Source organism: Condylura cristata, unplaced genomic scaffold (assembly GCF_000260355.1).
Source record: "Condylura cristata isolate star-nosed mole 26May11 unplaced genomic scaffold, ConCri1.0 scaffold00005, whole genome shotgun sequence".
Lineage (NCBI taxonomy): Eukaryota > Metazoa > Chordata > Mammalia > Eulipotyphla > Talpidae > Condylura > Condylura cristata.
The window spans coordinates 45,519,817-45,591,905 of NW_004567106.1; the positions used below are offsets into that span (position 1 = coordinate 45,519,817).

Below are 72,089 nucleotides of genomic sequence, written 5' to 3' on the forward strand. Positions count from 1 at the left end.
CTATGCCCTTGCTCTTTCCTATTTCATATGCTTTTCACTACTCTTCTCTCCACATAATACCCATCCACCAGGCCTTGGCTTAAATCCTTCCCTCCATAAAATCGCTATCATAAAATAATTGCTCATTATTTTCTCTGAATGTAGGTTTAGCACTTCATTCTCTCTAAACACTTAAAACTTAAATATAGGCCTCTCTAATTATTTCTATATATGCTAGCCTGTATGGCTTTTGAAGCAGGGACCATATTTTATGAAATTCTTACTTTTTGCACTCTTAGTTAGGACCCTGTGATACAGTTGTAAGAATATGAGATGAAGGTTACTACCTGCACCTTATCTGAAATAAGATCTACAATATCCATTCTGTTTTCCTCATAACACAGTGTAAATGAAAAACTATCAAATATCTTGAATAACATTAGGTTGTATCCAAAGGCTAGCAGATGTCTCTCAGTAAGATGAAAATATGGAATCTCAGTGCTTAAGATTGCCCACTTTCATACGACCTTTCATTTTATAAACCTTAGGACAGTATCATGTTATAAATCTGAATGTGAACTTTTAAAAAAGATTTATTTTATTTATTTATGCATACATAGTAAGAGGTGTGTGTATGGGGAAAGGGTGAGAGGATTCACTAGAAACAGAGCTGGGAGCAGAACAGGCAGATCGTCGAAGTACACTGCTGAGGGGAGCAGCGGGCGGGTCAGGAGAGGTCTTGCTGCGCCATGGGGGTCAGTCAGCTCTTGCTTCCTGGCCAAGGATGGAACTCATGCTGCAGTAGCTGCGGAGAGCTTCATAGTGCTAAACCTTAACCTCTAATGCTACCAGGGAGGCTTCTGTATGTGAACTTTCAATAAAGAAACTGTGGCTGCTTACAATAAACAGGTTACCAATACAAAATACCAGAGAGCAGTAATAGAATACAAATCCATATGTAGTTTCATTTATCCAAGGAGATAATTTGTTAGACTGAACTGGTGAAGGAACAAAGCTATAATTGTGGGGGAAGTGGATATAAAGCACGTATACTAACATAATTCCCAAAAGCAAAAGATGTGAATGCTAACATTTATCTAATATTTTTTCAAGAGGCAGTCTTAAGATTGTTCCTTCAATATAGCTTCATAATTGAATGTGCCACCATAAAAAATTGTTCAAATCTGCGGGGATTACAATTGATATAGGAAAAAAAATGTACAAAATGATATAAAAATTAACTGTTATAAAAAAATGTTCAAATCTGACTTACACACATTGCAAATTACAGTTTGAAGACTCTTTTTTACTGTTTCTCAACAGATACTTATTATTTTGATCCTTGGTTTGCATCAATTTGAATGTAGCTCACAGGCTAAATATGGGGGGAGGGATAAAAAGAAAACTTGCTAGGAGAAAACTAGCTTCTTTTGTACCCAAGCGGGTGAAAATGCCTCATGACTATATTTACTAGCAATGTATTTAGAAAACCAGGGAGGTAAGGGAGGCAAGACACCAGCCTCCAAAACAAACACAGTGCCAGCAATTGAAAACATCTTGAAAACCACTTAGGAATACTGAGCTTTACATCTTAACACAAGTGGTAACTTTGACTCACTAATGTCCTTAGTTATGAATGAACCCAGGAAACTGTTTATAAGGCTGCAGATATAATGGGGAAGCTTTTAAAAAAAGATCCCAGTAAAACATTAGCCAAATAACACCGAACACTTACAGCACTGATGACTGCATTATCGAAAGCTGTTACTCCGTAACGATATAGACACACCACATTGTACACATACTTTATTTAGAACTCAGTACCCTGAAAACATTTTTTACAAGGGGTCAGTATAATCTCTTGTTGATCTAGGAACTCTGGCACTGAAAGCGTGAATAACTCAAGGTAATGATGTCGTCACCATGGGACGACAAGAATAGAACCCAAATCCCTTGACTCCCAAGCTTGTGTTTTCCACTAATTGTGTTCCTTTCGACTCATCCGAGAGCATCAAGAGTAAAGGTTGGAGAAGGGAGTGGACACAAATGAGCCAAGTCCGCGAGGTGAAGACTGCACTGAAGGTCCCCAGCAATCACCAGCCTCTGGCACTTTCTTTTTTGTCTGGCTGAGGAAGATGAAGGCAGCAGCAACCACAAACCCCTGGGACCAAGAACTGGAACTAGATACTGCCTGTTGTGGTAACTCTCTCTTCATCATTCTGGGCCTTTCCTTTTTAACCTCTCCCCTCCGGCCAGCCTAACGCTCTCTCCACCTGAGTCCGAGTCCACCCCTCTCTTTCAGCTCCACTCTGCCCAGTATCGCCGAGTGCCCCCTCCCCCCAAAAACAGGCAGCTGCGCCGCGACTGCCCTGTCCTTAGCAGAGGTGATGTAGGGGGTCCTAGCGCCACCAGCGTTTCCTTGCGAAAATGAGTGGAATCCAGCATTATAAATGTCTCTCGAACTGTTAGAAACTTAAGAGGAGGGGACGGGGGACGGGAGACGAGGCAAGCAGGGGGGACATCTACCAAGTCTGCTCTGCGTGGGTCTATGTAGTTCGTCACGACAAAGCAAAATTTAGACAAAGCAACAGAGCCTTTCTCCCCTGCTGGGAGCTCCACACAGCTCACCCATCCCCTGGGTAACCTCCCACAGGAGGACGCCTTCCGGAGCGCGCGTGTTTACACTTTCCCTAGACCGGGTGGAGACAGACACTTGCGGGCTCAGGGGGGATTCCAAACCGTTACTCCGCCCGTCGGGGTGGGGCCATCCAACGGCCGAGCTTGCGCAGTGGGCCTGGCCGCCTTAGAGTCCTGGCGCACTACGAGTCCCAGAAGGCAACGCTCCGAGGGGGCGGGAGGGCGCCTTCCCCGCTGCAAGCTTATTCTCCGGCTCCCACCGCTCCCCTACCCCGTTCCCGTCGGGCTCCTTTCCACAGTTAAAAACTTTCTCTTGAAGCACACGAGCAGCTTAGCAAGCTCGACGTCGAAGCATTTCGCGTACTCGCTCTATCTTTCCTGCCCGAACTATGCCTGACTTCTTCATCGGAGTTGGGCAGTGGCCGGGAGAGAAGAGAGTCCTCGGAGGCCACAGTCCGGGCAACCCGGTCGTACTTCCGCCTCCTGGGCTCCGGAAGGGAGCGCGCACGCGCTTCGAGCGACTCCGGAGCGGTTGACTTCCGCTCCCACTGTGCCCTGCGAGCAGAATCATGGATCACACTGGTAAGGAGGCGGAGGCAGTGGGGGTCCCTGTTCCATGCCCCCTTGGCCGGCCAGGGACTGGTCGCCCGGCGGGCATAGAGGGGTTACGCTCGCCCTACAGCAGTGGGGTATGGCGGAAAGAAAGGAATCTCACTGATCTCTCCCGGTGCGGCGAGGGCCTACTGCTCCCCGGCCTAGCCTCCGGTGTGGTACCTACAGTCTCGGTGCCGGCAACAGCCGCTTCTTTTCTGGTTCTGCTGAGCTCGGCACTGGGACTGCCGGCGGCGCCCGTCGTGTGGGGAGGAGAGAGCGCCGACTCTGTTCCCTCTCACCCCCAGCTCAGCCCTGCGTTAGGAGGACCGGGCGGGTAGAGATCCCAGCCTCGGAATCGGGGAAGCCTCATTACGCCGGCAGTGGTTGGGCGAGAGTGGGTTGGAGACTTCCTGCTGCCTCAGTCAGCTTTGGGCGGGTGCTGCGGTGGTCATCTCTTGTCGTTCGTTCTTTTCTGGTCCTATAGGGACTAGAAGTGAGAGAATGGAGTGGAATGTGGTTTTTGGAATTATGCGCGGGGCAGCCTAAGCCCTACATATTGCGCGTTTCGGCCGTGGTCCTTATTCATCATTTGGGGACATTTACAACGGAGAGCTTAAAACCAAGACATCCTCATTCTTCACATAAAAGTGTCTCCACTCTTTGTTGTGTGTTTCATCTTTGCTTCCTTGTGGTTTTCGAATATTGAATGACTGCGCTTTAAGTTAGTGCTCCGCAGTTATATCAACCATATCACAAGTGGAGGAAGAAGGCTCTTTCTTAAGTACTGAGATGTCCTCAGTCATCAAATTTCTACGTAGTAATATAATTATATATTGCATAGTTCAGATACCTGTAGTTCTGTTAGAGGGAAGCCAAAAATGGTTTGCAAAAGATGGAATGGAAAAACAAGACGTATTGAGTTCCCATGCATGTGGAAGTTTTGTCCTATTGGGGAAGAAACAATAAACGAAATTTTTAATCCCTAAAGGTTTACAGATTATGATAAGTGGTTTGGTAAAGACGCATAGGAGCCATTAGACCGATCAGGAAATGTTTTTTGGGAAAGGTAGCTTACAAGCTCAGATCTGATGGAGGATGAGAATCTAGCCATGGAATAAATGGGGAAAGCATTTCCAGCAAATACAAAAACGAGGTAAGAAAATAGATAAGGTTAGTTGGCTGCAGCTTGGTTAGCTACTAAGAGCCCAAAGAGGAGATTGGAAAGGAAGGCAGGAAACAGGTCCTGCAAGACTCAAGGCCGTGGTAAAGATTTGAATTTTAAGTCCAATATTCAACAGCCGAGAAGGATAATCTCTTCTAAAATATATAGGAACTTCTATGAAGAATGGTGTAAGAGGGGGAGTCTAGAGTAATAGAAAACAGACAATTTAGGGGATGGTTGTAGAACCAGAAGGGAGGTGTGGCTTAGTGAAAAAGAGAGTGGGAAGATAAGAATTTTGGGGCTCGATCTCATACAGGTACTAATGGATTGGTTTGGAGGTATGCAAGAGAAAGGAAAGAGACCTGGGTTTCTAATATGTACAGTAGTGCTAGTATGAGCAGGGGAAAATGGGGAGAAAAAGGACTTTTTTTAAAGGGATAGCAGTGAGACAGGAATTTAGGTACAAGATTTTGTACTCTGCAGTATGAAATGTATGTTGAGAGATGTACCAGGGGAGATAAAAATCAGGTGCAGATCAAAGGAAAGTTCTGCTCTGAAAGTGTATCAGGGACTTAGTACCCTTAACTTTAAAGCATGAGGGTGAGTGAAATCACTTACAGAATGTGAATATAAAGGAGAACCTAGAACCAGGCTGTTGTTTGGAAGTTTTATAGAATTGACTCTGGGATCTTCATGTTAGAATAGCAGACCTTTAATGTTTGCAAAATATTAATCATAGAAACCTATTTGGAGTTGGGAGTCAAGCCTTTTCCATAGTTTAGAGGATATTATGTTATCTAAAGTAAGTGGGTGTGTATTTTAAGTATTCATTTCTCTTAGTTAAAGTTATCTTAAAAAATAAGAGTCATCTTCACATGAAAATATCCATGAATGAGCTGACCACTTAAAAAGTTTCTAGTCAGATATCCTTTCTCTTGATTGCTAGCCTCTTTTCTGTTTAAACTTCATTGTAAGTCAGTATCCTTGATGTTCCTATCATGAAAAGATACCAAATGCTTTATGTTGATTATGATGACAGACCTGGCAAAAGATACAGATTTTCCTGAAATTCACAAATGTGAATTTGGTAACTATTTCAGTCACAAATAAAATCACTGGCAAGTTAGGAAAGGCCAGGCAATCAGTAAATGGAAGGACAGGTCTTAAGACAGAATAGGCATTTCAGAAGAATGAAATATATTCAGAAGAATATCAAGGGATTAAGAGCAGCCCGTGGGGAAATCAATGGAACTCTTGGTTATTAAGTAGAAATGTAAGATTGAAAAAGTCAAACAAAATGAAGACTGCCATGTGGTGCTCTAATAGAATTTTGCTTGAAAAAAATCACCCCAGAAAATTCCCAGATTTTTTTTTGTCATTCTAATTGTTAATCGTAACTTAAAATTTCTTAAAAATAATACGTTTATTTTTACATCGTTTTGTGCCTTTTCCAAACATCACAGTTGTAATCCCCGTGGGTTTCCCATCACACAATCACCCATATGCCATCACCATAGGGCAATTTAAATTTTGTAAAATATATCTTGGTTACCTCAAGATACGATTGTAAATAAGTCTTTTAAACTATGTAATGTGAAAGTGTTCTTCCTTTTTTAAAGTGGATTCACCTTAAATTATCTGTTATCCTTAGTTCTCATTTTCTTTGTAAAATCCAAGGACTTACGTTGTTTGGACTTTGTTTTTGTTTGGCATAGTCAAAAGGAAATTGTACTGTATGTACTGATTTTGCATATTTAGGAGGAAAACAAACCAAAAAACCCTAAAGACAAACCCAGAACGATGTCACTACTTAATGCTATACTTTATGTGATTCGAGTCTCTAAGGCAGACCGCTGATTCTTGAAAGTGATGGTAGTAGGCTGTGTAGGGAATAGTAGTGACTTGAAGGGTTCAAGGTATTATGAAAAAAACTTGTAGCAGAGAAGTGCTAGTATGATCATTCACCAAGGTAAAACTGTCACACTTCCCTTTAATACCTGAAAAGACAACATTGACTGCCCTGCCTTTTTTGGTTCATTGGAAAATCAGAAATACCTTTTGAGAAAAAAAGTTACCCTGTCATCTGTGTCTTGATTGTTAGGTATGTTTGCATAGGTAAGTAACTAAACTGAAAGCAGATGAACTACATTATTTATCCTGTTACTACGTCAGCCAAGTGTTGAAAATTGGTCATGTTGGGTTTAACTCATTATTTTAGCTTTTGTAATTCCTTTTCCATGAAACTTTTTTTGAGGACTAGTTTTTATGAAAGTAAAAATAGAAAGTAAATCGAAATGAATTTAGTTGTTAAGGACTTATCTTGACTTTTGTTCTCTGTATTATTACTCAAAAAGAGTGCAGATCAGTGTGACTTGAACTTGTGTGTGAGCCTAGAAACCTTGGGAGTCATTAGGTCTAGTTACTACAAAATTTGACTTCACTGAATTTAATTAGACAGTTTTGCTATTTCCACTGAACTGTGGTCTGAGGAGGCAGTTTTTCAGCCTTGTTCTTTAATTTATCATGTTTAAAACGTTACTGTTTTAAGATATCTGCATTTCCTTTGTTAGGACATTTCCTTTTCTTTGTCTTTAGTAGAAAAAGTGAATAATTTCAATATTGTAATCTTTGCATATTATAATCCTTGCTTTGAAAGCAAGGTGACTTTAAAGCTTTAAATGGAATCATTTCTGTTAAATAGTCCTCCCATTAGTCACTGGACTTGAATTAATTTATTTCTTAGCTAATAACAAGCAGGATTTAGAAAGTTTAGGTTGTTTAGAGCTATTTGAGTTAGGGAAACCTTGCATCCCTCTTAAGTTTTCTGTTACAGTGCAAGGAAGAATCTCCTTTAAAACTGACTTCATTTTCAAATGCATTATTTAATTTTGTCATTGTCAATGTTAGTTTTGTTTCTAGTTGTATTTTTTTAATTAAACTGTTGCAGATTCAGTTTACAAAGTTTATCTAGTGCTTGTTTTGCATGTTGATGGATAGAGTTCTTTTTTCCCCTCCCCCCATACTCTACTTTTTCAAAATATGTAATTAATTCAAGCTAGGGTCTTATCTTAGATTTATGAAAGCTTATACAGTTCTTTAAACGCCTTTGGAATTGAATTGTATGGAAAATTTTATTACCCACTTTTTTTTACAGAGGTTCTATAACTTTTGTCAACTTTTGCAAATGTTCATATCTCAGGAGCATTGATCAATTTAAAGGTTTATCCAAAATCAAGGAAATTAGTGCGTAAACTTATATAAAAATAATATTTAAGAAGAAAACCCATTTATGTTGCTCTAATACCTGTGGCAAACCTTCAAATAAAAACTAAAATTAATTTTTTTATTGTAAAACAGACAATGAGTTACAAGGCACTAATAGTTCAGGATCATTGGGTGGTCTTGATGTTCGAAGACGAATTCCTATAAAGCTCATCTCCAAACAAGGGAACAAAGCCAAAGCTGCACCTCGAACTCCAAGGACTATAAACAGGATGCCTGCAAAGGCTCCACCTGGTGATGAAGGTAATTTGTTTAAACAAATGGGTCCAAAAGTCTTTCTGTGGTATCTGACTCCACCAAATAGTCCATGTGATCTTACTTACTTGTAGCTACTTAAAAAAAAAAGTCTTTCGTACTCTCCCCTTTTGGCAAGCTGTACTTTTCTTTCCAGTTAGAGAATTTTGGCTTAGTATTTCTTCCTCCTGTAGATAATCTCTTACTACATCATAATTAAAGTTACTTTTAAAATGTATAGTTGCCCTTTTTTATGTAATTTGAGGTCAAGATTTTTGCCTTATTAGTATGTAAGATCTACCCCATTAAAAAAAATAGACTTGGGTATTTCATTTATGGATATACTATAACAGTTTTGTGGATTAAAAACAGTGTTGCAGTACATATCCTTGTACATACTGCTTAAGTGTGTGTACTCTGGAGATTTTAAATTTTGCATGAATTTGACAGGTATTGTCAAATGGCTATTTTTAAAAAGTACATCAGTTTATACTTCCACATATCCATATTGATACTTTTCAAAATTATTGTTTTGATGTAAATTTCTTCAGTTGTGAGTGGATTGTATACCTTTTAATAATATTGGCTGTTTCTTTGTCCTAGGATCACCCTTTTTATGTCATTTCCCCACTTTTCTATTTAGTTGTCTTTTTCATGATTTCTAAAAGCTCTTTGTAAATTAATAAAATTTGTCATTTGTTATATATCTTGCATGTTTCTGTTTTATCTTTTGAATTCTATATATACTTTTTTTTTTTTTTTGGAGAAACTTGATTTTGTGCGGTCACATATGTAGTCTGTTCTGTTATGACTTCTGGATTTTATGGCATTCTTAGAAAGATTTTTACCCTATTATCTGAATATAAAACAGTACTTCCATCTTAACCTTTAATACAGGATCCCCAAATGATGAACGATAGGCCAATTCCAGCTTTAATTTTGTCAATAAAGTTTCATTGGAACACAGTTATGTCCATACCTTTAAATACTATTTAGGACTGCTTCCATGCTATAAATGTGACAGTTGGGTAACCGAGAGAGCATATGGCCTACATAGCCTAAAATACTCACCTGTTTGGCCTTTTCAGAAAAAGTATGTTTTTGCCCACTTTGGAACATTTGTGGATAGGTACTTGGTTATTTTTATTAAAGAAACGGAGTCAGACTTTTATTTCCAAAACAGCTAGCTGTTTTTCCCAGTCTTTGAATAATCTGTCCTGCCATTACCATATATTAAAGTTTGCAAGTATTTTTGTCTATTTCTATTCTATTCCTGCTTTGTCTCTGTTTCTTATAGAATCAGATTGTTTTAAGTATACCTTGTTTTATGGCTTTTATTTTTTTTTAAATTTTATTTATTTGTTCATACAGAACCTGGGATACAAGCCAGAGGTATAGGGGCAGTGAAAGGCTTCACCAGAGACAGAGTGGGGAGCAGAACAGGCAGGCTGATGAAGTCCACTGCTGAGGGGAGCAGCGGGCGGATCAGGAGAGGTCTGCAGGCCATGTGGGTCACTTCGGGGCGAGGGATTGAACTCTCATTGAAGCTGCTACAGCTAACTAACAGTGCTGTGTCCTAACGCGTTGCCCCACCAGAAAGTGCCCGGCTCTTTTTTTAATGTAGTTTCTCTACCCATTTTAAACTACATTTGAAGTCAATGTTACTAATCGTAGCATATCAGTTTAGAGCTGCTGCTGCAGTATCTATAATCTCCAGTCCCTCCTTTTGACTTTTTTTTTAATATATAAATTCTTGTAATAATGCAAACAATGTAAAAAAGATAAAATCTCCCTTCTCAGTTCCCTCTCAGGTACCCAGTCCCCAACTCTGATCCCTAGTTCACATCTTTTTTTAGAGGGTGCTCTGATCTCCTAATAGAGCAAACTGAGGCTGAAGGTACTTTTGTTATACCTAATTTTGGGTAAAATGGTGACTGGTTGGTTTTTTCCCCTAGACGTTAATTGAAAATTTTGGGTGCAATACAAATGTGTGTGTATATATGTGTGTATACATATACATATGTATATACATACATATATATGTATGTATGTATTTCACATATATATGTATATATACACATTTGTGTATAGGTTGAACTACTATGAAAGATGATCATGTGCTCTTAATCCTTGGCTATTGTTTTGCTAAATGATTTTCTGCATTTTAGATAAAGAAGAAAAAGTTATTTTCCTTATTTTGAGATTTAAATGACACTAGCTTTTTATAAGGTTTAAATGGTCCATTTAAGAGCCTAGCATCACTTAGATGTCACTTATAAAACAGTTATTGAACTCTGCATTTGTATAGGAAATAATTAGACAGTAGTACATTGAAGTATTTGTATCAGCTTCAAAAAATTTTTGTATCAGTATGTGTGTCTGTTGTGTGTGTGTGTTCCCATCTGTCCTTATACAGGTGATGTACTTTAGCCATATGGGTAAAGTTAAAACTTGTGTGCTTTGGCTACTCTGTTTACCAGTTCTAGGGCCAAAAAGAGTCGTGAGAAGCCTGGCACCTTGGAAGGATAGATTTGTCTTCTCAGCTTTACTCTAGGTAATTGGATTCTACTAGAATCCCACCAAAACTTGCGCTGGTTTTCTGTTATTTTGTATGAGATGAGAGGATTCCCATCAACTTTTTAACTAGGTTAGAAAAATTGATCTTCATATTGTTTTACATTTGTTGATATATGCAGTAGGGGAGGATACTTGTAATAAATATGATGTAGTTACTACTGTTTGATTAACCAAGGAAATGTTTTAACTGAAAGGAGGCAATATGAATATATTACTGTTTTTAAAAATTAGTACTAGCTTAAGGTTGGAAAAAGAAAGTCATGAGAAGAAAATATTGGAGAATTCTTTGATTTTATTTTATTCTTTTGGTTATAAAAAATTAGCTTCTTGAATCACTCCACTTTTGTAGTTAGCCTAGAATAAGTAATGATAAGTATCTTAAAAATTTGAGCAATAAGCATGCTTATTGAGTTTTGCAATAGAGTGAGTCTGATAGCATAGGAGAATAGGAGTTAAGAAATCAAGTCTGTTTCTGCCCTGCTATTATGTCCTCTATGTTGAATTACGATGGATCTCCATGTTGCACTGATCTCAGTTATGAGGTATAAAATGTCAAGATCACTTATAGTTGATGTTTTAAAATAGTCCTGTTTGGAAGAACTTTGAAAGGCATCAGATGGACATTCAATGAATAGGTCTGTTTTGCTGTGTATTTGTAATTCCAAAATGAAATTTGAGCTTTGAAAAGTTAATAGTTAACACTTTCTTTTCTCAGAAGGATTTGATTATAATGAAGAAGAACGATATGACTGTAAAGGGGGTGAATTGTTTGGAAATCAGCGAAGATTTCCTGGACATCTTTTTTGGGACTTTCAGGTATAACTAAAAAAAAAAAAAAATTATCAGAACAATGTAGGACATAGAAAGAGTGGTATGAACTTTTATTATAGCTATCTTCCAGTTCAAACGTATTAATTAATGCCCTATTTCAAAAAATAAGTTGAAATAATTTTCAGTAAAGTTAAATAAAATAGTAAACATTGACACTATTTGTGAAAGAAGCAAACTACTAATGATGGCATAGCTATTGGTATGAAATATGAGGTGATTATGCTGACACCTTTATTTCTAATTGTTTTAATACAGTAGCTTTTATAAAATACCAATTCATTGTATAATTTGTAGATACAATTTTTATAAATACTTACAAGAAAAATATTAATTATATTTCAACAGATAAACATCTTAGGTGAAAAAGATGATACGCCAGTTCATTTCTGTGACAAATGTGGATTACCTATTAAAATCTATGGACGAATGGTAAGAACAACTAAGTTAAATTCTATGTTTCTAAATTTAAATAGAATGAAGTAGGACTTAGATACGTTTATTAACTAAATTGGTGACAATTTAAATGAGTTTAAGAAATTTTGCGATAATACGAATTTAATGGAATGTTCTTCACAAATTCTATTAGTACATTATTGACATATATAGTAAGAACCCTAACTTCTGAAAATGATTCTTTTGGACTGTTTGACATGTTAGTTTACATTTATTCTAATTTATCAAGGACTTTTTTTTTTAATTTAACATAATAAGATCAGTTATTCATTTCTCAGTTACAATTTTTAGTAAAAAACTGAATAATATTTATAGTTTCTGAGAATTGAGTTGTGATCATTTTTTAAAAGTTGCAACCTAACTGATTTTATAATATTTTGGGCATATTTTTCCTTTAAAAAATGATAGCTTCACATTTGTGTTTGAAAAAGCAATTGAATTCAGTAATATGTCTATGGTGCTGCAGAGCAGAGATTGTGCACTATTGTGTTGCTAGATAATATAGCAAAATTACTAATGGGCTGTGAGGTTTAAAACGATTTAACATTTTACTGTGCCCTTCTAATTTATTTTTAGATTTTTAGAAGTTCATTAAGACTACCAGGGAAAAATGCTACTTAAATGCTGGAAATATTTATTATTTTATTGCTTTGGAATAGTTTCATGATGGATAGGATAAGATAAAACATAGTGTAATCTTCACTCTTTTATTCAGCCAGAGGCATGAATGAAGTGAAATTAATAGGGTTTACACCTAAGCAGTTGTACATATACGCATTTATTGGATAAAGGGCCAGCCAGCTTTCATCACATTCTCAGAGGACTTTGCGCGAAAAAAGGTTGATTACTTCTATAAAAGTAATACTTAAAAAGTGTTGGTTTTAACAACCATTCTCAGGTGTCTTCTGTGTCTAGGTCACTTCACCTACTGATATTTTTTATGGAAATATTTTTAAATTTTTCTGGTATGCTTAACTGTAATATGTTTCTCTTCAGATTCCATGCAAGCATGTATTTTGCTATGATTGTGCTATTTTACATGAAAAAAAAGGAGATAAGATGTGTCCAGGGTAAGAATATCATATTTTTAAGTAATAAAGTTTATGATTTAATAATTTATATTAAAGGTTAAGATGTGATATAAAATAACTGCATGATAATCATTCATGTAGAACTAGCTAATCTTTTCTTTGTGAACCCAGAGTTTATCATGGCTGTATCCTCAGGTTATGGCTAGGTAATTAGTTAATTTAGTTGAACAACATATATGTGCTATCATAGAATTAGTGTTAAGAATCAAAAATGGTTATTAATGGGACAGTGGAGAGGGATAGTATAGTGTAGTGACTGAGATCAAAAACTCTGGATTTTATTTCTTGGGTCCAAACCGTGGTCTTCCATTTGTTAGCTGTGTGACGTAGGCTGTTTGTTCCTCTATAAAATGCAGCTAACAATATTGCCTATCTCCCTGGGTTATTGTTAGAATTAAATGAATATATATATATATGTATTTTTCACTGAATATGTTATTAAGAAAATCAATATGATTTTTGAGAATTAAGTTCTAATCATTTTTAAAGTGCAACCCTAACTATTTTGGTGTAGTATATTATGTATTTTTTATGCATATATTTCTATTACTGTGTGTTAGCTAGTGATTTTTTAAAATGCAGTACAATGCAATTTTATAGTACTTTTGGCAATACTCTCTTTAGTAAATGATAGTTCTGCATTTATATTTGAAGAAAAATGGAATTCAGTAATATAACTGAAGGTAGAGAGCAGGAAATGTCTGTGTGTGTAACATAGTATATCCTAAGTACTATGTAAGTTTATGTATTTGTATTAAGATTTTATTACTTTGAAGTCTCATTATTTTCTTGAGTGTATCTTAGAATACCATCATGTCATAAATTCAAACAAGTTATGAACTGGAAGTCTTGGTTGATACTGAGTAATAGGATACCTGAGGGAAGGCTTGAGAAAAACTTGGCGAGAAAGTCCGTAGGAATAACTGTAGGCTTCCTAGATTACTTATAACCTGATTTAAGGAAGTTCTAAGATTTGTAGTATTGGTTGGTGACATAGCTGTGGACAGTTGTAAGGGATGATTCCCTTTTGTGGTGTAAGAATTGGCAACACTGATAAAGGGATCCTTTAATGACACACAGTAACAACTAATTATCATGGCATATTTTTAATTAGGCCTTTAAAGTAATAGATTTCATAATCTGTTCTGTGAGTTTAAAAAAATCTTTCCTTCCTAGAATTATAATTCAGAAAATTAGGAAATTAAAAGTACATATTCACTTTGCCTACTTTTCCACTGCAGTATACACTTTAGGTATCTGATTGATTCCTTGAGAAATGAATCAATCACTATGTAGAGAACCTAAAAGATTTTCTCTTTTATGTAAGTGTTCTAATATTAATATTTAAAAGAGAACTTAATTTTTTAGCATGTACCTCATTGTTCGCCCCTAGCTATTTTAGAACCTAAGTTGGGGATTAACAGACCACATCAGGCAGTGAAGGATGGCCACTCAACTTAATGTAAATATTATGTACTACTTACTTCTTTTAAGTGTTTCATACCTTTTTATTGTGGAGATACTTCTAAGCTAACAGTTACTTAGAAGAAAAAAGTGAGAAGTGTCGAAAAGTCACTAAGAAAGCCTTAATAGTGTCAACAAAGATTTCCAGCCTTAGAGCAAAGGTGGAAAATAGCCACAATTCAAAATCAAGAATACAGAACCATTTACTATGTGTCGAATTCCTGACACAAACTCAGTGATAACAACTCATTGTTGACTGAATCACAGTGCTTAATTAGTGATTAAATGGTATCACTTTTAAGTAGGGAAATGTAAACACAGATATACACCTGAAGAATCACACAAGAGACTAAATTGCATCTCTTAAAAGTTCTGAAGCAATACCAAAACCCACTTCTGATGTCTATTCATTCCTTTTTCTACTATTTTCAGAAGACTCTTGGGGCAAAGTGGATTAAATATAATGAATAAGAAATAGTTATAATTTTGACCCTGAGTTATTAAGAAAATGTTAAGGTAGGAGTGCATAATCATCTTAGTAGTAAATTTGCCAAACAATTCAGAAAAGATTTCCCTTTTTAAGACTCTTAATAGTTCAGCTATTTGTTATTTTATGTTATTATGAAATCTGATAATTATGATGACCTTACTCATTTTTGTAGTCCTCACAGCATCTTCCACTTACTCTCTTCTACTTAATATTATTGCTCAGCAGATACTTACTGCTCAGTAAATACTGTGCAAATTTGAATTGCATGACCGTGACAGATCTTTGGCTTGCTCTTTCTGGAACTTTTTGCAAATGGATGCAAAGCTTAGAATTGTTTGCGAAAGTCAGATCGTGGAAAAATTGACATCTTTTCTGAAAAAATTTTATTTGATAAACTTTTTTTTCTTGTATTGAGTTTTGAGGTTTATAGAAATGCTGGTACTTAATAGTGAATAGTTAACAAAGGGAAAAAGATAAAGTTCATGTACAGTGACTATAACTTTTAATTGTGAATACTCAGTGATTTCCGTAGCAATCAATGGCTAAAAGTTACCATATCTTTGAAATTAAGTGCATTCTTTTTATAGGCTGTTTTTAGTAAATCAAATTTTTTCCCTTTCAATTTAGCTGTAGTGATCCTGTGCAGCGAATTGAGCAGTGTACACGAGGTTCTCTCTTCATGTGTAGCATTGTTCAAGGGTGCAAGAGAACATATTTGTCTCAGAGAGACTTACAGGCTCATATCAACCACCGCCATATGAGAGCTGGAAAACCTGTTACCCGTGCTTCACTTGAAAACGTTCATCCTCCTATTGCCCCTCCACCAACTGAAATCCCTGATCGATTTATAATGCCGCCAGACAAGCACCATATGAGCCATATTCCGCCAAAGCAGCACATCATGATGCCACCACCTCCTTTGCAACATGTGCCACATGAGCACTATAATCAGCCTCATGAGGATATCCGTGCTCCTCCAGCAGAATTGTCCATGGCTCCACCTCCACCTCGTTCAGTCAGTCAGGAAACCTTTCGTATTTCAACAAGAAAACACAGCAATTTGATAACTGTCCCTATTCAGGATGACTCAAATTCAGGTGCTAGAGAACCACCACCTCCTGCCCCAGCACCTGCTCACCATCATCCTGAATATCAGGGTCAACCAGTGGTATCGCACCCTCATCATATTATGCCTCCACAGCAACATTATGCACCACCCCCACCTCCTCCACCACCAATAAGCCATCCAATGCCACATCCTCCCCAGGCCGCAGGTACTCCTCATTTGGTTTATAGCCAAGCTCCACCTCCACCAATGACCTCTGCTCCACCACCAATAACCCCTCCCCCTGGACATATTATTGCCCAGATGCCACCTTATATGAATCATCCTCCTCCAGGACCTCCCCCACCTCAACATGGTGGTCCACCTGTAACTGCACCCCCTCCTCACCATTATAATCCTAGCTCTTTACCCCAGTTCACTGAAGATCAAGGAACTCTGAGCCCTCCATTTACACAACCAGGGGGAATGAGTCCTGGTATTTGGCCTGCACCAAGAGGGCCGCCTCCTCCTCCACGAATGCAGGGTCCGCCTTCTCAGACCCCACTTCCTGGACCACATCATCCAGATCAGACAAGATATAGACCGTATTACCAATGATAATAGTATTTTGAACTGAAGATATGATGAGGAAAAAAAAACTTATGTATAGTCAATCTTTTAATTAAGCTTTGACTGCTTTGGGAAGGAAAAGCACCTATTACTGAGGTGACTATAAAACACTTAGGGTCTTGTCTCTTAAAATGGTTTTAAATCTTGACCTTAGAATTGATTTCAAGTACTATACCGTAGTGCAGATAAGTGGCTCAGAAGAGCACAGCTATATTTTAACAACTTTATTCCCCTAGTGTGGTAAATTGACCCAGAGGTGACCATTTGTAAAAAAAAAAAAAAAAAAATTTGCATAATTTTTCATTGTTCCACTTTCCAAAGTACTGCTTTTGTTAAACCCAATGTTTAGTTTTTCTTGTGATACATTTTGTTAACCTGTGTAAAAGGATTAAATTTCAATATGGTTGTAAAATTGCTATTTTTATGTGAATTTAAGTGCAGCCACATACTGTTTTTTAAAACCATATGTTTTACCACTAATTTCCCAAAGTTACAATAAAATCCCTAAAAGTAAAAATCTACTAGATTTTACTGTAAGGCAGACTGTTAAATGGTAAAGAATTATTTCACATTTTAGGCACTGAAATTTTGAGGTATATTAGAATATAATGCACTTCACTTGGATGCCTTTTCATTTTTAGGCAACCTCAGGAGCACCAAAATACATTGGAATTCCAGTACTTGGACATATTTATGTTTGTAATCTTAAAAGGCATTACTAATTATTTAGAAAGATAGGGCCAAAGTGATCAACTCTATGCCCCACGCTGTTGCGGGATGCTATTGCTCATTAATGCTTTTTTACCGAATGGTTAGAATCACATGATGCACCACACTCAATAATCTTGAGTAACATTATATTATAGAGCTGTTTAAATGCTGTTATTTAGATGATGTGTGTTCTACTCTGCTCATTGTCTTAAACATTTAGGGCTGAATAGGCTTTATATAATTCCTCATTTCATGGTAGAGTTTGATCCTGTATTTAAGTGGGTTCTTGTTTATTGGGTTTAAACTATTAATTTAAATGCCATGGAGGATTTAAATACTGTATTAATGAAGGACATTCTTGTAATCAAAAACTTGCATTGCTCAGGTTTCATTACTGTGTGATAAGGGATTTTTCTCTTAATTTGAAATATAAAAAAGTTATATCCTATTTCCTTTTATTGGTCAGTCTAAAACTTGGAATATTTTAGCATGGAGTCTACAGTGAAGACTACCAGATGATTTTGTATTGGAGAAAAGTTAATGACTAAATTGAATTTCAATGCTATATAAGGTGCCTTTAGAGTCAGTTTTTGCATTATAGGGGCTTGTTACAGCCCAGCTAAGATGACCACTTACAGTTTATACAGAATTCATATGTATAAATCATTCTTGGGATATTATTATATATCCTTTGAATAAACCCCTGTGAAGTATTTCCTCCCCTCTAAAATGGTGCATAATATAAACATGAAATGTGTAGTATGCAGATATCATTTATTAAATAGTTTGTAGTGTAAATTTAGGACATTTCTTTTTGACAAAGGGTGAACTGATTGCTAATTTACCATTTAATTCTGTCAGGTACAGGCAAAAATAATATCTCCTCTTGGATATCAAGATACAAAGTCATCTGTGACATTAGAGCTGAAGTTAAACGTTATATAAATGGCCATTTCAGTCTTGACTAGCCGAATATAACTAACACACTATTTTTAAGTTAAGTGATTTTTTTCACACATAGCAATCTGAGAGTCCAGTGTTAATGCAATATTTCTAATGAGAAATTCTTGTTATTAGAAGCATGGGAGTGAAATAGTGTGAAATGTTGGTGGTGAGTGCTTCTGTCATCTTACTGTAGGTACTTGGACTGGTACAAACTTGATTCCCTTTCATGCTCCTTTCTTGGAGGTGTTAAAATATTACTGTTGAAAACTCAATACCATTCTTTGTTTGGTGTAGTAAGAAAATAGCCAAATTCTAGAGCTTCTTGGCTAAAGAGCTCTTCAGTTTTTATGAAAATTCACTAGAATTGAATGTGGTATGAAACCACTTAGCCTATGTATTGGACAAAAAAATTAGTATCATGATAAAATTCCAACAAGCTAAAAGAATTTTTAGTCTTATGGAAATGATTATTTTCATTTAGGTTTAAGAAATACACATTACGCAGGGAGGCAGATCAGATGAATGTGTTGTAGCAGACAAAATTTTTAAATGGTGTTAGACTTGAATTCATCCAGTTATTGTTTGAATGAGGGTGGGTGGGTAGAAGAGTAACACATTACTGTTAGTGTTCCTTTCCTTAAGAAAAAAAGATGTGAATCCCCAGCCTTATTTCAGGGAAGCCTTTGAAGCTATGATGGACATAAGTCTAAATGTATGTATGTTTCATTATATTGCTCTTAAGACTACTGAGGTGGCAGTTTAATTCTTAAAAACAATAAAATGGAAGCATAAATACTATTTTGCCTAAATGAATTTTTACCTAATCATGATACACGAGAGTGCAAAATTTCCATGTTTATGTTGCTATACCTTTTACAGTAAAATTAGACTTTTTTTGAGGTTTAAGCCAGCAGTTGAATGTTAATACTTATTTAGTGGCTTGCTTGTTCAGAGTATAACACTGTATTTGGAGAAATATCAGTTGTGAAGACTATAAGAAACTGTATACATTTTGCCCTGTAGAAAACCTCTTGGCTCAAAATCATTTGTAAATAATTAGATACCACTGAGATAGAAACGATTTCAACGTATTTTTAAATTCACAGTAAGTACTGTATGAATTGCACAGAGCTGCTTTAGGTTTTGTTCTAACATGTTGGAAGAGGACCGTTCATCATTTTAGAAATGAGCCCAAATCTACCTTACTTTTTTTTTTTTTTTTGAAAAAGCAATTATAAGTATTTGGGGAAACTTAAAGGAAAAATATACTTTTGTAATGGTTAGGTATTAAGTTGATATGTTGATATGAATTGAAGTTTCATGTACACATACTCAAAAATAGTATTTTCTGATTGAAATGAATTTTTCTTCACTGACTTGTGACCTGTTAAATTGTGACCTAGAAACCAAGCAGAATTTACTTCTTACTTATACACAAACTAACAATGCAGTATTGATTTAACAGCCGTAGAGGGGAGAATAAAGCAGTTAAATTACTTGGGAGTGGTAGTAGATAAAAACCATTTGGGTTTTCAAACATTTTTTGTTTTGGTTCATGCCTCTTCAATTTTCCATGAGAAGGGAAAAGTAAATGTTAAAACATGTTTATTGTTTTTTTTTGTTTATTGTTTTTTGTTTTTATTGTTATTTTTCTCCTCTCCCTATTTTTAAGGATCATGAATCTGTAAGTATTGCAAAATCACAGGACTGACATGAACAATGGTAGGTTGTGGTTTTACCTCACACTTAGGCAGTATCATTTGTGTTTGAAAAATCTATCATTTTGAAATGTTAATGTATGCTGTGACCTAAGAATATCCTATTTGTACTCTGAAGAGTTGTAAGCACCAAGTTTCATATAGCTTGCTTTTCTATTAAGCAGTCTTTAAATTGTTCTCCCTTTGCCTTCCTTCAAATTGACGCTTCTGTTTTTACTTCCTGTTACTTTCAAAACCTAATTTTTGTTTCAACATTTGTACTCATTTCAATTATACAACTAATCTTGTTGGGAAAAAATGTTAAATCTTAGAAATAAAAGTAGAGACCCCCTTGATCACTATTGCAGTGAGCAGTTTCCTCCCAGAGATAAGGACTAATAACAGCTTTGGTGTGCATATCTATCCACTCATTTTAGTTACAGAGCTAACAGATAGGCTTATGCTCTAGTTAAGCACTCTAATCCACTGTACTTCATGACCTATGCCTAATAAATATATACTGAACACCGACCATGTGGGATATAAAGATTCATTTATTCATATATTTGTATGCTAAGCATCACTAAGCACTGGAGGTGTGCAAGACAAGAGACAGACAATGCATTTCACCCAATTATAGAGCATGTTAGATGTGTGACAAAATGCTGTGTAGGAAAGATGTAGGTAAATAGGTTTGGGGTTTAATAGAGTGGTCAAGGTGGAATTCTGAAAGGGTGACATTTGAGCAAAGATTTGAGTAGGTGGGTTACAGTCCTATAGATAACAGGGCAGAACTTGCTAGCAAGATACAGTTTACATAGATGTGAAAGTGGCATGGCATCTGGCATATTTGAGGAACAGCCACAAGACAGGTGGAACGAATGAGATACGAGTAGTAAGAGGTCCGAAGTAATAGAGTGGGGGGATCACTGGTCCTAGCACATCACAAAGGCTGACATCTCCGTTGTGAGAGGCCACCATAGGCCTGAGCAGAGAAGTGGAATAATGTTCTTTTAAAAAAAGGGTTTTGTTGAGAAAAGACCAAGGAGCAAAGAACAGGTGATACTAACACAAGAAATTATGATTGTAGGGATCCAATAGTGGGTGATATGTGGAAGTATATATATTTGACAAATATATGAATTATATAAAATGTATATATATAATAAGTAATGGAGCCCCAGCCTTTTAGCAGCTTTAATCCTAACTTACTTGGGAACCCTTAACATCTTTCAGTTTTCCTCCAAAAAATTACCTATATTTTTCAAAGGGTTGTGCCAGGAAAAAAAATTACATTTAAAAATGTATTACAAAAACATGCACAAGTACATAACCACAATGAAATAGTTTAATTCTATACATTAATTATGTTCTAATAGCTCTTCTGAGTATATTTAGTTGTACAAGGCTAAATTTCTTACTAATTCAGGACTAATCTGTACATTGTACCTATATGATTAGTCCTGCCATGTAATAGATCAGTGTTTATGACAGGTTTTAGTTCACTGGTGAGGTAATTTTCCTAATGACTAAGCCTGGGCTCTGGAATTGGATTGCCACAGCTGATTCTAGCACCACTATCTTCAATGTAAACTGATTATCCTCTGTGAACCTTCATTTATTTACCTTTTCTAAAAAATGGGGGCGAGTAGTACCTACTTTGTGGGAGCTATTTTGAATAAAAATCAATTGACATTTATTTTAATAATAGGGATAATAATAGAATTCCAGCCTGACTCACTGGAAGGATGGAATTGTCATTAACTGAGTGGGAAAGATACTAATAGAGCATATTGAGGAGATCAGTAGATAATTTTCAACATGTAGATGTCCAGATCAAGATGGCAGAAACGTGAATTAAATACTACTTTACTCTTGTTAATACAGCATGAAGTCAAACTTAGATTTAAACCACTGCATTTGCATTTTCTTTTTTTTTAAAGATTTATTCATTTATGCATACAGAACTGGGGTACAGGCCAGAGGTGCAGGAGTGGTGAACGGATTCACCAGAGACAGAGTGGGGAGCAGAACAGGCAGATTGACAAAGTACACTGCTGAGGGGAGCAGCGGGCAAGACAGGAGAGGTCTGCTACGCTATTTGCATTTTCTAAGTGGTAAGTTACTGTGTTAAGACTAGGTATCAAATACTTAATGATTATTAGAAAATTATTTTAAAGATAACAGCTCAACATGTGTTAGCTTCAACCTTCCTTGATTTAGTAGTGTGTCTGTCTTTTCACAAGTCATTCTATCCTCCAGGTGCAACATGGGGTATCCTCTCCCCTTCAATTCTTAACTCTGGTTTATAAAATTTTATTTTTATCTTCCAACGCAGTCTCTTCCTAAATTAAGAATTAATTTTTTTTATTGAATTTTCAATATTTGTTCTGAGGCATACAAATAAATATCCAGTCTTTTACCCAAAACATATCTAAACTAGAGTCCTAAAAGAAAAGAGCATTTAAGGGCAAGGATGAATGGACTGTGATGAGGGCACAGTAATTGGAGTGCTTAATTCTGCTCTTTTATTTTGGTTGGCGAGAAGAGTCTAGTGGGTACCTTTATTTGAGAAGATGCAGACATCATAGATAAAACTTCACATGGCTTTTACCCAACTCCCAATTTAAGCAATTTAAGAATTAAATTTTCAGTTCTACATGACCCTTTATAAAAGAAGTATTCTTAACCAGAGATTGACATCATAAATAAATGTATGTGTTAAGTGTATTTTCCTCCTCAATTCCATAAGGTGTGTGTATTCCATAATGCTCTAACTAGTGCCCATGTCCCCAAATGTTTTATGAAACATTGCTGTAAGTGCTGACGGGCAACTTTTTAATTGAAAGTAGCTATGTAAATAAAGACCTTTGTTTTACCTTTCTGCAATTGCTTTTTAAGTTCAATAGACAAGTCCCCTCAGTAAAGACACTATAGTAACTATAGTAGTAAAGATTGGAAAGGAACTTTGACAATGTTTAGGAGTGAGATTTAAAGCAATTGTGACAACTTTCCCCATGACAAAATGGTTTGGTGTATAATAGAAGGCACTGCATTTTTTTCTGTTAAATTTTAGCTCTCTCACAAAATAAGTAGCAACTTGCCACCAAGAACATGGCCAATGAAAAAAAGGTTTGTTGAATCGTGTTCTCCTGCTAAATGGAGCTCTGCAGCTGTTAGCCTGCCCTGTGAGTGACAGACTGTGAGCAGCAGTGAAGACAGGGTCAGGCTTTCTCCAGCAGTCTTCTTTTCTTTGTGTATGAGCAGCAAAAAGCTTCCCAGCATCAATCTTTGTAATTCCAAGTTACTGTTTGTTTTTTTTTTACATCTATTAGCTTATACAGTTTGCTTATGTAATTTTGATAGTGAGATGGAAAAACAAAAGGATTTGCCTCAAAGTCTAGTTATAGTTGCAAGTTACTAGGAGACCTGTGTCTGAAACTGGATAGCAGGCTTGGTGCTTTTAAAAAGTCGAGTGATGATGTAGGTCACTAGGAAATAGGGGCAAGGGAGTCTCCCTGCAGTAAAGTTGTTAGGAAGGTCTCACAGAGCCTGTTTCGAGCCAGACCTACAGAAGGCATGTATGTCAGAAAGCAAACAAGAAATTTAAGAAAACAAGACACAGTCACTGTACAATTGAACTTTTAAAAACAGGGATATATTAATATGAACTGTATAAATTACAGGATTCAAGGTAGCAGTGTAAATAAGCTGAAACACATGCACAAAGTTAGTGACTTGGATGGAAGTCTTGTCAGTGCTATAAAAATATATACAAACACATTTTTCCTTTTTGATAAACCTACAAGGTATAAAATTAAAAATATTTACATAATTTTATACTAGATATGTGAAAAATATACCATGTTAGAACAATCTCGTTCCAAAGTTTGAAACATAATTCCATCAAAAAGTCTTCATACAATGTATGAACTTATCTATAACTTTCTGGGTATAAAGTTGTTCTTTAAATGATAGATGAGGATCCTGCTGGATTATTTTGATTAGAATTGTGTTTCAACTGGTACCTGAAAGAAGACAAATTTTTGTTCTAAAAAATTTGGTTAATTTCCATCCCCTTTAGTAATCATATATTTATAAAGTGTAAACTTGGGCAATCTGAAATTAGAAATGGGTATTTGCCAGAGTTGTCAACAAATTCTTTGTCTTAAATTTTTAATTATTATTAAATACCTCCCATGGGTACTTGGTGAACAAAGAGCCATGTGATAGCATATTATTAATTGTATTTTTCAAAGGACTAACTTAAAAGTAACAATATCTGTGTTATAGCAATATGTGTCTTCACACATGTTGGGGTGCACTAACTCAGGTAGTCTGTGTTTTCGCCAGACACACCAGCACTTACCTGCATCACTGCTGGTCATCTGCCTGCCACTGCTGACCTGTGGTCCTCTAAGCAATGCAAGGAGCTGATTGGTGCTCACTACCTTAGTTAGTTCACTACCTTGCGTTAGTTGGTTCTGATTATACATCAGGTTTAAATTTTGTTTTCCTTCTAGGGAGTTCAGGCCAGGCGCCAGGCTTGGTTTCTCTAGAAATCATCCCTGGGAAACATGCAGTGCCCTGCCGCTTTCCTATGCCCTCCTTTCATCTCAGATTTGTCTAACTTTTTGACGTTTAATAGAGAGCAGTGAAGTTTTCACAGTCTTTTCCTCTCGGACATACTTCTTAATAATGGTCCGGGTTATCTTATATCAATATTTCTCCCTCATTTCTAATCGAAATTCTGTTGTGCTATCCTCAGATATTTCTTCAACTAAGAGAAATGCCACCAGTCACCTCTCATACTTGCAGGTAATTCTTAGATTTGTTCTGAGGACCCTCTGTTCCATTAGTCTTTCCCCAAAGGATAGAGCCAGTAAGGTAGAGGGAGTAGGATATTGGTCTAGGAGACAGAACAGACCTTCAAATCCTGTTACTATAACTGTGGTCTGTTACTATAAGCAGATTAACTAAGCTCTCTGAGCTTTATTTCTTTACTTGGTTAAATCAGGTTTCTCATTTGTGTATTGTTGTAAGTATTGAGATACTGAATGTAATGTACCAACCATGTACCTGGCCTACAGCAGATACTGTATCTGATTTGTGATTTCACCTTTTTGAATGCACTGAATATTCTAGAAATTATGCTTTCAAGTGGAACCAGCCAATTAAATGATATGACTTAACAACTCTTTTTAGAAAGGGCAGAAAGAAAGTTCACTTTCATTGCTAGGGTGGTTGGACACTATGCTACAAGCTTTCCATGACCTATGAGTTAAGAAGTCTGTACTAACTCCTCAGCGCCATCTCTAATTCATCTGTAAATGGAAACAGCAAACATTCCTGCCTTGATGATTATTATAAGACCAGAATACAATCTTGTTTGTACTTTGAAAACAAAATGTTCTCTCTATATATGTTCAATGTCACATTAATAGAGATCTAGTGTCACTATTTCCCATCCTCCTTCAAGCTAGTCTCAGTTTATTCTCTCTGCAAATTTCAATGACATTGCTTCATTTTTCAAGGACTTTTCTGCAGCAAACTTGGAGAGTGCTCATTACTCTTAAGATTTTTGTTGTGACGTCTGGATAAAGACAAACCTGTTGAAGAATCTTACCTGACATTCCCGATTACGTAATCCTCCATTTGTATTTATGGTAAAATCAGTATTTTTTTCTTTTTCCTAAGAAAAACAAGGTAAAATTATGGATTAGGGAGAACATTTTCTATATTGAAAAATAATGGGAAATTTGAGAAGAGCAGATGGTGACACAATATAAAAGATGACTCAAGAACTGGTACCTGACTGGAATTAAACTTTGAAGTACTGTAATCCTTCTTTATCAGAATATGCAATACAGCATCATGGATTGTTAAGAAAAATATTGAGTCCTTCACTTCCTCATCAAAAAATTCACACCGTTTAAGTTTCTCAATGAAATCATCTGAAGAGAGAAAAAAGAATAATACTTAGGAAGACATCTTTGGCTGTGGCTTCTCCTTCAAGGTGGTGACTTGAACTTCCCTTTGCAAATGCACATGGATTTCATTAAATCTCTGCAGATGGCAATGATACAAAAGCAGTGTACTATCAGTATGGCATTTTCACAAATTACAGAATATCTAATAAAAATCTGTAATGTTCTCAAGTAAAAAAGAAAAAGATTGAAGTGAGAATATTTCCAAAAGGATATCAGTCCAGACCCTTAGGCAGGAAGCTAGTGAATTCATCTTCCTACTTAATGATTGAAGCATTAATTATGGCTTATTAAAAATTGGGATTCTGCCAAAATAGAACATTTGCCCTTGGACCACTGATATCCTGGTCCAATTTCCAGGCCTTTATTTTACCAGTTCCTTTCTGTAGTCTTATTTCCCCAAAGATGCTGGGTTCCATTCGAAAATGTCTTCCTCAGCACCCTTTATTACCTTTCTAATCATCTTCGTGGACCCCTAGTCTTGAAGGCACTATCCAGCACTTGTTTGCACAGATCATTCAACCAGATATTACCCCATACTTACAGAGCATGTAAAGCCCAGTTTAGGTAGTATGAAGGAGCAAAGAAAGGATTGATAAAGCATGACCTTGACCTCAAGGAAAATATAATATGTGCAAGTATAGCAATGAAAGGGAAAGTTGCAGAATGATAAAGGCAGGGTGCAATCTGACCTTTTTCTTTAGTGTTTTCTTAGTTTTAAAAACAATGCTCAGCACATAGTAGGTTCTCACATTTTTGTTGCATGAATAAGAGAGGGGCGGGTCATGTGCTATGAAAATTCAGGGAATGCAGGATAAAGATAGTCTCCTTGGTAAGTACCTGGGGAAGTTTGACCAAACAGGTACTAGTTAAAAGAATGTCTGTGACTTGTAGAAAGATGGAGGGAGAGAAGTCAGGAAAGTGTGGAGGTGGGAAAGTCTGTTTACAAGCAAGCTTTAAAATTATCAGCACCTAGCAGTGGCTGAAGCCACTGTGGTCTCCAGAACATGGGATAGAAGTAGGTGACATGTAGTGGGAAGGAAGGTGATTAAGTCCTTAATTAAGAGAGATACAAAAGACACCTTCCACAAGATCTGGGGTGATGGGGAAAGAGTAAAGATGGTTTAGTAGATTAAAAGTTTAGTGAGATCAAGAAAATTTTTTAAAATTTAATGCCTTGAAACTAAAAGCTATAGATTTTAGGGTTAGGAGCCAGTAGAGAGAGAAAATTAAATAAGCTAAATTCATGCCTTCCTTTAGGTGTGTACTTGTGAAACTTGTTTCTAACTATTACCCCCAAGATACTGTCAAGGTTGACTTCCACACTCATTTCAGTCTCTGTTCAAATGTTACCCCACTGGACATCCTTGATTAACTGTTCACTTGCTCCATGTCTCTTATCACCACCCTTCATAGCCATTCTTATGACAAAAAAATATGTCTTTATATGTTCATAATGTCATTTCCCATTGGGCCATAAATTTCATGGGTGCAGAAGTTTGTCTTATTCCACTTCAGTATCCGTAGCACCCAGAACACAATAAGTGCTCTGTGAGCCTTTATCGAATGTCTTTCATGTCCTGGGAATTTGGTAAGAGATAGGGAACAAGAAGGCAAACAAGATCAGTACCTTCCCTGGAGAGAATTTAGTGGGGACACAAACACACCATTGAAGAATATTAAGAATATGCAGAGACAAGCAGTGTGAGGACCACCATACTCTGCCTGGAAAAGCAAGAAGTGCTCACAATTATTGAAGAATAAATTCTTGAAGGAGTTTTCTCATCAGAATATGTCTGGACAAGGGTACTAGATGGAAAGTTCTTTCCAAAGGTCAAGATGACAAATGTAAGGGTCTGAATTGGGCTGTAGAAATGGGGAGGAACAGACTGATTCACAAGTAAATATTTTTAAATCTTAATGCCTCACATAAAGAGGCAAAGGGGAAAGGAGAAATTTAAAGACGATGCTGAAGGTGGATGGTGGTACAGTGATTGAGATAAGAAAGGAGGAGAAGTTTGGGAAGAGAAGATACTTAGCTTTGAACATGTGTCTGAAGAAAGTGGGGTACATGAGATAGTTGAGTACATGGGTCTGCACCTTAGAAGAAAGGTCTAGAGGTGTAGTTTGGGGATCCATTAGCATAAAGATGTATTTGAAATCATAAGTGTGTAAAAGATTGATTAGAAAAAGCCCATGGAATTAGAGCTAAATCTTGGGGAAGACCAGTTGTCATATGTGGAATATAAAGAAAGAAAGGGACAGACAAAACCAAACAAATCCTAGAAATCTGTAGCGTTGAGACCCCAGAGGGGAAGCTGGGAGGCAAGGAAGAAAGGGAGAGAGGGCTCAATGGACTATAGTGAAGGATTATGGGTACTTCAATGGTGGACACTGTGTAATAACATACATATCTGAAGAGATGTGAACATACACCCCTAAAATATACAGTGTTGTGAACCAGAGTTACCTCAATAAACAAACAACAAAGTCTTGTGGGGTGGGGAAGGGCAGAGGCAAAGACAAACACTAAAGTGAAAATGAAGCTGGGGTGAAAGCAATTTGATGTTGCCAGTCTGGACTTCACCAATGACCTTGACAAGGGCCGCTTCAGCAGCAAGGTGAAGCAGAAACTGGGCTATCATGGGCTAAGGAATCAACCAGAAAAGAGAAAAAACAAGTCTCCTTTTTCTGGAAGATTAGGTTAAAAGTGATTACATATTCACTCATTGTTGCCTAGTTAAATGTGGGTTCAAATTTAAAATTAATTGAATTACATATTAATACAACTAAAATATGAAAATGATATATCCAGGGGGATTTCTGTTGACTCAGATGCAAACTGGATTTCCTTTTTGGGGTTCATAAAAAGTATCCAGTCTTCAGAGAGATTCACTCAGTTGAGAATTAGCAGTGACCCCAAAGTAATTGTCACAACATAAAAGTACAGATAAAACAACTTACCATCAGTTCCAACAATATACACATCTACCTTGATCCTGACAAATTCTTGCAACATCTATTAAAAAGAAAATACATCTTCCCTTAGGAGACAGTTTCACTTCTCCTATGAAAGCTATGCAAAGAATGGTACACAAAGAAAGCTATCATAATTATATGTGCTTATATATACATATGCTTATGGGGAGCATATTGGGCCCTTTACATTTTGAAAAGAAATACTAGTATAAAAATACACATAACAAAACATTCTAAATTTAAAAACAAAACTGACAGAATAAATGCAAAGAAAAAAGTGCTCTCCTCTTCAGTAAGAAGGTAAAAAGTATCACTTTTGAGGGAAGTGTAATGGTAAAAAGTTCTGTCTCAACTCAAGATTTAATATTAAAAGTGTCTTCTGTGGGGTGACCCTGACTAGAGCTTTCTATCTCTATATATGTAAAAGAAACAAAAAGACCCCATGCTTTATATAATGCTTTTCATTTACTCATCCACAGTAATTAGGTATTTCTAGCAGTAATGATGTTATCCATTTTCCTAGTCTGTCTCAAAACAAGTACTAGTAGTGAGATGAGTGAGAACACAGTTAAGAAAAGCATCTAGCACCATTGACAAAAGGTGATCATTAATATCAATAAATATTTTCAACCACTCACTGAACTAACAATTAGTGTTTTAAAAAGCATAAGGAAGAATCCATGTTCTTTGCAGTATATTCCTAGGATCAGAGAAGTATATTTTGTGTGTGCATTTATTTTTGCCCAAAGCCAAAAACAAAAAGACTATGCAGAACTGAGTTATGTGATGCTAAATTTTTTTAAATAAATTTGAAGGAAATAAAGTCAATCTTATTTTTTTTAATCTGTACACAGTTCTCCTATACTTAATAAATATTTTCTTAGCTCTTACGCAGGCAGATTTCTGTGAAAAACCAAGTCAAAGTTGGGGGAGTATGGAAAGGCTTGAATTTACATCTGTTCCTGCATTTCTCTTAGAAACTAAGCTACTATTACTATGGAAACAGTTACCATCACTAGGGAAAGGAGACAGATTAAAACAAGATCATTTCAGTCCTGTTTTAAAATCCCATGTGGCATTTATTTTCTCTTGTATATGTGCCTTTATTGGGAAACATATAGCCAAGTGAAATTTCGTCAACTTATAATGAATGAGGATTAAAAAGGGGCTACTAGCTCACTTTTCTAAGATCCTTTCAAACGTCTGATTTCAAGACAGTTTGGAGATCAACTCCTGCAATCATGTAGGGACCCTGCCAAGTAGGAACTTGAGAGACATGGAGCATAGCTGTCTACTAGCAGGCTCTGCAGACCTTAGACAGGTAGATTTGGTTCCCTCCAAAATTATGGGAAATGCACAAATCTACCCTCTCCAGGGAAGAGACTAACATTATAACTTACTTCTACTTAAGTGTATGTTATCTAAAGGCACATCCTTAAAACAAATGCATTTTTCTTTTTGCCTCTAATCACTGATTGTCATTTTCTTTAAGAAAAGTGTAATTACCGTTTTGAGACCTCTCATTGAAGAAACGTCAAGAAATGCCACTGCTGAAAAATCAAGAATAAGGCTATGCACGTTGACTTTAGGGACCTCGATGTTGAGAGGAAGCTCAGCATTCCAGTCTATCTGGAAAGGCAGATCTGTAGTGTTGACTGGCTGATCCAGTTCTTCTATCTGATTGTTGTCCAGCTCATCATCGGAATCTTGAAAGCTGTCAACAGTGCATATAAAGCCTTTCTACAAGAGAGGTTAATAAACATAATTTAAATCTGACCAAATAAATGTTCTTGAAGTTCAGAATTGCCAATGAATTTCTGAACCCCAGATTTCAAGTTGGGATTGAAAACCCTTTTTTTCTAGAGAATAAAGTTTTTCCCAGAAGAATGAAAATTTTAAAGAAACCCTCAAAAATGCTATTTAAAAATGTGACATTAATTGACACTCTAGATATGTTGTTTATCTGGCATTTTATTTAAAGGAATGAAACCAACACCTTAAATTACATTAAGCTTTTAGTTGTAATACATGAAATGTGGTCCAAAGGCCTACTTACAGGTGTCACTTGTAGCAGGCCTTTCTTCAGCAGTTTTCGGATTTTCTTCAAAGCTTTGTTACGCTTACGGAGTACGCGAAGTGGACTAAAGCCAACCTGCAAAACCATTGCTGTATCACAAGAATGCTGAATATTCTGCCACTTACAGGAGATAAGTCTAATAACTCTTAAGTGGGTTGGTTTGAGGGATTAGGGCACATCAAGAAGATATTTGTAATAAAATGGTAAAGTGATTTAAACAACATTGTGTCAGACCTATGACGTGGCTAGCCTGTGAGCAGTTTTTGACATTCAGAAATTTGTACCATCAAGGCTTAGTCACACATTATCCCTGAGTAGGTCTAAATGCTATTTGAATCTTTTTAATACAGGTAACAAACATAATGAGTTTGTATTTTATGTATTTTTTTTCCTATTAACATAAGATTACATTTAATAGTACTTTATATAATTTTGTTTTACAACTTCAATACTAAATCTGAAGGTGACCTCATTTCCCCCTTTCAAGACAAATATATATACTTATTGTGACAATACTTTGCTCCAGAGTAATACAGAGGATCAACTTATGTAATAAAATAATCTTTGCCCCCAAAATGTAGTTGGGTGAAAAAATCCTAGATTAGGTGAAAAGATTATTTTTTGTGTGTGAAAAAAAAATAGTTGGCTAGAAGAACATTTGGTGAATACCAACCTAATGAAAGTAGGGCTTAGAGCAGAAGCTGTATGTAAGAGTAGAACAAAACTCATGTTCAAGAGTAAGTGCTGAATTTTGTTTCTTAACCTTAAAGACTGCCTCTTTGCCATCTCCTGTCCTGTCCATCAGGGACACTAAGTTGTCATTATTTAGCAGTAAATATTCATTTGTATTGTATTTATCTGTTATGATATTGTAAATACTCATCTGATATCTGGAATCTCTTCTAATGAAATGAAATATTACATATTCCCATGTCTGAGTTTGATGCCCATAGAAATCATGGAATAATATCTACTAAAAACCAACAGCATAAAATCTGTGGTAAGTCATTTTACTCTACGATAGAAATAAATAAAATACAACTTTGTATTGGACCTCATCTAAAGATTCTTAATTCCCAACATATCAAAGGATTCTTCTAAGATAGTTTCACCTGTTCTGGGACATTGACACCAAAACACCAACAGAATCCAACTTCAATGTATGTGAAATCAACAACCCTTCTATTAGAGAACAAACACTTCACTCCCAGATATTCAGTGAACGTACAAACAAAAACGGAATAGCCCCAAACCTTACAGCATCAATAAGTTTCTGCTTGAAGAAATTAATGTTTGCAAAATAGATAGGAGATGGGCATCTGAAAATTTTCACTCCTTCCGGCTCATAAATCTGTAAGGCAGAGAAGTTACATTAGTTGGTGCCCATCAACTTCATGTTAGCAAGTTAAAGTGAAAAATGAGTGTTTCTTACCTCAGAGTAATCCTTTTTGTTCTTATAGATGTTTCTCCTTCCAATCATAGCCAGTGAGCTGCATTTTGGACTGCAGGGAAAAGACAGCCTTGAGTCATTCATGCATATGTGTTAGTTTTTTACAGTTAACATTTATTTCCCAACATACCAAACCAGACTCCTCAAAATTGGGAATCATCATGCAATTGGAGACCCCGAAGGGCAGCGACCTTATTTTACTTATCCTCCCATATTTCCTAGACAAGAGCCTCCCATCTACCATATTCCAGTTTACAAAATATTTTCACATGTTTTTCTGAGTATTGTAATTCAGTGAAGTAAGGCAGATATGACTTCCCAGTTGTATAGCCAAGGACATGGAGAAATGACTTGCCTATCACCTCTTAGTTTGTCTCTGTTTGATGGATCCCCAAGAAGTGGAAAGAAATAGAAATGCAGGAAAGATTGATGTTCCATCAAATGATATTAGTCAATTCAACTATGATGGCACTTATTCTAGAACCTCAGGTAACCATATTTCTTTGTAATGCCATACGATCCAACATAGATATACTATATAGCAAAGATGTAAGAATCAAAAAGATGCTTGGACTAGATGATTGCTAAGAAAGAATTCTAAATGTTAGAGAATTTTAGGATCACTCCATGTTTTTAAATGGGAGTACAATCTAACAACCTACCACTAGACACAAAAAGATTCACAGTCTTATAACATAATGCCATGTTGTACAAGTCTAAGACAAAGACACTGAACCTGCTCACAATATAATTGCTTCCGAAGTGCCACTGGGTAAGAAGACTTAGAGCTCTGTATGACTTCTTTAAATTGGTGTCAAAGCCAGGAGCAGTCTAACAGCTGGTGAGAACTGGGCTGAGGCTCCAAGGTTGGGCCATTCTACGCTCCAGGAGGCTTTGACATGAACAACCTGACTGAAGGAGACCATGCTGGCCAATCTTGACAGACAGGCAGTGCCTACTGACTAGCCTGCTTCTTGCTAAATGAGTGACAAATATTTTTCTCCCCCAACTTGAGCAGGTGGAAGTCTGCAAGGAAGCAGAGCAAGGGCACTCACAATTGGGTCCTGAACACAATGGTCAGGAGCTGGAATGCCACGCTAGCTGCCAGGCCTAACCCGAGTCCCAGGACAACAGCAAAGATGAAGGTCATGATCCAAATTAGCTGTAAAGAGAAGGTAATACAAGCATGACAGTTTCCTCTGAGTAAATACTATGTTTTAGAGGTATGAAAAAGCATAAACTTCTAAAGCCAGATGCACAAGTTGGACGTGTGCAACCAGATGGAGAGGTCACTTCTGCACTCAGATTCTGAGACACAGAAACACAAACAAATATTTTTATAAAAAGACATCCTTTCCCCGCAAAGTGTACCTATTTCCAACTTCTTCCTTGAACACTGATGGAAATGATTGAGTCTGTCATGGCAAAAATTCCAGAACTGGCTACTTCATTACAAGTCAGCAAATTAATTGGTAGTGTTTTTACTTATCTTTTACGAGAATGTTTGCACACCAAAAGGAAGGGTATTTAAATCTTAAACAATTATCAATCAGGAGCAAAAGTCATCCCATAGCCTATTACTCCTAACTTACTGTAAGTGCCAGAGGAAATGTGAACAGTCATTCTTATGCCACAGACTTTGGCCCTGATACAGTTATGGACTCTGCTTCTCCCAGCAAGGCATGCTGGGAGGAACTTACAGAGGATTTTCAAAGGGAATGTTTTGCATGTAAGTTCTTAGTTTCTCTGAAAAGTAACATCTGATGTAATGAGAAACAGAAGCAAGGCAGACCCTGAAATTTAGAGTTTCTCTGGCATTTGGGATGACCACAAAGCATGAAAAAGGTTTAAGGAATTTCTCTCCTAATATTTTGTGGGACACTTTCTATTTGCAAGTAGCCCATCCTTTTCAATTAAAATTCCAAAGAATGATCATTAAAATGACCATTTAAAGATAGTAACAAAACAAACGACCACATATACACAAAAACAAATTTCACCTAATTTACAATAAAAATATGCACTTTATTTACATCAGCATTAAAGTGACTTCTCTCTTGCAAATACCGTTGCCTCCACTTACACAATCGTACTTGTCCTTTCGCCACAATCTTCCTATTTCAGTGAACTGCATCAGCATTCCTTTTAAGTTTCCAAGCGCCAAGGCGGCTAGGACGGACTGTAAAAAACATAGACAGCAGAAGTTACTTTAGATAATCACATAAACAGTATAGAAGCAAAGGTGAAGTTGTAGATAAGTTGGTCTTTCAAAGGGCCTGAGTGCGTATCCCAGGGCATGCCTTTTCCGGTGCACAGCCCCGAGATAGCCAGATGTGAGGTGGACCTGGCCGCGCAGGTGACTTTGTCTCCACCATTTGTCCAGGGCTGAACTGCTTATGCCAAAGATGACCTGATGGCACTTCTTAGCTTTCCCTTGTGCCAGGACAAGGCAGATTGTAAGACCTATGACTGAAATGAATTATTCCAAATCAGAGATAATCTAAGGTGTGTCTGTTTATTGGATCTGAGAGATGGATTACTCTTTGTTTAAAAAAATAAAAAGCAAACAATTTGGGAACTTAGGGTCCTGCAATTAGATTCAGACTTTTGAGATGATTTACCATCTGGTAAGAGGAAGCCGATGGTCACAGAAAGGTTAGTAACAATTTGAGGCAGACTCTTTGGGACAGATGAGCTATAGCATTCTTGTTTCCTGTAAATCCCCAGAACCTCCCATGAAAATAGCATGCAGATGGTGCTTAATAATTATTCTATGAGTGAGAGATGAGTTATAGCTCTGACCAAGACTAATACCCCAAAACAGAGTCTCTTCCAAGAAACCCTGGTGTCTATACCACTGTAGGGAGGGTTCACTTAGCGTGCTCTAGGGGACACTCAGCTCTGCCCAGCAACACTTTGGGATTCTTCACATGGCAAAATGAGAACACTTGGCCTATAGGAATTATGTCATTATAGTGAAAAATGCTGAATAGGCAAGTATGTTCTCCCTTATTTGATTTTAACACAATGTTAGGAATATGTTCCCAATCTCCACTCTCAATTCAGGCTGTTCCATTCTGAATGGACTATGGAATTTGTATACTGATTACTTTCATACCATAAAAACACAGTGCAAAAAGAAAAAAAAAACAGAGTTTTACTTTCCTTTCTCAAAGATAGTTTTACTGATAGGGCATTTTTTTATTTTCCTGTATCACTTCAAGAATTTAATCTATTAACCAGTTCATTTTACTGTCTGTGAGGCTAGAGATTATTCTCTAGAGGACTAATGATGGTCTTACATGACTCCAGAAAGGAAGTATTTCCCCTGAAAAACAATGAAAAACTATAAACCAGAGACATTTTTTGGGGGTGGAGAAGGGAATAGGATCAAAACTGGACGGGGAAGAGCACACAGGACTATGGTGATGGCACATGAGTGAATTGTAGTAGGAAGTCCACAGCGATTACAACTAAGATGAAAAAAAAATTGCACAAAATAATAATGTAAAATAAAAAATAAATAATTTTTAAAGGAAAGCATATAAAATTATCTGAAGAAAGAAAAATTAACAGTTGAAAAATGATGACCACTGAATGAAGTCTGTGGTCTGGTTAATAGCCCAGCACCAACACCAACAGGTATTTACATTGTGTTGTAGCTACGTAAGACGTCAACTCTGTGGCAGTTGGGAGAGGGGCCATGTATAATAAGCCACCTCCTTGGGAGACTTTAGTATGTCAGGTACCAACTGCAGAAGAGACATAAAGACAACTGAACATCAAGGAAGCCATATGCAGGAAAAGGGGGATCACTTTACCAGGAACTTGGTAACCACACTGCCGTTGTTACAAAGAATTGAATTCATGTAAGGAATTTAGAACTCTGTTGATGCTTAATAAGCACTCAAGAGACATTCATAACTATTATTATGAGTTATTCTGTTCTTCTATGATAAATGAAGCAAACCAGCTATTTAAGATGAAACAAAGACACAATAGTCTAAGAAGAACTTGTCACATGTATCTTTTTGAAGAGGGATTTGATTAACATGGTGGCTAATGTCTTTGGGTATGGTTTATTCGTGAGAGATGAGAATTTAAATGGCAATAGTTTCTCTGGGTTCTGGTAGAGGCCAAGTGTACCCCTGGGAGGAAGCCAGTAGGGCCGAATTCTCTATGTGTAGTGAAGAGGATGTGTGCATTTTGTTTTTATTAAGATACATATTCTTCTACTCCTTTGATGGTGACTTCTTGCCTTTTTGTATTATTCCTTTGGAAATTTGTAGATGAGAGTATGGAGAACACTTATCTTTGACAAGTGGTAAAAAAAAATCTTCTTGAAGACATTTTTGACCAGGGAAAGTTTTGGGGATGACCACACTGAAGTCCAGAAAACCTGGCACCAAATTCACATTCCAGTTACCCACAAATGAGGAAAAAGACCTAGCTATCAACTGGGTGAGCCATGTCTATATATTCAGAAGTATAACAGAATGTTTGGAGAATAACAACAGCAACAATAATATTAACAATGATGACTATCATTTAAGTGTTTACTATAAGCCACACGCAGGGCTAAGAAATTTACCTGTATTATTTTTTTTAAGCTAATGTTTCTTTCTTTTTTTATTCTATACATGGAGCACCTGCACCCCTATGTTTACTGCAGCACTGTTTACAATAGGTAAGCTATGAAAACAACTCAAATGACCAAAAATGACTGGATCAAAAAGATGAGTATATACACACAATGGAATATTACTCAGCAGTCAAAAAAGATGAACTCACCTGCTTTATTTTGTTTAATTGTTGCAGCAACCCTGTGAGGTAGGCACTATTTTCCTTCTAATTTTACAAATGGAGACTTTGAAGTTCAAAGAGATTAAGGAATTGGCTCAAAAGCACAAATAAGAGTGGCAAAACCAGAATTAGAAGCAGGTCCTCAGGACACAAGAACCAGTGCTCCATGCACCACCTCAATTTCACTTTGATGCCACAAAAAACAATGTATTTATTACCTTTGGATATCCCCGAGCTGCTATTTTCCAGGCTTTGATGCTTATTCCCCTTTAAATCTGGGTACTGTGGCTATTTACAGAACATTAAATTAAACCCTCAAAAATTGCATCTCAGGAGAGAGAGATCCATTTCAGGAGATGCAGGAGGGTGAAGGTGTGAGGTCTGTGTTTGATGGTTCACTCCCCTCCTACAATCTGAAAATTTTGGCCTTGGATTCCCATCCAGCTATGGGAGATGCAGGGCGTATACCTAAAAACAAGTTGTGTGGCTGGTAGCACCACTCTCTGAATTGGAGGGCCTGGTTCCCTTATCCTTTAAGAAAATCTTTACTTCACTCCATCTCGTGGCAGTTGCCATGTCAGAGAGTCCTCCTGTCTAAACATTAATTATATTTGGGCTACGAACAGGCAGAGAAGCAAGCAGATAAGGTGGCTTGGGTATCTGCATTCTTAACATTCATAAAATGCTGCCAGGAGAAAAATAAATACTTTTTGGCCCATAGAATACTGGCTAAGAGAATGACTAAGGATTCTGCAGTGACCTCATTTTCCCTAGTTTAGTTTTTGCTTCAAGAGTTTATGAACCCTGATCTAGATGCAGCATTCAAAGGACAGAGGAGTCTTACTTTCTGTAGTGGCTCCAGCAGAAATCCAATGGCTAGAATGGCAATCAGCACTATGATAGCAGAGAGCAGCCCAGCAATCTGTGAAGGTAAAATCATTTTCACTACAAAGTCACCTTCTTCCCTCTCCCCCAGCCCCATCCACTCAGGGCTTCCAGCTATGACGGACCTTGTAGCACCGATACTAAGATACCTGACTTTTGCCCCCTGTGCTCTCCTGAACTCCTGATCTGGAGAGGGCAGTACTTCCAGCAAAGCCTTTGAATGAGCCGGTGAGTATGTTAGCCAGCCCCAAGGCTATTAATTCCTGAAGGGGGAACAAGGAGGAACAGTCCTTAGAAGAGATACCATTGCCATTATAGCTACAAAATACTATTCAGAGTTGCCCAGTGAGGCCCAGCGCTGTTGTATATTTACCTGATTGCCATCGATGGGATAATCGTATTTGAGAGAATAGACACTGGCCACGGAATAGGCCACCGCAAAGCCCACGATTGCAATGCCAAAGCAGTCTCCAATGGTGTCTTGGAAAGTCTGCACGTCCGGAGTGATGGGGAGCTGAAACCTGACATTGAAATCACACAGGTCTGAATGTCACTAGTTTGTAAACCTTCAGTGGTATCCATGTGATCTCCAAAATCCAAGATTCACCAGCAAGGCCCTGATCTACCCCTTCCACCCTCTCCTGCATAACTATCACCAGTTACCAGAATTTATGCACTGACCATGCCAAGCTTTTCTGGTTTATTTCTTGAAGGTGTCCCTCTGCTCTCACCTTGGCAACATCTAGTTTTCTGTTCCCTTTACCTAAAGCATTCCCCTCATCCACATCCTGCTTCCAGAAAATCTCTGACCACCAAGGTCAGGGTTAGGTAAGATTCTCTGCACTTCTCTTGCTTTCTCCCCCTTACCCCCTTCCTGCATCTTTTGCCCCTCCCCCCTCCCCCATTGTCCACTCAGGCACGGAACAGGGACCCTACTGGTCCATTAAACCATGACCAGGTATGATCACACTTCAGTCTGTATCAGTGATCAATCATTGTTGGGGGATGGATGGACTGCAGTGAATGAGTGCAACCTCGGCTGACTTATGTCTCGCTGTAGAGTGTGACTAGCAAGAAGTTAGCACCACCGAAAACTTTGGAATCTATTGTCTTATTGTTGGAAAGCTGTGTTGTCTAAATTTGATACAAGATTGTAAATCCAGTTCAATGATAATGGAACATCTGATATGATTTTCCAGCTTAATCATATTCTAATGCGTACATATCTCTATAAGCTTCATGAAAAATATTTTAGATGCCCCTGGCATTGTTCCACTGGGTTCAAAGCATCGCTCACAACACCTCCAACAGTTATCCCTGGATGAAGACTCTTTGAGCAAACACAATTCTGACACAAAGAGAGTGAGGGAATCTCCTCTCCGTTGATAACAATAACCTTCCAGGGAAAACCCTTCGCAAACAGGTGGGCCATGGACTCTGCCCTGCTAGCCACAGAACTGCTAGTGTCAACTGTGGCCCCGTGGGAGAGTGGGTTTCCATTTAAAGTGATAAAGTGTCAGAGAAGCTTCAGCTCACAGAGGATAATTCTGTCCATGTGCTTTATGAATTTACAACAGCTACATAATGTCATTAATTGTATTATCCCAAACTCAAGCCCAAGTACCTCACATCAAACATCATTACTAAAATGCTTAGTTCCTTTAGGCATTCATTTCTGACCTAAAATTAGAAGTGGGTTAATGAGCCTATACAATTCTTCTTAATTACTGTTCATGTTAATAATTTCCCAACATTAATTTTGAAGGGTTATTATCTTCTATGTAGGCACCATAAATCAGGCTTCCCATCTTTTGTGCAGGGCTAAGAATTGATCTGGTCTTGTTTTGAATTTGACCATGAGGAAGGACAGTGTGTGACTGCCTTTTGAACTGTCAAGAACTTGGCTCCAGTTTCCTCAAACAAAACACTACCTATTGTTTATAGTAACTTGTGGACAAGGAAATGTGGTTTCATTTGTTTTTTCTTTTATGAGGAGAAGCAAGTTTAATTTGCCAATTTTTTCTGCCTTACAGTTTCACTTTTATTTGCAAACGTGACTCCCTGCTCATCTGGTTTGTAAGTTGTTCCACAAGGGGAAACTTTGGGTCCTTGCATCCTTTGTGGGTCCTTCCTAGGGGGAGAGCAGGGAGCCTTCCTCAGAAGAACCAGAGGCAGAGAGGTTTCTGATGGGTGTTCATGCAGTTCAACTTGTAGCTTTTCATAACTATTGCTTTCTCTAATTAGCACTTGGCAGTACCATCCTAAAAGACACACTTACCCACTTGGCATCTCTCCAACCACGGTCACGTTAAACCTCTCTTTGAAGTTAAAACCATAGGAGACGCCTGTTGCAATCACAGTCTGCAAAGTCACAAAGTGTTGAAGTAAGGAATGTGAGATACAATTAAGAGTCCTGCTTTGAAAAACAAAAACAAAACCCACCATTGCCAAAACCACCCCATGGCCTCTGACAGGAATCACAAGCCCACTTTGCAACATTTTTTATAAGTCTGGATACAGTTCTAACATGCCATTAATGTGAGAACCACAGCTCTAATTAAATGGCCCCATCACACTAAGCTCAGGGGTCTTGCTCTCTGTACTTTTATTGCCTTATATTGAAAGAATAAATGCAAAATCATAAAAGGGAGTTATTAAATTCTGAATGAAAAGGAAACCTTACTAATCGTTATCCCCAGAAACTTTAGAGATGACATCTACCTGTTCCCCTAAAGTCTCCTGATTTACACATGTGTTTTAAATATAAATTCACTATCCCAATAAATTAAGAAAGAAAGCCCCAGGATGATCAGTTACCATGATGAGTTCAATTGGGATTGGCACTGGAAGTTTTGCTTTGTAGCGCTGATTTATTTCTTTAACCACAAATACAACCAATAGAATAATTAAGGATGTCACAAGATCCGCAATATTAGTATCTTGTATTTGTGAGAATACAGAAATTAGTACCTAAAATTACAAAAACAAAAGACACCTAAGTCCTATATGAATTCATCATTTGAATACAACAATTATTTTTCAAATAGGTAAAAATAAACATTGGGGCCCTCCCTGGTGGCGCAGCGGGTTAAAGCACAGCACTGAGAATCTAAAGCCGCTTCCGCATGAGTTCGATTCCCGCCTGCCCCGGAAGGGACCACATGGCGTGGCAGACCTCTCCTGACCCGCCTGCTGCTCCCCTCAGCAGTGTACTTCGTTGATCTGCCTGTTCTACTCCCCACTCTGTCTCTAGTGAAGCCTCTTGCTGCTCCTGAACCTCTGGCCTGTACCCCAGTTCTGTATGCACAAATAAATAAATCTTTAAAAAATAAAAAAAATTAAAAAATAAACATTGACACAAAAATACTGTGGCGAACTGACAATTCTGCTCTTCTGCAGTGCCCGTGAGTATACAGTAGCAGAGACCCGCATTCAGACCTGTGAGGGCAAGTGAGGACTCTGAGTCCCCACCCAGTTAAGGGGTTCTTTCGGTATTTTGCTGACTATTTTCTTAGATACTTTTCACACCTTCGTTTGGCTATCCTTTTAAGTTTCACAGTTATCTCTATTGCTTTGTCCAGGGAATTACCTTAGTCCCTTGATAGTTTTGCTTAGCCTGTATCTCCTGGCCTTCTCTAGGTTAAAGCCTGTCACATTTCTTAGTTGTCTAAATGACCATTTAACTTTTGGAAAAGTTTCCTGAACTGTGTGCAATCTTAGTTCTTAAAGCCAGTTGAGTTCCAAATATGTGGGAGCAAAATAGCTCAAGCAGGTCCAAACTAGATCTCAAATTTTTCTAGCACACTCTGCTTCTGAAGTAGCTCTAGAAGGGAGTGGGAAATTGTCAGTTCCAATTTGGAGCATTGTTTTTTTCCCAGACCATCCTGTAGGGGCCAAAAGAACCATAGTCCTATTTACCTATTAGCCACTTTACTTTTGCTTTATGAACTGGGCTGCACAAAGGACTCAGAAGAACCTCAGTTCAAAATGAACAGAACCTAACTTTCAGAAAATAGGAAAACATTTACGACTCAATTAGCAAATTTCTTTCAAAGAAGATTTTGAGAAAAAGTTTAACACTTTGGATATGAAATATGAAAGCTTATACTAAGACACTTAAATATCTTTTTATTTAAAAAATACTTGATTTGCAAATTATTATATTAAAAAATACTTAATTCGCATCTAAGAGAAGTAGTACTTAATTTCTGTTGTTCACATTAACTGTGTGTTAGATGTGGTCATTGTTTTCTTTGCCACTAAATTTTTCTTAAAGTTAATCAACTTCACAACCATTGATTTCTTGAAAATTTCAGGTAGACCCCTGACGAAGGCATTACATGAAACATGATCATGAATTTTATATATTTCGGTAATTTTTAGTCTAAAAGATCACTTACTTTAAAAAGTGAAAATGGATCCGAGTGTGGAGGGACAGGCAGTTGGAGCATGAATTTGAGCTGGGATACCAGAACATGAACGGCAGCAGCTGTGGTAAAGCCACTGATTAAGGAATCAGATAGATATATCACCACAAATCCAAACTGTAGCGCACCCATGATCAACTGGAAAGAGAGGGACAAAGAAAGGTCTTTGATATTGCAGATTAGAACACCTAAGCAAATGTAGGGCCAACAATGGAAATGATTAAATATGTAAAGTTCAGCCTGTAAGTAATTATCTTGGAGAAGCAAGTGTCTGTGCCCTGGAACACCTCTCCTCTCCCACCCAATAGTGGGGAGTTGCAAGGAGTTTAAAAAATCTGTGAGTCTACTACACACACCACCTTTAAGGTGCAGTATCTTTGGAAGACTCACTCATAGACCTTCACAGCAGAATCTTATCTAGCATCAGCCCTCAAAAAATTTCAAGTTACACTTTCTAGCTACTGCTGTGTGAGTTGGCAGTGCATCCATTTCTATTTCCTCAAACAAGTGCTTGACTTTCATTTCAAAAAAAGAGAATTCAGATGAGCAGTGCACATCTGAAGTGTTTGGTTTTAGCTGGGGTGTCAATTTGCCCCAAGTGTCAGTATATTACAATACAGTGTATAGGTGGATTCTCCTGCCTGTCTTTCCACAAACATTGCCCTAATGGTACCATAGATACTGACATTGCAAATCACTAAGGTCAGATATAAGAAGGAACTGAACACGCTGTTTGTCAATAGGACACAACTCCTAAATTCATATGTACACTGATCTTTTTCTCCTTAAAGAGTAGTCTTAACCAATAATATCACTAACCATACACTTAGACAACATCTTGAGGAGTCCTTGACATTTCCACTACTCGACAACAGGATCAAGTATGTCACTCAAGAATAAGGCTGTAGGCCCCTCCAGAATCTTCTTTTTCTCTTAACACTGTTCCAAGTGCTAAGACTAAACTTCCAACTAAATCACAGTCCCTTGGAACTAGAAAGAAAAAAGTTCCAAAGCCTCCACTGTCTCTATTATTTGTATATAGTTACATTTAGTGCCAAAGTCGGTTCTAGTTATTTTATCAAATGAAGAATTTCACTCCTCATCATACATGACGCCCTGTTCCAATTTTTCTTTCTTTGTAAGGCCTACATTCACCTGTCTTTGCAAGGTAGTTCTGCCCTTCCACTTCTGGTTATGGTGAATGATCTTTCTTAAATTGTTTCCCATGAGCCATTAAGGAGGGATATGAACTATAGGGAGAAATGGGGGCAAGTGTCAGGAAGAAGAAAAATCAGAAAAATGTGTACCCATCAGGACAAGTAGATTGGAGAAGAGAGAATGCATGAGAAAGTACTCACCTGAATGATTCCAGAAAGGACTGTGACAGCGGCAGCCACCAACACCTTCTGCTCATCTAGTAACAAAGTACTATTACCCATGGAGCTATTAGCATTCAGAGTAGTTGTACTTTCCTCTGGGACTAATCTCGAAACTACTGCTCCCACCATCATACTCAGAACTGGAAATGGACCTAGTTAACAGAGAGTGAATTAGGGTCAGTGTTTGCCTTCCTAAAGCATAACTGTCTTTCAACCATAACATAGCATATAAAAAATCTTATCTGTAGCTTTGTGCTCTTTCTTCAAGTCCCAGTTCTAATTCTTGCAAGAAGCCACTTCCTCTCCAATTCTGCACTATTTGCAACTGATACAATGTGTGGCTAATAAAGCAAAAGCAACATTCGGGTTAATTTGTCCTGTAATTCACTTACCCACAGATATGTGTCTCGAAGTGCCCAAGAAAAAGTAGACGATGACTGGGAAAAAGGCTGCGTACAAGCCATAGCTTGGCGGGACATTGACCAGCAGGGCAAATGCTAAGCCTGTAAATATATAAGCATCTGGGTTCTTATTTTGTGCTAAAAGAATCAGACAGGTTCACATTAACTTCTTCAAATATTTAAGACTGAACTTCGAAAATAAGTAACTTTATTAACTCAGAGATATCAAAGATGTAAAGATAAGAGCCACAATTCTTAGAGGAGAGCATAGGGGTAAATCTTCATAATCTTGGGTTAGGCAGTGGTTTCTCAGAAATGATACCTACTTCATAAGCAATGAAATTAAAAACAGATAAACTGAGTTTCATAAACTTTTTAAAAATGTATGCTTTAAAAGATATCAGCAAGAAAATGAAGTAATACCCTACAGAATGGGGGAAATTATTTGCACAGCTTACATTGGTGACGGGTCCAGTATCCAGAATATGTGACTAACTCTTGCAACTCAGCTCAAAAAAGGAAGCCAATTTTTAAACGTGCAAAGGCTTAAACTAGACATTTTTTCAAAAACATAAATGACAATAAAAATTCCATGAAAAGATACCTAATCTCACTAGTGATTTGGGAAATATGAGTCAAAACCACAAACTTCAAAATGGAACTTAAAATTCAAAAGGCAGACAGTAACAAGTGCTCCAAATATGTAAACAGATCTGAACCCCCTTATGCTGGGCTCATAGCTCAGAGAGTATAGTCCAGGTATACACCCAAAGAATGGAAATGCATGATTTCTCAAAAACTGCGTTCACAATAGCATTACTCACAGAAGCCACAAAGTGGAAACAACCCCAAGCCTGTCATGTGAAGGATGGAGAAACAGCATGTGGCATATCCCCACAATAAAACAACATTTGTCTACAAAAAGCAATAAAGTATGTATGCAAGCTATATTGTGGATGAATCTTGAAAACATGGTGAGTGAAAAGCAGACACCAAAGACCACAAATTCTATGATTCTACTGATCATATCCAGATTAGACAAATCCACTGAAACAGAAAAGTTGTGGGGATTGAAGGGAGTAGATAGAAGTGAGTGGCTATGGGCAAGAGATTGGGGCGGGGTGGGGGCCAGAAAATATTGTGGAATTAGATAGTGGTGACAGTGACAACCTTGTGAATAGACATTATACACACACTGAATTTTATATTTTCAAAGGGTAACTTTCATGATATGTGCATTACAGCTTACAACAAATTTACCTTGCAGTACAGCTACCAGCCCAGTACTGATTCCAGAAACGATGTCACTGAGCAGCCATTCCTTTAGCCGGTAAGCGGGTAACCAGGATGCTATGGGGAACAAGGAAAGGGCAATTCTCTTGGCCTTTTGTGTGGAACAGCTGAAAACATTGAAAGCAACAAGTTACTTAATAATACCCAATTTTAAGTTTACTGTTAATTGCAGGTGGAAAACTGGTAAGGAGGATCGTATATTAAAGAATGAACTTGTACTTTTACCAAACTTCCCATTAACATGCAAGCTCTTACCCCTGACTGCTACCAAGGATTTTTTTTTTTTTTAAGAAAAATGTTGTTTTTTTTCTTTAGCTGCAACAGAATTTTGTCATCCTCAGCTTAAATGTACAATATTTCACTCCAGAATTTCCCTCTATTCTTACCTATTCTTCCCCGGGTATGGAAGTTACTTTTTAAAGAACTGAGGTGATGCTCACTTTTGAGACTACTTCTCCAACTTTGGCAGGAGCAGGAAGTTTGGAAACCAAAGAAGGAAGACTCTGAAGGCTACGGGCTAGAGCCAAAAAGGAGAGACTGAAAGCTTGAAAATATAGGCGAAAGTGCTTCACTTATTCTAAATGACAGCACTGTAAAAAAAATATCTTACCTACAGTACACTCTGAGGTGATCCAGAATTGTCTTATGACGTCGCTGTTTCTTCTTATATTCTTCCCCGAAAGAATTTGCAGAATACACTGGCCTGGACTCAATGTACTGATTCCCAATGGGTTCGATCATTTTGCCTTCTGCCACTGCTGTGGTAAGTGGAAAACCTCTGGAACTACGTAGCAAACCCTTCTTCTTGCCTTTAGCAGGTTAAAATGCCTGAAACCAAACAGAGCTTGCTTTTTAAATAACTCGGAGATAACGTGATGCAATTTACAGATGAGTGAACTCCGAACTGAATGTTACCACCTTTGGAGATCAAAAGAGGCAGGATTAAGGGACCTGCATTGTGTTTTGTGACAGTAACATCACTTTTACTCCAATGAACTGGACACAGCTCCTTTGGGTAAGTAAACAGTGTTTATATTTATTTTGAAAGGTCACCAAAAAACAATAAAAATTGACTCAGTTTACTGAGCAGTGAGTCATCTGTTGCTTTTTTTTTTTTTTGAACTTGTAAAGTAAGATCTCATCCAGAAAAGGAATTTACTTAATTTTCTCTCTCTAGAAATGTTTCCAAAGTTATGGCCCTGGAGTGCTGGGACAGATTAGGTTTAAAGTCTTTTATTGTCCCTCACTCTAGTTAAGAGTGTTCCATTTTAATCATCAGGATGTATGCACTGTCTTACGTTTTAAATTTGTGATAATCAGTGATGATACCCATTGAGGTAATTTTCCTTTTGTTTTTGGAGTTGAGAGATTAAAAATTTATAGTTGCAAATTTGCCACAAAAAGCTAATTGGTTACTTAGTTTACTAGTGATAAGATCTTAAGATTTGGGGCAAGTCACTTAACCTCTCTGAGTCTCATTTATGTAAATGCAATAATATTAAATGAGCATCATCTGCACAAGATGTTTGAAGTTTTTCAGTCTTAGCTCAATCCTGTTTGTATTATACTTCAAAGATCACTTTTGCAAAAATCTTTTAAAGCATATCACCTATTTAGCACTCACAACGCTTTGAGGCACTTTCTATTCTTATTACTGTCCTCTTCTTGCAAATGAAAAAATGATAGCGCACCCCTTTTTACCCCCCTCCAAAAAGTATTTCTTCTCCAGCTGTACAGCTAGTTTAGTGCCAAAAACAAAACTTCTGTTTTCAGATTTCTGTTTCTTCTACAGTACTCACATTTCTATTGCCTAATGTGAATATAATTGAAGAATAATGCAACTGCTAGCATCTTGATTCTGTATTAACACTCATATTGTCCAGAATTTTCTCTGAGCTTAATAGTGGTTATCAATTGAATTAATTTGCACTAAATTGCACATTGTTACATGGTGCTCACATAGATCAAAAGATTTTCAGTATGTCTGTGGAGCTCCAATTATAGCTGGTCATTAGAAACTGGCCTCAACTTCTGGACTCACATGGCCACCCATTCCTCTCTTTTACCCACTTCTCTAGCTTCTTTTAATATTCTCCCTATGAGCTTTTTTGACCACAGGATAATGGTTCTGTGCTACCCACTGCTTGGCCTCTAGAACTTGAGTCCCTTTGAGCTTTGTTAGCACTGTTCACCCATTTTGTGCCTCCTCCCATCCTCACTATGTGCCTCCCTCCTCTCTACCTGGCCCCGTTCCACCCCCAGTTTCAGGGTTCTACCCCCCTAATGCTATAGTATCTCCCATTAAAAATAACTTTCAGGGCCCTCCCTGGTGGCGCAGCAGGTTAAAGCACAGCACTGAGAAGCTTAGGCCACTTCCGCATGAGTTCGATCCCCGCCTGCCCCGGAGGAGATCCACATGGCGTGGCAGACCTCTCCTTGCCCGCCCGCTGCTCCCCTCAGCAGTGTACTTTGTCAGTCAGCCTGTTCTGCTCCCCACTCTGTCTCTGGTGAATCCGCTCATCCTCCACATCTCTGGCCTGTATCCCACTTCTGTATCAATAAATAAATCTTTAAAAAAAAATAACTTTCACACACAGAGAAGCTGGCTTACTCACTGCTGTGCATAACATGGATTTTTAAAAAAGATTTATTTTATTTATTTATGTGTACAAGTGCTGGGATACAGGCCAGAGATGTAGGGACGAGGTGGTGAGAGTATTCACCAGAGACAGAGTGGGAAGAACAGACAGTTCTACAAAATACCCTACTGAGGGGAGCAGCAGCCAATACAGGAGGGGTCTGCTGCACCATGTGGGTCAGCTCCCTGGTGGGGATTGAACTCTTGCTGCAGTGGCTACAGATAGCTTGATAGTGCTGAGCTTAACCCCTTGAGTCACCAGGAAGGCTCATTGAGCATGGATTTTTGTCTTTATTTGCGCTTTACTAACAATGGGTTGGGTCATCACACCTGTAATCTAATCCATGTCAATGACTCTTGACACCTTAAAGCTTTTGCAAAGGTTGTCTGGATTGTCTTTCAAGAACAGCTTTAATCCTGTGAAGTATCCAATCTAGCCAATCTTAGGATAATAGAAGGTCCCAGAACTGTGCATTTTGTTTCTGTCAGACTTCGGTGGGCAGGGAAAAAAAAAAAAGAATCACTCATATTTCCTCTGTTGTCTATTGTCTATTAGATTAGTTCTCTTCATTAAGTAGAGATCCCGGATATTCTGTTGTTCTTCTGCTGCTGTATGCTTTCTTTCTGCTAAGTCATATCTTTATTTATTTATTTATTTATTTTGCCTGTGACAGTGATGGCAGAAACAACTCCATTGTCATTAAGGTTCTTGCCCTGAAGATGACCATGACTGACTCTTTGGTGAGCTCTATCACCTACAGCTGGATCAAGGGCTAGAATTCTGGCCATCCTGTCACACAGTGGGAATGTCCCCTCCTTGTAACCCCCTCTCCAAAATATACATATATATATTTAAAATACCCAAATGGGAGTGCTCAAGGACAGGAATCAGGAAGTTTAAGAAATCTTTCCATAATTTAGGGAGAGACCTCGAGCTCTTGCTTTCTGTGCTTGCTGCCATCCCTGCTCTCACAAACTGCTGCTTCATGTTCCAGGTTAACACACGACATGAACCACTCAATCGCTCAGCCTGGGGCCTCTGCTGAGAAGCTCTGATAGTTATGAAGTAGCATCATTCTCCATTTCATTTCTGGGTCTCTCTCTCTCTCTCTTTTTTTTAAATTTTTTTTAAAGATTTATTTATTTATGCATACAAAACTGGGGTACAAGCCAGAGGTGCAGGGTCGGTGAGAGGCTTCACCAGAGACAGAGTGGGGAGCAGAACAGGCAGATCATCGAGGTACACTGGTGAAGGGAGCAGTGGGCAGGGATCAGGAGAGATCTGCCACGCCATGTGGTCACCTCCCAGGGTATTGATCGAACTCATGCTGAAGTGGCTTTAGCTTCTGAGTGCTGTGCTTTAACCAGCTGCGCCACCACGGAGGGCCCAGTTCTGGGACTCTTGAGAATGACCTACTTTAGTTAGGAATCCTAAAATAGTTTTCTTAAGTTTTTATTTTCATTTCCTCCAGTTAATTCTTGGTAAAATTTTCTTGGCTCCTACAATCAAAACTCCAGTTTCAGAGATTATACCCATATTGATAGATGCCTTTTCAACATCTCTCTTTACTCATGACTCAAATTTCTCTGAATTCCTTAGTGTATCAGTTACATTTGGGAACTGAAAAACATTCTCAGGGTCTTTCATTCTTATAATTTTAGAATTAAAAGCTTGTGTACATTTCTACTTCATTTCCTTTTCTATAATGTATTATTAAAAATGTTTGGCTGGCCCTCCCTAGTGGCGCAGCCGGTTAAGTGCAGCACTAAGAAGCTTAAGCCACTTCCGCATGAGTTCGATCCCTGCCCCAGAGGAGATCCACATGGCGTGGCAGACCTCTCCTGACCCGCCCGCTGCTCCCCTCAGCAGTGTACTTCGTCTATCTGCCTGTTCTACTCCTCACTCTGTCCCTGGTGAATCCTCTCACCCTCTGCATCTCTGGCCTGTACCCCAGTTCTGTATGAATGAATAAATAAATCTTAAAAAAAAAATGTTTGGCTGGGCCCTCCCTGGTGGCGCAGCGGGTTAAAGCCCTGCCCTGAGAAGCTTAAGTCACTTCCTCTGAGTTCGATTCCCGCCTGCCCCGGAGGAGATCCACATGGCGCGGCAGACCTCTCCTAATCTGCCCGCTGCTCCCCTCAGCAGTGTACTTTGTCGTTCTGCCTGTTCTGCTCCCCACTCTGTCCCTGGTGAATCTTCTCACTCTCTGCATCTCTGGCCTGTACCCCAGTTCTGTATGAATAAAATAAATAAATTAAAAAAAAATTTGTCTGGTTGGTATGATATCTATACATTCAGTATATATGATCTATCTATCTATAGAGACATACATATACTATATATAGATATATGTGTTATATATCTATATATATCAATATATGTATACATTCATTATATATGATAAGATTTAAAAGACTGTATATTATATACAGACTTATTAAAAGACTGAATACTATATCTTTTTCATCTATACATATTTACATGCATACATGCATTTATATCTACATTTGCTTTTCTATGTTTTTTGTTGTTGTTTTTCTGAGCATAAATTAAACCCTGAGTAATTTCTGATGTTTAGTTTTTTCCAGCGTAACTATTCTGGTTTATTATTACTTCTAGGCGTTGGGTGGAGTTATGCTTACACCCTTTTCTCTTTCCCACTCCTAGTTTCACCTGTCTTCACACTCAACCCAAGCATTCAGTGTCACCTTCTGGCCCCCAGTTTCCTAGGTGGCCCCACACTTCCTACCCCACTCCACTGAGAGGTATCCTACAGCCATTGACTTTTGCCCTCTTCCCCGTTGATCTGTTGGGTATGCTAGTCTTTCCAGGACCTTCCCTTTTTGCTGGGAAACCACTAATTTGAGCCCAGGTGCTCAGCTCAGAGGCAAGGGCAAGTGCTCTTTCTTAATTAGTGGTAATTGGAAACCAGGCGTGAGAGGGTGTGGCCGGATTCGAGGTCCTCCCAATCTTGGAAGTTATTTCTGCTGCTCTTGGTGGAGGTGGTCTCTGAGAGACACCAACTCTCAGTAGGATCTCAGAAGACCTCTGTGCCAGCGCGTGTAAAGCCAGAGGTAAGCGATTTGTTTCCTGAAACCATCCCGGACAATGCGAAAAACCGCAGGGCTTTGATAACTCTACTGGGGGAGATTGGGGGGTGTGGGAGCAAGTGGACTAATTACTCTAGTGAGTGCCTTGGAAACAGCAGCTCAAGAGAAACCAGAACTCAACGGCACATGAGAACTCCACATTCTGGGTGGCTTCAAGCTGCCTGGAAGCAGAGATGGTTGCTGCAGAAGCCGAGAAGGCCAGGGTGGTAATTAGCAGTTAGTTGGGTGGGAGTGGGTGATGGTGGTGAATATAGGAGGGTATCAGTGCTCTTGTTAACGAGGAGAGGGCAGAGGGGTCGGAGGCTGGGGCAGGCAATAATTTCCATTTAAAGGTTGTCATTCCTTTGTGGTCAGGAAGGTTTTGAGATACAGCAGGGTCATTAATAAAACTGTGTTATAGAGGTGAACCTGAATTGAGCAGACACTTCTCTGGTGGAAATGAATAGCTTTATTATCATTTCGAGCATGGAAACGAATCGGTTTTTCCATAGCTTTGTAGTGATGATCCTTTGCAAGTTACAAATGTCTCACAAACCCTTCTAGATTGTTTTTGAAGCCAGAATCTTTCTCTGGAGAGAGGGGATCAGATGACATTGAAGGCCTGTTACGGACAGTCCCAAGAGGGCCAGCACGCACCTGGCACATTCAAAAAACAGGTGTATGTAACTTTTTCTTTACAATGATTTTTACAGCATCTTCTAGGAACTTATCTCAGTTTTAGCTCAGACACTACACTTAATTACTGACAATTCATTTTATTGGCATTTATTATTGGCCATGCTGTGGAAAAATTAAGGGGTGAGGATTTGACAGGTAAGTAGACCTGACTCCAAATCCTTGCTTTGCCTTTGTTTAATTGCGTTGCTATGAGCAAGCAATTCAAGCCTTGGTGTTTCTGGTGTAAAGGGGATGCCATTACCTTCATTGTAGGACTGTTGTCAAGACTGAGAGTAATGTACTGAATGAGAGACTTCTCTGTTTTAATTGCAGAAGTAATATCTCAGGACTGAGTTTAATATTGATCGTATAGACTCTATTTACGATTGTGCTTTCCTGACAGAAGTCAGTGGTAAACTACATGCTAGTGCTGTCAATTTTTCCTTGACTTCCTGTATAATCTGAGACTATATCCAGAATCAGCATTCTTTCATTTGAACATAATTTTCAAGCATCTCTGTTTCAGTGTCCTACCATGGCCTGCAAGGTCCTTTATATTTTGGCTCTGGCCTACTTCATACACTTCTTCATTCCTCCTCCTCCTTCACCACAACTATAGCAGTTTCCTCACTCTTGGTATTTAATTTTATATCTCCAGCTCTTTGCATACATTTTCTCCTTTATCTGTTGGAACAGCTGCTGAATTCCAATTCATCCATAAAAATACCTACCTGTCCCTGATCCCTAAGTCATCCGTTGATTTCTGAGCACACATTTGTTGGCCTGTTGTCTGTCATGAATCTTGTTCCTAACATAGTTGTATAAGACATAAAGATGCTGTAAAGTTTTCTTAGAATTTCCCAGAAAGAATTAATCATTTGTCTTGTATATACTTTGAATATAGTTCTAACCCTATATCATACTATATTATGATTATTTGTTGACAAGTTCTTCCCCCCAATAGGATTTAGTTCTCCAAAAACTTTTGCCAAATTCCTCCAAAGAGTGGGGCAAAGTCTTAACCACTCCCCCATTTTGTATAGTACCTGTAGCATCATAAATTGCTCTGGAAGGTTTGTTGAAGTAACCCAAATTATGAACAAAAGAAATACAAGTGATGTGGTCCTAAACTCCAAACTTTATACATATACAGGAGGAGTGTCCCAAATGATGGGTCCAGATCATAAATTGTAAAATGAAGGGCTGTGAACATGAGTTAGAGTTGATGGAGTTGTGAAGGAACTGCAGGTCTTAAGTTAGACCTTCCAGAATGGGTACACTTGGGAAGAGGTGCTAGGAAACAGTATGGAAGGAGAAGCCATGTCCAAAGGATGGGGATGGAGGGTCCCAAAACTGGAACAGAAAACTTTGTGAGCCAAAAGGTGAACCTCTAAGAGAAATGTTAAGATGAGCTATGTCAAGGATTTTCAGATCATTAGGCACAACAAATGACCAGAACCCTTTGACTTCCTATGAGACTTTGCAGTTCTCTAAGCACTTTCACTTTTCTCCCTGGAGCTTTATCCTGTGAAGTAGACAGAAGCTAGACATTACTACTGCCAACTTACAGATGAAGAAATTGAGCTCATAGAAGTTAAATGGCTTTGCCAGAGCTCCCAGGTAGCAAGTGAGAGAGCCAGCACCAGAAGTCAGGTCTTCTGAATGATTCCTTGCAGTATGCTCTCCTCTTTTGTGTTGATGTGAAGACCCATTACCTCTGATTCCCAAAGGAGACCAGGCAAGAACAGCACTCCAGATAAGGCCCCACTAATAGTGCTATTTCCTTTGAACCTAAGAGCCCCTCCCCTCTCCCCATGCTCTATTCTCACCATCACACCCACAAAATATGAGCCTGGGTAGCTGGAATTCAGTCTCCTTGAAGTTAACTGTTTTTGTTCCCCTAACAAAATGAAATAGAAGCCAGAGGAGGCTCTTTTCTCTTGTTTAGAGAACCAAAGATCTTATAGAGAGGTATTATTTATTCCAGTAATTTTTAAAAAATCTATTCTCATTTTGTGAGCTGTTTAGTCTCTTTTCAAACATGAGCTATTCAGTAGGTACTTGTGCATTTGTTCATTTTTTCTTTCTTTTTTTTTCATTTGTTCATTTTTAAATAAACTTGCTTATATAATAATATCCAAGAGTAAAGGCAAGGTATGCAAGGTATGGTTAACCCAGTTTCTGACATCAAATAGTTGCTCAGTAGGAATGGTCTTTGTATGTCCAACTTTCACTAAATTGTTTCTTTCAATGATGAACTTATACTGGACAAAACAACTATTTAGTGGTTTAGTAAATTGTTTCTCAGCTTACACATTTAAAGAATGTTTCCCTGACATTTTAAAGAATGAAATAAATTTTACTATGTTAAAATGTGTACTCCACATGATATGTACATGTGCCCAGTATAATATTACTTCTATTGGCAGAGGTACTTTGCTACCTTCCAATGGCATTTTTCCTTCTCTTCCTTTTTCACTGTCTAGCTCACTTCTATTCCATTTTCTCATCTCCCCATCCCTTCTTAGACATTCTGGGGTATCTGTCAGATAAATCCCTTAACTTCTGGACCTTATCTTCTAACTATTGATTCTGTCTCTTAGAAATTCCTCTTTTCTTAAAGCTTTATGTGCCAACCTTCAGAACAGATGATTTTCCTATCAAGACAGAATTGGGTGCAGATTTAAAGCAATTATCTGAATCAGGTGAGACCGCTGCTCTCTTTGGAGAGGTTATTTAAGCCTTAATGCATACAACCACTTACATGATTAAATCAAAAGCAACTCAGCTTTATTCGCATTGCTAACGTTCTATACATAGGTTTAAAATCCACTGTTAGTGGAATCATTCAAAATATATCTGTTCATGGAATGAACTCAAGATAGGTTTGCAGAAAATATACCACATTTAAGAAAGAAAGTCAGCTGGAAAAATTTATAAAATGGTTATAAATTTGATTCCTACCTGATATACACTCAGTGAGGCACTTCAGCAACAGTGTAAGTTGGGATAAAGTAACCCAGTTCTAAGAGCCAGTGTCCTCCACTTAGATCTATGGGTTCCGAACTCGTCCATATGTATAGAGATGCCTATATGTAGGTTATATAAGGCAGTGGGGAAATCACCTTTCTGTCAACTTTAATAATTAACTTTCATTAACTTTTACAACAAATGAAAGACTCCAATGTGGTCTTGACCTTTGAGACTACAATCAGCAGAAGGGATGATAACAGCAGCTCTCTCAAGTTCCTTGTGAGATTACACCCTCATTACACTTGTGTGTGTGTTTCATTGCTTTGCAGAGATTTGCACAGCAGCTGTGCACATTGGAAGTGAAAAAAAAAAAAAACAAAAAAAAAACAAAAAAACTCAGCCAGGTCCTTGACATTTTACTTACCAGTTAAATGGAGTTCACAACTGTTGCTTCCCAGCCAAATAACTCTATGGAACTCCCAGGAGCTGCAAAAGAGTGGTGCTGAGTTAACTCAGGGTGTGTGATTCAAGTCCTTGTAAGGAAGCTTTCCCAACTCCAGCAAGAAGCCTGTTTGGACTCTAATATCTGCCTCTCTCCTCCTCCTAACAGCAGTAAACCTTATGTTGTTAAATCCAAAAACTAGTTTGTATCTGTCCTCATGTTACTTGACCTTTTAGCATTTGATCCTACTAAATACTCTTCTGGAAATGCCTCTTTTTAAAATGTCTTAATTTTGTTTTGCTTTGTATTGATCACACTTCTCAATTTTTAACCCGAGTTTCTTTATCAACACATATACTTTCAAATCTTTCTTTGGCATTGCCACAGGTTCTGTCTGGGACTCCCTTGTTTTCTGTCTCTCTCCCTCCCCTTCTTATTCTAAATAAGAGTCCCACAGCTCCCAGTGACTTTTAGATTCCTAACATTAACCCTCTAAATCTATATATTTAACTGCTTACCCAATATTTGTTGGGCATCTCAAACTTGACACATCCAAATCTGAACTCTGGATCTCTGCTCCCCAATCTGCTTCATCCCTAGTCTTCCCCCCACTCCAGCAAACGATACTCCCTCTACACATGGCAGAGACCTGGGGATTGTTCTTGATGCTTCCTCTTACAAATGCTTGTCCCATCCCCTGAAAACTCATCATCACCAAGTCATGTTGCTTCTATCTCCAAAATGTATTGCCAAGCCATTGTTTTGCTTCCTCTCCACTCTTGCTTTCCTTGTCTAAGTCTCCATCTCTCACAACCACCTCTTGCTGCACTTCTTACTTTCTCTTGGCCCTCCCATTCTCTTCATCACCCAATAGACAGGTGACCTTTTCAACCTGGTTCCTTTCATGAGCTAATGATTATATTTAGAATAAAAGATCTCCAAGGACTTGCATGCTAGTTTCCTGCCCAGCTCTCTGTCTTCTGGCCCTGCCCTCCCCCTGGTTTTCTGCCACTCCAGCCACAGTTCCCTGAACTTGGTATCTTCTTTCCAACATGATTTCCTACTGAAATGCTCCTCCCCCTCAGTCTCTCTAGATGAGCAGTACTGTGTATATATACTATACCTGCCTATCTACTCAACTATCTCTGGGCACTAAGGTTATTTCCATAGCTTGGCTACTATAAATAGTGATGCAATGAATATAGGAGTGTATATGTCCCTTTCCTTAGTGGTTTTTTTTTTTTTATTCTTCAGATAAATACCTAAAAGTAGAATTGCTGGACCCCATATTAGCTGAAAATGGAACTATTTTTAATACATTTGGATCAAATGCTATATCTATTTATAATATTTTGAAAAGTGTTCATGCTGTTTTCCGTAAGACTGAATAGTCAGTATTCCCAACGGAGTATGAGGGTTCATTTTACTCATCACCAACACTTGTTATGTCTGGTCTTTTTGAGTTGGGTCATCCTCACAGGTGTGTAGTGGCTTCTTGTCATGTTTTTGATTTGCATTTTTGTAATGCTATGCGATGATGAGCATTTTTGCAGGTGCTTGTGGCCATGTTTATGACTTCTTTGGAGAAATGCTTGTGTAGCTCTTCTGCCCATTCTGGATTGGGTCATTTGACTTTTGCTGAGTGGTATGTGTCTTTATAGATTTTGGATATCAACCCTTGTCCAATGTATCATGTGGGTGTCTTTTTGTCTCAGTGATAATTTCTTTTGCTGTGCAGAAGACTTTTATTTGATGTAATCCAGTTGCTTATATTCTTTTCTTTCTCTTGCTGTTGGAGGCAAATCTACAAAGACAACACTGCACTGTGTTGTGGGGTGTTTGGCCTATGTTGTCTTCTATTTTTTTTATGGTTTCAGGTCTTATAGCCAAGTTTTCTAACCTGTATTTTTAAATATGGCTCACATGTGTGCTAACTCTGTAAAGGAATTAGTTGTGCTATCACTTCAAACATATAATACTGCTTTTTACTTTTCTAAGAAATGTACACCATTTATTTAGCACTGTCATTCATCAAACTGTTTTTAGGCTTGGTTTCTGACCAATTAGAAAACAGTGCATGTAAAGATAGAATTGAAGAATCATCGATTAGATTAAAGTGGTTTATTTTAGAACAAATATATTTTACAAAGTTGATTGATATAAGTGAAACAAAAAAATCTAAAGCATTCTAGTAGCCTAACAACAACTAAATAGAACTGTAATATAAAGGAAGATATCATTGGTAATAGTCTCGAAAATTAGTAGGAACAAGTCTTATCTAGAGACAGGCAGGAACATTACAGAGAAAATTGCAAGACATCATTAAGGTACAGGAAACCCCCTGAGAAAATATAAAACCATTTATCTATGGGTGTGAGGCTAAATATCATAAAGATATATGCTCAAAATTAATCTGTTACATTAAGTATTCTTGCAGTAAAGATTTTAGAACTAGAAAAAAACGTGTCCTCGAACTTGTTTGGAAGGACCAAGATTGTAAACACAACTTTGAAGAAGAAAAAGTGGTGAAGTGTACAAAGCCAGATAGAAGAGTTTATTATAGAGAAGGGATGGACCATTCAATAAATAGTGCTGAAGGATTAAGTCTCAGCACTATAAAACTATCTGTAGCCACCACAGCATAAGTTTGATCCCAGGCCAGGGAGATGACCTACTCCTGTCTTGCCCACTGCTCCTCTCGGCAGTGTATTTTGGCAGATCTGCCTGTTCTGTTCCCACTCTGTCTCTGGTGAATTCTCTCACTCCCTGCACCTCTGGCCTGTTCTCTAGTTTTTGTATACATAAATAAGTCTTTTTTTTTTTTTAACTTAAAATAAAGGACTTTGAAGGAACCCAAGCAAATGAAGGGTCCTGATATTTAAGCTCATTTGTTTCCTGGGAAATTTGCTTTTGCCTATCAAATGATAAAAATAAAATGGCTAAAAATGCCAAGTGTCAACAGGATATGACTCTCTTATATGCTATTGTGTGTGTAAATTGGAATGATCACTTCAAAAAGGAACTTGGTAATATCTTGTCAAGTTGAAAACCGCATCTTATAAGTAATTCCTCTTTAAATGATATATCTTTAAGAATGTTGATGTGTTCAAGAAGGTTTATAGCAGAAATATTTGTAATTGTTGCTGTTGGGTAGGGAAGGGAATATTCTGAAGGTCCACTAGGAAGACAATAGGTAGAGAAAGGATGCTTGCCCTGAAAGCAAGTGAATCAGAGCCATACATAGTGACATGAACTCACCTGACAATCACAAATTGAATGAAAAAGACCAAAGAACAAATACAATATGATTATGTTTACAGAAGGTTTAAAAGCATGAAAAATGGTATTGATTCATGGATATATGGCAAATGTATAAAAAAGCCATGGAATTTTAATGGTAACCAAGAATAAGGGAGTGGTTACCATTGTGGAGAGAGGGAGGACATTTACTGGGGCGGGGGCGGGGCACTGTGAAGGGAGCTTCAATTGTATCTGTAATATTTTATTTCTTTTTCTTACTGAGAATTTCTGTATCTCTCAACTTCTCTCTCTCCCAACCCCCCTTTCCTAGGGTAGCTGTCACAAAACACTACAAACTAGGGGGGTAAAAACAATGGATATTGGTTCTCCCACAATGTCAGAGGCAAGAATTCCAAAGTCATGTTGTCAGTCTAATTCCCTGTATTACTTCTTGGACCCTGGGTAGAACCAGTCTTCCTCACATCTCCCTAGCTTCAGGGGGGACTGTCAATCCTTGCCATTTACTATCTTGCAGCCATAGAGCTCCCTTCATCCCAGTGTTCCCTCACTGTATTTCTCTGTCCTTCCCCTGTTTTTACAGGAATACTAATCATTTAGATTAAAGATACATCCTATGTCAGTACAGCTTCACCTTAATTATTCTGTCTGCTATCACCCTGCTTTTAAATAGGTCATTCTGAAGAAGTTACAACTTTAACATATCTTGGGAATGGATCTTAAATGTATATTTTGATGAGTTTTAACAAGTGCCTATACTCATTTGTATTAGTTTTCTGCTGATCCTGTAACAAATTGCCACAACTTAGTGGCTTACAACAAAACAGATGTGTTATCTTAAACTTCTATAAGTCAAAAGACTGACATGGGCCTCGTTGGACTAAATAAAGCCTTTTGAGCTGTGTTCTTTATGGGGGCTAGAGCCGAGAATCTATGTCTAGAGGGGAGAATCTATGCCGTTGCCTTTTCAACTATTGGAGACCACCCATATTTCTTGGCTTGTAACTTTTTACTCCCATTTTCAAAGTCTTGCCCTTTCTTTCACTCTTTTTCTCTGGCCAGAGCCTGGAAATGTCTGCTTTCAAGGACTCATATGATTAGCTTGGGCACTAGCCATTCTCAGGTCCTTAACCTTCATCACGACTGCTGACTGAATCGTCGTGCCAAATAAGATAACATACTACTGCTTGGAGTATTAGGATTTAGGTGTCTTTGGAGTCCATCATTATGCCTACCACATTCATAGGACAGAATATTTTCAGCTCTCCACTCTCTAGTTCTTCTTACTCAATCCCAGCCAACCCCCCAGAGGCCATTTGTGTTCTGATTGCTATCATCTTTTATTAGTTTGTCCTGCTCTACAAATTCAGATCAATGGGATATACAGTATGTTCTCTATTGTTTGTAGCTTCCGTCTCAGAGCATAGTATCTTTGAAGTTCACTTATATTGTTACCTGTATATCACTTGTTCTATTCTTTTTTATTGTTGAATAGTATTTCATTGTATGAATATATTAAGATGTGTTTATACATTCTCTTGTGATGGATATTTGTATTGTTTTTACTCTGGGACTATTACAAGTATTTTTGTACAAGTCTTTCTTTTGATTGATGTTTTCATACCTAGAAGTACTGCTGGATCATAATGTAGAAATATGTTTAACTTTATAAGAAACTGCCAAATTGGTTTCCAAAGTGATTTTTACTAATTTGAATTCCCACCATCAATGTATGAAAATTCCAGTTACCCCCATCTTTGCCAGTACTTGATATTACTGATCTTTTTGGCTTTAGCCATTAGATTGGATTTGTTTTGTTTCTTCTAGGGGAAAAAAAAGAATCAAAAATTTCCCTTAAAAATAAGATAAGGGGCCCTCCCTGGTGGCGCAGAGGGTTAAAGCACAGCAGTGAGAATCTAAAGCCGCTTCCGCATGAGTTCGATTCCCGCCTGCCCCGGAGGTGACCACATGGCGTGGCAGACCTCTCCTGACCCGCCTGCTGCTTCCCTCAGCAGCGTACTTCGTCGATCTGTCTGTTCTGTTCCCCGCTCTGTCTCTGCCCCGAGCCTCTGGCCTGTACCCCAGTTCTGTATGCACAAATAAATAAATCTTTAAAAATAAATAAATAAAAATAAAAAAATAAGATAAAGAGTATTTCTCAAAAGCTTAGCCCAAGTTGGGATAAAAACTTCAGCAAACTATTTTTTTAATTTATTTTTTATTTTTTTTATTTTACAAAAGTTTATTTTTACATCATTTTGTACATTTTTTTTTCCATCTCAATTGTAATCCTCACGGGTTTCCCATCACCAAGTCACCCGTGTGCCATCACCATAATCCCGTGTATTTCCCTCCCCCCTACCCCGTTTTTGATCCCATTCCCCACTCCACCCCCGCAAAATGTCTCTGGTATATGGTTGTTCATTGTTTTTGTTATTTTCTCGCCTGGTCCATTATACTCCTGCTATGAGTGAAACCATCCGGTATTTTTCTTTCTCTTTCTGGCTTATCTCACTAAGCATGATCTTTTCCAGCTCCATCCAAATTCAGCAAACTATTTTTTTTTTAAAGATTTATTTATTATTTATGCATACAGAACTGGGGTACAGGCCAGAGATGTGGAGGGTGAGAGGCCTCACCAGAGACAGAGTGGGGAGCAGAACAGGCAGATCCACGAAGTACACTGCTGAGGGGAGCAGCGGGTGGGTCAGGAGAGGTCTGCCGCGCCACGTGGTCACCTCCGGGGCAGGCGGGAGTCGAACTCATGCGGAAGCCGTCTTAGATTCTCAGTGGTGTGCTTTAACCCGCTGCGCCACCAGGGAGGGCCCTCAGCAAACTATCTTTAATGCTATTGTAGAATATGACTTAGAAATACTCATAAAAATTAAGAACAGTTGAACCCTTATATAACAAATTGATTTATATATATATTTTAGGAAACAAATCTTTTTCTTGGCTCTTAAATTTCATCCTCATAATTGATACGATGGCTTGAATGAAATACTACTCTCATTTTCTCAATATTGTCCCAGTTATTAAAAGTGGGCTGTGTTTTATTTATTTATCTTTTTTATCCCCAAGAAATATGAAAAGCTATAGAGTAGATTTAATATATAGAATGTGACTACATTTACTTGTCAGTTATGACAATTTATGCATAACAATTATATCATTAATGTGATTTAACTTGATATCTTGCTTCCCCAGATCTTTGATAAAACAGGCAGGAATTACTCCAAAAGGCAAATCTCTGGGTCATAGAGGGAAAAAAAAACAACTTTACCTCCCCTACATACACTGTCATGTTTTTAATTTCAAATCATATTGATTTTCCTAATGGACCCCAAGTGCCTATAAGTCCAATAACCCCATGCTGGGACATCTGTTTTGTTTGTTTACTTGAGAAATAAGGAACCAAGACAGTTTTCTTATGCAATTCATGAAGATGACCTTCCCCTCTAGGATTCTGATCCATTAAAGAAAATGGATTCTGCAGAATCCATAAAAACAGAATGAAGGGGGATTCTGCAGTTGAATATGAGCCTCTAGTAATCCCTTTTAGTCTCAAGATAAGGGCAGACACACAGATAGAAACTTAAATTTTAGAATGGAGAGAAAAAAGTAAAACAAAGTAGTCATCATTAATCAGAGACAAATTAAACTTTCTGATGTCTCTTATTTTGGCCAAACTCGAATCTTGATTTAGAAGAGTACAAAGGGGAAATAAAAAATAATCCGATGGATGCTAGTAGAAACCCTTTCTCTGGAAGAACTTGGTCTAGAAGGACCTAGTAGAGCTGAAGCCATCCTGGGATGAACAATATAGGTGGAGTGGGAGTGGTTGAGGGAGGGAGTTAGAGATGGTGTTGAAATGTTAGCAGGAAGTACACTTCGTACAGTCTTAAAAACAGTCATTTAAGGCTTGTGATTCTCATTCAAAGCATAAGTCACATTTCTTTTATTGCTGCTTATTTCGATTTATTTTATTACATGCAGCGGTTTGATAAGCTTTCTTATAGCAATATTGGAATGAAGTGTTACATTTTATATGTTTAAATATAACATTATACCCTTTGTCCTCACCATGCCAGGCCTCTCCCAGTGCTGGAGTATTCATTGTAGAGGTGGAACTCCCAGTAAAATAATGGGTCTGCAGAGTACATTGGGATGGGATGGCCAGACTGGTCATTTTGTAACCACCTTCCATTTTATTGCCAACATTTAAAAAAAAAAGAAAAGAAAAGAAACTGGCCCTCCCTGGTGGCATAGCTGGTTAAAGCACAGCAATAAAGGAAATGTGACTTATGCTTTGAATGAGAATCACAAGCCTTAAATGACACTTCAGCATGGGTTTGATCCCAGCCCTGGAGGTGACCACATGGCGCGGCAGACTCTCCTGGCCCAACAGCTGTTCCCCTCAGCAGTGTACTTCATCTATCTGCCTATTCTGCTCCCCACTGTGTCTCGGGTGAATCTTTTCAATGCCCCTGCACCTCTGGCCTGTACTCGAGTTCCGTGTGCATAAATAAATAAATCTTAAAAAAAAAAAAACCTACATTTTAGAAGTGAACTAGTTTCATCTTTGGGAGAGTTTAAAGAGCTGACGGGGCTTATCACCAGACTTATCATGCTATAATTTTTTAGTAAACATTTAGTAAAGATTTCTAATAAAGGTGTTATCCATAGTGGATAATAATAAGACTGAACTAATCCAGTATCATTTCTCTCGTATGCCAAATGGTATTTTCCTAGTTCTTGGTGCAACATGTTACAATTTTCACTTTCCTCCTTAAAAGAAACTTTTCTATTTTCTCTTATTTTGACTCAAGCCAACCCATTTCTGTGTTGTCTTTTCCATGTTCATTTTCTGTTTTCTTTTGTTCTGGTACCAAAGTTATACATGCTCATAGTAAAGGGGAAAAAAAAGTATTAAACTTAATGGAATTGTGCAGAATAAAAATACAAATCCCTTCATCCTAGTTTTACTTGTAAACAAGCAAAGCTAATCAAAAAGTAGTTAAGATAAAATATTTGGTTGAGCTCATAGATTTAGGTGGGGAGGAACCATGTAATCAAAATTTTAGAGAGGAAAAGAACACATAAATGATGGGCAGTTTTATATGAAAGGGAAGGAAAGACAATTCCCTGTATTGTTAAGGGAGAGGTTTTCTTGGTAGAGTTCGCTAATATTAATAAATAATTAATTGGCTTTTAGGTATTTGCTGTTAGAACTGTTTTGCTCTAGTTAAAGTGAGAAAGAGGATTCCCACTGGCTTTTTTATTTTGTTCTGATAACACTAAAAAATACTTTACCACACCTTCCTGATCCAAGCTAACTCAGCAAGGAAAAGTACCCAAGAGCAGAGGACAAGCTGGTTTTAATTCTGCATACCTTAGAGATGCCATTGTTAGCTGATACAGTCATTATCATAGATTTAATTTACATTATTTAATAATACCAAATGTTATCTTCTATTTCTTTCCACATTTAGAGAACCTTGAAACATCTACAAATTGTGACTGGTCCATTGGTTTGGCTTTTCATTCCCAAAACAATGTTGCCAGTAAGTTTATACTACAGAGCCTCTCTTCCAGAGGATGCTGCTAAGATCCCAAGTGAGATACTCCTGGCAGTGAAGTCTAAGACTCTTGTTGACCTTTTCCTATCTACCATGTTCATTGCTGGTCCTTATCCTTTCTTTCCTGTTAATTTGAGAACAATTTTTCCTTCATATCCAAGTTCTTGGAAACTTTCACCTTTGTGTCTCTAAAGGGAAATTTGGACATCCTGGAATGAAAAGTGGCATTCTAGTTTGACACTTGGGGGAACTCCCTCCAAGGTGCTTAGTTCATAGACAGAAATCAGCCTCTCACCCCCCTTTTCTCAACTTGTCCTTTTCTTTCTTCTGGTCTTTTGTTTCTTCTGTTTTGAAGTATCCTCTTCAGTGGTATTGGAGAAATAAAAACTTTTAGTTTACAAAATAGATTTTCTCTTTGCTGTTTGCTTCTTCTGCATTCATTTTTTGTTCATATAATGCCTGCAGTTTACTCAGTTCTGCATTCCCTGCGACACTATCTTCACTGCTTATGCTGCTGACATCTAAAACTATTTCCCTTTTGAGAAAATCATGGCATTCAAAAGCCAGGTGACCAAAGTAGCCACTTTTTTTTGTTGTTTAAACAACAGGAGCAGACACAGTCCTTGCTGCAACATTTCTGAAGGCTGCAAATCTCAGGTTAAGGAACCAGCAGATTCAGAATCCAGGGAGAACCTACTTCCTGGTTCACAGATGGTCATCTTCTCCCTGCATTAAATGGCTGAGAAGAACCCTGCTGTTTTGATGACTGCCACTTTGAAGTCAAGCAGCATGATCCCTCCATTCTGCCCCTTCTCAAGATTGTTTTGGCTCCTCAGGTTTTTTTTTGTTTTTCTAAATAAATTTCATGATTTTGGGGGGTCTGTTCTGTGAAGAAAGTCATTGGAATTTCAATAAAGACTGCATGGAATGTATTCATTACTGACAATATAACCATTTCAACAATATTCAGTTTTCTGACCCATGAGCACTGGAATATTTTTCCATTTCTTTGTGTCTTCTATTTCAGTAATCAAATATGTCTCTAGATATGGGAAAAAAAGGAGATAAAAGAATTTAGGGAAAATCCTTTTCTCTGTTGACATAGTCTGGCTTTTAATCCTATTGTCTTGCTAAGGAATAAAAAAATCCTGTTTTGAATGGTGGAGGCTGAATATTAACTCTTTTTTTCCATTCCTGTTACAATTTGAAACTCAAATCCTCATGCCCTTCTAAGCTCATTCAAGTTCCCAGTATACCTTAGATGCTCTAGGGAGATCTGTAAACATCTGAGAGGAAACTATACAACATGAAAATGTATGTGTGGGTTGGGGGGGAGCAGAATCAAACACATTTGATTTAGTGAGGTTACTCTGATATGGACAGTGTGTGGGAATCCTGTTTCTGCTGCTATTAGTGTGTGCACTTGCTCAGGTCAACATGTCTCTCTAACCTTTTGACTTCATTTGTAATATGGAGTAATGAATATAAAGTACTCATCAAGGTTCCTACCTCATACAGTATTCCACATATGTTCATTTTGATATTATTAATAGGATGTCTGCCATATACATCCCAATCTCATTTACATACTCAGCTGGTATTAACACTTGCCCTGTGAACATACGTGTTTATGATTCTAAATATGTCATTCTTGACTTAGCCATTTGAGAGATTCTATGTTCAGAATTAAACTTGAATTAAATTGACACTGTGTGAAAATATTGCTCAAAGACTTCTTAAATAACTATCAGCTTTTTATTTCTTATTAGTTCCCCTGTATTGTGCAAAATATTTCAGAATCGTGGGACACTATATTGGGTGGAGGTATTCATTCTCTTCTTTGAGTTATGAAGAAGCTAGATCAGAAAGAAAGGCAAAAAATTTAAAAGGCAGCAGGAAGGGAGGGTGGGAGAGGGAAAAATAGACAAAGAAAGTGAGACCCAAGTAGCACCATCCATTATAATCTTTGACTGTAGCTTGGCTGATAAGTATGTAGGCTGCTATACCTGATGTAGACACATTCTTCTGTATGTAAAGTGAAGGTAATCTAGTTATCATTGGAGCTTTTGTGTGGACAGCCAGATGTTTGATAACTTTTGAATAATTGGCCTACCCAATTAAGAGTTCCTAAACTCCTGCAAAATATGCATGAGATTGTGATTTTGTGACTGATAGAGCTATTTTGTAATTCTGTAAGAATATTTAGGTATACAACCATATGTCCCTAAAAGGTGATATGGGTGGTCACTTGTAAAGGGTCAGCACACTTCATACTTGTAATTGGAGTGATATAACTGCAATCCAAGGAGTGCTAGAACCACAGCAGCTGGAAGAAAGCAAATAACAGATTCTGTTTAGAGCTCTGGAGGAAATGTGGCCCTCCTGCCACCTAGTGATGCTGACCTCGGACTTCTAGCATCCAAAGCCATGAGAACAGTAAATTTCTGTTGTCTTAAGCCACTTAGTCTGTGGCAGTTTGTTACAGCACTCAGGAAACCAACACTGACAGTGATACAAGTAACTAAATCTTTGTAAAACAACATGGAGATAAGAATCAAGGTGGTGTATGTTTGCAGAGGGAAAAGCTGTCTGGAAAATGTCTTGGAAAGTGTCCAGAAGCGAAGACATTGAACTGGGTTTTTAAAGATAAGCAACCGTTTTCTATGCCATCCTAGGGCAGATATGTGGGGAGGACAGACCTGGCAGAAAGAGCAATGTATATAAAAGCAGGGACCTTATGGCATGGCCTTTCAGGGAGCTGGAATATACAGGTTCAGGGCACTGTCAGGTAGCTGGGTAAGAATGGCAGGAATACAGAGGGAGGAAGAGAATTAAATTGTTACTAGACCATGAAGGCTCTTGCATGCCATGTTAGTATGTTTAACCTTTATTCTGTGAGTGGGGAAAACGAATAAAAATGTTGAGACAACTTGTTTACAGAAAGTGAGGTTCTATAGCAACATGAATAATAAACTAAAGTGAGGACAGCCCAATGCTGTTCTGCTGGTAACTGTATCCAAGGTGAATAAGACGGTGTTTGCCCTTTAGTAGCTTAAGGATTATGAGGAAAAACAAGTAGGGTAGTAAATACTTACTCTATCAAAGATACTCATTATGAAGTTGTATCAATAATCCTGTAAGAAAAATAGACAAAGGCAGCATTAGTAGGGATAAAGAAGTAGAGATATTCAGAAGTTACCTCCTTGATACAAACTGAACTTGGAGACTTACTTAATATGGAGTGTAGGTGAGGGAGGACATAGGATGAGGGAAGGATTTTAACTTGTGGAGTTTAGTGTAAATATCAGTATTAGAATTAAATGGGTAAAAGTTTAGGTATTTAGATCTCATTGAATTTAAGGCAATTGTGGGATAACCAAGGAGAGAATTTGGGGATAAGGCTAGAAATAAAAGTGGAAAATTTGTTCTAGAGACACAATTTGGAAGTTATCTGCAAAAATAGGGTTTGAAGGTGTGAAAAGGAAAGAGCAAGCCATAAGTAAGAGGAGACAAGGTCAGAGCCCTGTACGAGAACTTGGATAGAAGTACAAGCTGTATAATATGGCAAAAGGGTTTTAGACATGAATGAGCTTTCTGGAGTTTCTGAGGTGTGGATGGCTTTAGTAAATGCACTTATTTGTAGACTTTGGGGTGTTTTAGAAACTCAAATTGTCCTCAGGCCAGACTGGAAACTTGGTTGGTAGCCTGTATGTCTGTGTGTGCTAGCTTCTAGGATCTGGCCTAAAGATAAGCCTGTGTAATTTGGTTAACCTGAACACACATTACCATAACCAAGTCTTGATTAAATCACAGAATAATTAATCCGGTGAGGACATAATGATCAGATAGAATTGCTCAATAGGCTGACCATAGTGAAAATCAAAATGCCTCTTTGTCATAACAATTAGATCAATTAATCATGTAGTTATTTCTTGAGATAAGCATTTAATTTTTCAGTTATTAACAGGAGTACAGTCAGATTGTCAGTTAGTTAGTCTTAAGTTATACATGTCATACTTAAATGAATGAGGTTAGAGCTTCATGACTTCTTGTGTTCATATAAGATGGCCCTTTCTGATTGTATTGGCAGACAGAAAGCATATAAGTGAAGGAAAGTTGGATCGAAGGAAAGAAGACCAGAGAAGAAAATAAATGGGGAGGAAGAAGGGGGAATGTAATTAAAGGAGAGGAGAACAGAGAAAAAGGAGAGGAAGCAGTTTATCTGAATTTGTTCTTAAAGGGTAGGATGGGATATTTTCAGCAACTGCAGGGTCAGGGCAGGGGTGAAGTGTCGTAGCAAACTCGCATTCTGATGCCATACAAGCAGGCTCCGAGCCCTGGCTCTGCACTTCTCTTTGTGTAAGTGACCGTGGGCCTGGTGATCTCCTGAGCTCCATTTACTTGCTTGTCGGATGTGGTGTGGCACGGCACTGTGTGTCTCTGGAGCTGGGTTCAAAATCTGACTTTTGACACATACTAGTTGCATGACCTTGGGCAAGTTGCTTAACCTCTTGATGACTTCATGTTTTAAGGCAAGGATAAATAATAGAATCTGCTTTATGAAGTTGTGACTCTAAACAGATTAATATTTGTAAAGCTCTTAGAACAGTAGGATTGATAATGTTAGCTGTTAGCTATTAGGTACAAATTGTAACAATTAGACTGTATTGTATTTTGAAAAACTCTTCGTTTCCTCCTGGTTTATAGAGCCTCATAAACCTTGAATCACCTTCCCTTCTCTTTGCTCCTCAGGCACCCCTGTTGGAGCTGACGGTAGAACTATTCTTTTATATATGTGTGTGTGTGTGTGTGTATATATATATGTACACATACATGTATATATATTAGTTTATTTTTATAACATTTTGTGTCTTTTTCCATCTTGTAATCCCCGTGGACTTCCCATCAACATAGTCCCATGTACTGCCCCCCCCATTTTGATCCTGTTCCCCACTCCACCCCCATAAAATGTCACTGGTATATAGTTCATTATCCCCTCCCTCCCTCTGCTTTATGCTCCTGCTATGAGTGAAACCATCTGGTATTTTTCCTTTACTTTCTGGCTTTTTTCACCAAGCATGATCCCTTCCAGTTCCATCCATGTTGCTGCAACAGGCATGAGTTTCTCTTTGTTTTGATTGCTGAGTAATATTCCATTGTGTATATGTATCACATCTTTTTAATCCAGTCATCTAGTTTTGGGCATGTTCCATGTCTTCCCTATTGTAAATAAAGCAGCAACAAACATGGGGGTGCAGGTATCTTTTTGAATCAGTGTTTTGTGTAGGAGTGGGATTGCTGGGTCATATGGAAGCTCCATGTTTAGCAGTTTGAGGAACCTCCAAACAGTTTTCCATAGTGGTTGTACTAGTTCACATTCCCACCAGCAGTGCAGGAGAGTTCCTTTTTCTCCACATTTTCTCGCCAACATTTGTTGTTGCTAGTTGTTTCAAGATGAAAACCCCTATTCTTTTTTAAATTTATTTATTTATGCTTAAAGAACTGGGGTACAGCCAGAGGTGTGGTGGGTGAGAGGATTCACAGGAGACAATGGGAAGCAGAACAGGCAGAACAACAAAATTACATTGCAGATGATAGCAGCTGGTAGGTCAGGAGTGGTCTGCCACGCCATGTGGGTCAGCACCCTGGCTGGGGATCGAACTCCTGCTGCAGTGGCTTCAGAGAGCTTCATAATGTGGTGCTTTAACCTGTTGCACCACCAGGGAGAGCCCAAGAATCCCTATTCTTAACCATACCACATGTGCGATTTAAATTCCCTATAAGGGGTAAATGTAAAATCATTCTCAAGTTGTTTGAGGGCAAAACCATGTGTCCCTGCTCCTCATGTCCACTTGAGTCAGGCTTTTCCAGCATTCCCCAATCAATTGCCTGGTCCCACTTATCTCTGGACCCAGAGGGCGCCTCCCCACTCCAAGAGGAGGATTTAATAGGTTACTACACTACAGCCACCATAAGTGGTTACAAATGGTCTAACAATTTCATAGTTAACTTTGCAGCAACTTCAGAAGCTCAGTGCTCTTGGAAAATGGACTTGGCATATTCATGATATTTTGATTAAGACAGTAACCTGGAAGAGAGATCTAAGAGAACAAAAATGACAGTCAATATTGGTAAATCTCAGTAAGTGGAGAGATGGCCACAGTGTTCATTCTTCTGTGTATGGAGTAAAATAGGCAAGTGTTTTAAGTGTTTTTCACCCTTTTCTACAAAGGGAGTGTATGTACAACACACACACACACACACACACACACATATACACGAGTGTGCACATGCGCACACACCCCCTTTCTTTTCACCCAATTCATTACCTGCATGAAACTAAATCTTATAACTTAAAAAAAAAAAAAGGCAGTGACATTTTCATATTTCTTGCAACCTGAAAATCAAAAACTGGGCAGCCATAGTCTTGGGTGAAATTAACAACCATAAGCAAATGTGGAGAGCTCTGCATGGTGATTTCATTCCTGCAATACAGGAGGCACAAAAGACCCTTTCCTCGGGTTCTCCCAGTCTCCAGTGACTTCCCCCTGGCTTTCTACTACCCTGCTCGGGGCGGGGCGTTCTAAGAAGTCACGTGCTGGTCAGCAAGTGCGGCTGGAACTAGGTGGCCTGCCCTCAGTGACAGGAGTTTATTTCCACATCTGCCACTTGTTGGGAGACAAACTGCATCTGTTTCATACCTTCTCCTTGCCTTGTTTTTCCTCATCTCTGCCATAGAGATGGTGATCGTGCCAACCCCCTAGGGTTGCTACAGGGAAATAACTGAGTTAAGTGGTCAACCCAGGCTCCAGCTCACAATAAGTGGCCTAGAAATAGGTGCTATTGCTTTCAGTAGCTCAGGGTGAAGGCCAAACCCCAGGCTAACTGTGCAGAAAATTTTTGCCCACCCTGGAAGAGATGAACAATGTTTCCAGTGTACAAGATAAATCTAAGGTTATCATAAATGGAGCGATGTGTTAGCCACATGGCTTTATCAGGCTCTGGCTATCTTTTTAAAGTGTTTACTGTGTGCTAGGTTATCCTTCATGAACTGCTGTCAAGGTCACATGTTGATTAGCTTGGAATTACTGATTAATCTTTATTACTAATTCTTTGCCTCTTCACCTAATATACAGAGGCCAGAGCAACCCAAGGGTGAGGAATCTTGGACACATTTTCTGGAGATAAATCCCAGGGAGGAGTATTGCTAATTCTCGCCAAGTCCAAACTAGGGCGTGGAAGATGGAGATGGTGGGGTGTTAGGCAGTTGCTCCTCTGTTTTGGACACCCTGCTGGTCTGGTGAAGTCTTTTATAATATGTCCAAAAGGGCAGGTTTATTATATAAGAAAAAGGAACAGTCTCCTGCACCGACATCAGCAGGCAGGAAAAGCTGTCCTACAAGGGACAGCTTTGTTAAATGAGATGCCTGCACGGTCCCGGCAGAGGTTGGCCATTGTCTGGTGAAGCCTTTAGCTTGGTGGAGTATCACCCCTCTCTGCTGGTGATACCCTGAGGCCACCTGGGCTGGGGGAAGTGGGCTGTCATGTCCTCAGGGCTTTGACCTCAGCGGGACACAGCAACTGTTAACATTTATTCCTGACACCACATATAGGGGTGAGATGTCCTCAGAGGGAAAATAGAGAGCAGTATTTGTTTTAAGTGTGGAAAAAGCCTGAGGGAGCAGAAAGGAGAAGTTGAGTCAGTGTTACTGGGTGATACCAGGCAGATGACTATCTCTAGAGCCATGGTGTGTTTTGGTTAAATACCTTTAAATTTAAGTGAGCTGTGATTCAGCCTCATACACAAATATGCCTCTTGTGCATCTCCTCTATTTTTGTATCCTGCTCTTGTCTTTTCCCTCACCAAGTGAATGAGTCACATGAGGACTTCATTTGCAAGGATAAACTCAATGGGTCCCTGAAGATAT

The 72,089-nt window shown here is 38.1% G+C and overlaps 2 protein-coding genes across 5 annotated transcripts; one reads left to right on the forward strand and one right to left on the reverse strand.

The window, feature by feature from the left end:
• The first annotated feature begins 1,730 nt into the window (after positions 1 to 1,730).
• Positions 1,731 to 18,923, forward strand: CBLL1 (Cbl proto-oncogene-like 1, E3 ubiquitin protein ligase). 4 transcript variants are annotated; one of them, XM_012721047.1, is made up of 6 exons: positions 1,731 to 2,178; positions 7,730 to 7,897; positions 11,184 to 11,281; positions 11,642 to 11,725; positions 12,746 to 12,819; positions 15,422 to 18,923. In XM_012721047.1, exons 1-6 carry the CDS (start codon positions 2,115 to 2,117, stop codon positions 16,455 to 16,457), a joined length of 1,524 nt encoding a protein of 507 aa, XP_012576501.1. In that variant the 5' UTR covers positions 1,731 to 2,114; the 3' UTR covers positions 16,458 to 18,923. The 4 variants fall into 4 exon arrangements, with proteins under 4 accessions (XP_012576501.1, XP_012576500.1, XP_004676989.1 ...); XM_012721046.1 differs by having other exon boundaries at positions 1,732 to 2,178; positions 11,181 to 11,281; XM_004676932.2 differs by having other exon boundaries at positions 2,100 to 3,198; positions 11,181 to 11,281.
• Positions 18,924 to 23,682: 4,759 nt separating this feature from the next.
• On the reverse strand, positions 23,683 to 46,244 carry SLC26A3 (solute carrier family 26 (anion exchanger), member 3). Its single transcript, XM_004676934.2, has 20 exons — positions 46,114 to 46,244; positions 45,471 to 45,610; positions 44,202 to 44,312; positions 43,789 to 43,961; positions 42,404 to 42,568; positions 40,821 to 40,973; positions 40,282 to 40,364; positions 38,377 to 38,524; positions 38,153 to 38,266; positions 37,963 to 38,040; positions 34,399 to 34,494; positions 33,371 to 33,477; positions 32,298 to 32,367; positions 32,124 to 32,216; positions 30,845 to 30,940; positions 30,295 to 30,528; positions 28,774 to 28,828; positions 25,634 to 25,776; positions 25,449 to 25,514; positions 23,683 to 23,850 (listed from the first exon to the last, which is right to left on the reverse strand). The coding sequence occupies exons 1-20, from the start codon at positions 46,242 to 46,244 to the stop codon at positions 23,827 to 23,829; spliced, it is 2,280 nt and encodes a 759-aa protein (XP_004676991.1). The 3' UTR covers positions 23,683 to 23,826.
• Between the last annotated feature and the right edge of the window lie 25,845 nt (positions 46,245 to 72,089).

Bases quoted from the DNA above. Each gene is read 5' to 3' on its own strand.
- CBLL1 (XM_012721046.1), top strand. From the start codon at position 2,115: ATGAAGGCAGCAGCAACCACAAACCCCTGGGACCAAGAACTGGAACTA. The intron at 2,179-7,729 runs GTAACTCTCTCT...ATTGTAAAACAG, and splicing joins ACTAGATACTGCCTGTTGTG to ACAATGAGTTACAAGGCACT. The intron at 11,726-12,745 runs GTAAGAACAACT...GTTTCTCTTCAG, and splicing joins TTAAAATCTATGGACGAATG to ATTCCATGCAAGCATGTATT.
- SLC26A3 (XM_004676934.2), bottom strand. From the start codon at position 46,244: ATGATCGAACCCATTGGGAATCAGTACATTGAGTCCAGGCCAGTGTAT. The intron at 45,611-46,113 runs GTAAGATATTTT...CAATGTTTTCAG, and splicing joins CACCTCAGAGTGTACTGTAG to CTGTTCCACACAAAAGGCCA. The intron at 32,217-32,297 runs GTAAGAAACACT...TCTGCCTTACAG, and splicing joins ACAAAAAGGATTACTCTGAG to ATTTATGAGCCGGAAGGAGT.